Genomic DNA, 61,404 nt, shown 5'->3' with positions numbered 1-61,404 from the left:
TCCCAACACTGTGTTCTGGCCTCTGCAGGTGCCTGCACACAATCACATACACACCACTAAGAATAAAATCAGTTCTTCAAGACTATTAGAAGTTGAAGTTCTACTTTCCTGCAGAACACAACTTTTTTTGTAGCCACTGACAAACTGATCATTCACACTTGGGTATTTGACCTTTTCTTGAAATGAGCAAAGCAAGGGGTTCGTGAGATGACTCAGCGGGTAAGGATGCTTGCTGCTGAATGTGATGACATGAGGTTCATCCCTAGAGTCCACTAAGTGGAAAGAGACTTGTCATCTGGCCTCCATATCTGTGCTATGGCATGCAAACACACACACACACACACACACACACACACACACCATTTTTCTTAGAAAAGAAACTCTTGTTTCAAGAAAAACAGCTGACACTGTCTGCACCCATGATAAAATTGTAATGATCTTGACAGCTTCCCAGTAGTCTAGACTTGGAGATAGTGATCTCAGATGCAATTTTGATTCCTAATTTGACTACATTCATTAACACTTTCAGTAGTTGTAAAGTAAGCCAGTATTCTCAAAATAACCGGGTCATGGCTGGTATCCAGCCCCTAAGATGGGCTTTAGTGTTTCCGAGCCCTGGTATTCTTCCCACGATGTGTCAGGATTGGTCTGTATCCTCACTCTCATTGATCACAATAGGTACAGTGATGGGGACAGTGCTCCTCCTGGACTCCTCCTGGAGGTTTACGTGGTCACAGTCATTGCAACACTGAATACCATGAAACACTAAACACCCACTGAGCCCATACTTACATTTTTTGTACTTTAGTACGTATGTGTATGTCTCCACCCATCCCTAACAAGATGGATGGAGCAGGATTTGTATCTTGGAGTCTTGGTCATGTTTGTCACGAAGGGTTCAGGGCCATCTGAGTGAACGAACAGTACTTGAGGCTCTGTGCCTTCTAGGTCTCTCAAGGTGCCTTAACTTTGAGGTCCTCTACTCCCATAACAGCTTGGCAATATCCTCCAAGCCACTAAACATCCTCTCAATATTTGTTACTATTTCTTGGCATTTACAACAGAACTTTATTTATTCATAATAAATAAGACAGCTTAATAGACGTTGTTCCACAAGACAGTTTCTTGTGCAAATCTGTAGAAATGAGTTCTCCGAAATTACTTTGCTGTTCATAAGACTCTTCGATGCAGCTTTGCTGTCTTGAGTATTTAGAAAGTCAGCAGTCCAGCTAAAGTCCCACGCGTGCTATGGGTTCTAGATTTAATAACAACTGTTTTCGAGCAGTGACGGATTGCTGCTCAGGGTTTGAGACCAGGATGTGACAGCAGCTCCCATTTTCTGCTTGCATCTAAATATTTTGTTTAGATGGCTGATTTCTGGGTGAAATCTAAACAAATTTACAAGAGATGAAAAGCAGTATTTTGAGTACTAAACTCTAATCAAGCAGTATTTTATTTCAGTACATGGAAGAGCCCAGATACTCAGCTGTGTGCAAACCAGTGAACCTCCACCTATCACATCTAGATTAAACAAGAAAGACATACCAGGTGAAAAATGAATGTTTTTCTTTATTATGCCATCTTTCTAAATCATGGTACTCTGGGCAATCATACATAAAGCACAAAGATTGACTCCACCCTACAACCAACTTACAGCGAGGCTGTGGGTGGATTTCATTCATCTTGTCGGAGCCCACAATGAATGGGGGAGGGGAAGGAGAAGAAAGATTTAGACATGTTTTTCCTTCTTTCCCAAGACACTGCTTGGAACACAGATCTTACACATCCCAGCCATGTTAGTTCATTTGTGAATGATATCAAAGATCCAAAGGATGGTGTAAGGAAGGGAGAGAATTGATAAAAAAAAATATCTAAAACTCCAAAATACTACAAAAGCATCTTGAGAAAAAATATAATCAAATTAAAAGCAATGGTGTTTATTTCAGTGAAATTACTTTAAATTAGATATATTAAGCTCCCACATGTCCCAACTTGGTAGAAAAGTTCCTTTCGTGAGAAATCAATTTTAATGGCAAAATTTTTACATACCAGCAGAATCTGTTATATTTAAAACTATGTATAGAGCACTTCTCTGGCAAAACCCTATACAGCTTTCAGTTGTCAAGACAAAGTGAAAACATGGCTGCATAAAATCACAAAAAATATAAATTGCTGAAAAGATAAAAAAAGATTAAAAATCATTTGCATTGATTCCCCTTACATGTTCAATATAAGAATTTGCAAACTACATTTGTGAAAATTCTGTTGCTAGCTTGACATACTTAACTGAAAGTTGTCATTTCAAATATCCTAGCTTAAAAAAAATTGACTGCAATAGTCTGCATTTATCATACTATTTATACAAGTGCAATATTTAAATATCTTCAAAATAAAACTCGGTAACTAAAAGGAATCACAGAATAACTTATAAAAGAAGCAAAGTTTACAAAATTAACAATTTTTAGAAGGTCCTATTTCATTGGTTCCTCCTTTTGTGCCCCTCCCCCCCAACAGTTTATAGAGATATCCCTTAATCCTATTTACAAATCTGTAACTTTAAAAATGCAGTCTTCCGTCCTTCACATCGGGAACACAATGCTGCATTCGGACAGCATGAATGACGTCAGTAAACCCCAAACAGAGGACACATACACAGGTATAAATACAGTTTGGAACTCATTTAAATGGAGTCTCCATTACTTTATACAGCATTCAAATTGGAGTTGAATAAAACAAGCCCTGAACAAAAAGAATCATATCTTTTGTTCGGAATTCAGTGCATAAACTATAGAGTCATCTTTTATGCAAGCTATCATGACCTCCAAATTCACCGCCATCTGGTTACATAAGTGCTCAACAGATTTGGGGAGTGAGGAGACTTTAAATGAATGCAGTGAAAAAAAGTCTGTCCTGCAAAGGGAAGATGGTTAATGTTTAAAGAAAAATGTAGTTTTGCATTGCTGGGATCAAACCCACAAACTGGGTGTGCCCCAGGCAAGCACTACCACTTAACTAGAGCCTCGGACTCAATTTCTTAAATTTAAAAGAAGCCAAATATGGACAATACAAAATGAATAATTAGCTCATCAAATATCAGCTTTGTCTTATGAATTTTAAACCTTCATTTACAACTATTTTGCTATGCTACCACTACATGGGGAGGTATGTAAATCAAAGATCTAAGAAAGATTAAACTTCTTTAGCAGCTAATTTTTTAAAAATTAAAGCCTGAAATAAACTTGACCATTTTGAATTGATTTCTTCTACACTTTTTCAAAATAATATTAACCTGATTAAAGAGTTACAACTGAAATCAGACTATAACTTAAATGGGATTCTGGACAGGTAAGAGATAAATGTGGAAGACCATGCACTATCTGGAAATTACTGATTTTATAATGGATTCAAGAATTGCTTACAGGATTATATCATTATTTTAGGAGATGCTAAAAGTGCTTAGGGGGTTAGTGTAGAAGTGAACATAGGGCTCGGAGTCTCTGAATATATAAATTCCTTGGGTTTGGAGGCTAAAGAAAATTTTTAAATTGAGTCTGTATCTGATATGACCACACAAAATAGCATTTTAAGTGCTTAGGGCTGGTATGTGTATCTTAATATCTCAATAGTTCAGAACAAAATCATACATACATTCAAAGATATATGCATATCTATGTTTTTGTACATATATGGACCTAAAGAGCAAATGCAGCCAAAGAGCGGCTGTTGGGACTAAGTCAGATACACATATGAGCACTATACTCTTTCTATTCTTTTTTAAAATAGGTCCAGAATAAAATCAGGGGTTAAAAAATCCAATCCAAGCATTCAAAGCTTATAAAAGACGTTCTTTCTATGCACTAAATCAATTTTAAAAATACACAATCAAGTGACATTCAATACTGTCATCATGATAGCCAAAAGAATCTGTTGACGGTGACAAAAACATGATTCAGTACAGTATGGCCACAGCAGCACTTCATACACAAAACATGAGGGGGAAGTTGCAGAAGTGAACTTGGGTTTGGAGGCTTACAAGCTAAAGAAAATTTTTAAATTGAGTCTGTATCTGATATGACTTACCACACAAAATAGCATTTTAAGAAGGGTATGGAAATAGTTCACAATGTTACCAGAAATGGAAATAGTAAATATTTAAGAAGCTAAGGAGCCCAGGAAACAGAATCACCTAAGAAGGTCTATGGGGATTCCAGGTAAATAATTCATGAGGCAAATATAAAACACATCAACATATGTGAAGGCTTTTATGGTAAATTTATGGCCTACACAGCCCTGCTATACCAAATTAAAATGGTCAAAAATCAAGCGAGCCAGAGCCAACAACCCATTCTGTTCTATTGTATGTACCTATTGAGTAAGGGACAACAGAATGGTCCCAGTTCATTGCTGCACATAGGCTTTTAATTATCGGTCATTTTCCAATCCCTGTGCAAACTGCATTCCAAAAGGCCAATCCTTAGTTATAATTACATATATATAACTTGGTAAGTGGAAGTGTTTGGCTATAATTTATTATGCATGCTTATTGCATCAAAGAAATAAGCAAAGTTTTAGGTTTACTGGGCAAGAATTTTAATTAGATTTGCACACATCTCAAAAAATTCTATTGTGTGGCTTCCTGGTCTTGGAGCTAAGTCAACAGGAGAAGAGTCGAGCGAGGTCACAGATGAGGTAAGAGAAACTTCTGAGGGTTTTCCTTGAGCCTCAGCATCAGAGTCACTCCTTTGGCAAGATCGGTAATTGCTGATGGATCCCGATCTCTGTGGAGTAGCTGTCCCTGATTTGGCTTCCGTAATTTCATCTGGTGGAAAAGAATTTGAACATGTTACTCTTTCTCCCTCAAGTGTTCCAACAGTATAGATCAGATTTTTTAAGTGAGACTACTGACCAGCTCCCAGGAACACGTTTCTCTTAAATACATTCTCAAATGGGGGCAGTGTGCCTGGATTAAGCCACTCAGCATCTCTACACACAGCACAAAGAATGCCCATGATGACCAGTCCACACAGGGTACATAATCTATTACTCTTGACTTTTACACTGATTAAGAGCCAGGAAACTAATAACCTGGGTTTTAATAAAAATCCCCTAGCAGTAATATTCTTTTCTATTAAAACCACAGAATCAATCACTTGAAATATAGAAGGTATCTCGGAAATCATCTCACACAAGAACCATTTATTGTACTGATATAAAACAAAGCTAGAACAGTCAAGTGATTTGTTCAAAGAAACAAATGAACAGAAAGCTTCAGTCACTCGGGTGCTCCTCCCTCCCGACTTCAGTTCAGTGCTTTGTGCGCTGCAGTCTCTCGTAGTCATTTAAAAGCATAGCAGGGAAAGAATTCCAATAAGCAAAATCAGAAAAGACCAGGCCTAGTGGTACAGGCCTTCAATCCCAGCTACTCGGGAAGCTAAAGCAGGATGATCCTAAGTTAGGGAGTTCAAGGACAATCTGAACCTCTTTTTTTTTAAAAAAAAAAAAAAAGTAAAAAGAGGGTTGGAGCTAGAATTCATTGAGAAGTCCTGGTTTCATCTCTAGTACCACAAAAGTATCGCTAAAAATAAAATCACAGGGAAACTAGAGAACAATCACAGAGAACAAAATATAAGTAGAACTAAAGCACTATAACAGAAATATAGAAACAGTAACTATTCATACAGTTGGTCAAGCCCAAGACTGCAAAATTATCTAAATACCGAGAAACAAATAAAACCTGTTCCTGATCTCAAACTGTATTGGTATATGTTAGCTGGCAGGAACGTGCTATCCAGATATCTGTGCATGGTGCACACCTGTAACCCAGGATTCAGAGATGGAGCAAAGAGGGCCGCCTCTTCAAAGCCAGGCCAGCCTACATAGAAGACCCTGCCTCAAAAATGAATCAATCAATAAACAAAAGTCAATAAATCAACAAGCAGACTATCATGTTGGTCAGTGTATCATAGCTCGTCTCTGTTTTTCTTATACTCTGTAGGTGCTGTCTTTGAGTCTATAAGTAATAATTCTAAATATCCTCCCATAGATACTGGTATAAGTGATTTGGAAGAATGTAACATAAGGGCCGGCTTGTTGGGGTTTTTGTCCCACCTAGTACCCCACAACCGGCAAGCCCAAAGAAAATCACACACAAGACTCCATAAGGTTATAAACTGATTGGCCCATTAGGTCAGGCTTCTTGTTAACTCTTATAACATATATTACCCCATTATTCTTATCTATGTTAGCCACATGGGCTCAGTACCTTTCTCAGTGTGACAGCTTATATGTTGCCTCTTCGGTGGTCTGCGTAGGAATCGCAGAGGAACCTTCCTGCTTCCCAGAATTCTCCTGTCCTCATTGCATCACGTCTACTTCCTGTCTGGTTTTCCCACCTATACTTCCTGCCTGGCCAATCAGCGTTTTATTAAAATACATGATTGACAGAATACAGATAATTCTCCCACACCATTTCCCTCTTTTTTTAAAAAAAAAAACAAAGGAAAATACCCATAGTTCATTTGTTGGGAATGTGGGCGTAGTATTTTAGGCTACTTCCTGCTGGTTGGGGGCGCTGATAATCTTATGGGGACCTAAAGAAAATTTAGAGTTATAATCAAGTTGTGACTGGAGTATCCTGTGAGTCTCGATCATCTCAGGGAAATGGTGCAGGAGAATTATCTGTATTCTGTCAATCATGTATTTTAATAAAACGCTGATTGGCCAGGCAAGAAGTATAGGTGGGAAAACCAGACAGGAAGTAGAGATGATGCAATGAGAACAGGAGAATTCTGGGAAGCAGGGAGGTTCTTCTGCCACTCCTGCGCAGACCACCAAAGAGGCAGCATGTAACTTGCCCAGCTGAGAAAGGTACGGAGCCATGTGCTAATGTAGATAAGGATAATGGGGTAACATAAGTTATAAAAGTTAACAAGAAGCCTGACCTAATGGGCCAATCAGCTTTATAACTTATAGAGATCTCTATGTGTGATTTCCTTTGGGACTTGCCGACTGTGGGGTACTGGGCGGGACAGATACCCCAACAAGGCGGCCCCCTCATACTACAGAAGAATAGTCATAATCTAGTATTTAATTTTAAAAGTACTTAATAGTAAATAAAACTACAATAATATTGATACTTACTTTTAAATAAAAAAATTTAAAATATTTATTTATTTATTATGTATACAATATTCTGTCTGTGTGTATGTCTGCAGGCCAGAAGAGGGCACCAGACCTCATTACAAATGGTTGTGAGCCACCATGTGGTTGCCGGGAATTCAACTCAGAACCTTTGGAAGAGCATGCAATGCTCTTAACCACTGAGCCATCTCTCTAGCCCTTAAATAAAAAATTTTATGTTGACAAAATGAACTTTAAAAAGCAACAGAAAAATGAAAGAGAACTATCAGTTTAGGATTAAACTGTATAAAGATTTTACAGGATAATAATCATTTTCTACTTTGGGAGAAATAGTAATGGTGACTAAAGCCAGTGTTTTGTGTATGCAAGGCAAGAACTTCACTACTGAACTATATCCCTAGCCCCAAAATGATAATCTGTTAAAGAACATTGTTCTACATGGAACAAGAATAATAGGATTCACAATCGTCAGTGCCACATTTACTATTACTTACCAGGAAAAAGGCAGGAAGCTTCATGAGACAAAGGTTGAGATGGGGAAGGCAGTGGGGGAGGTGATAAAAAGAAAGCCTACGGAGGAGAGCGTGGCGCTGGGGCCGGGGAGATGGCTCTGTGGATAGAGAACCCACTACACTGCATGGGACCTCAGCTCCCATCCCCAGCACCCAGGGAGAAGTCAGGCCAGGAGGTGCACATCTGTAACCCCGGCACTGGAGCCTGGAAATGAGAAGATCCCTGGGCTTGCTGGCCAGTAAGTCTAGCCTAAGGGCCACTTCCTCTTTGGAAAGAGACCTTGTCTCAAAAGTAAAATGGAAAGTGATAGAGCAAGGTAGCCGACATTGAGCTGTACAGCTCCCACCCATGTACACATGGGTGAGTGCACCACAACATACATGTGGAGGGAGGGAGGGAGGGAGGGAGGGAGGGAGGGAGGGAGGGAGGGAAGGAGGGAGGGAGGGAGGGAGGGAAGGGGAGGGGAGGGGAGGGGAGGGAGGGGAGGGAGGGGGAGGGAGGGGAGGGAGGGGAGGGAGGGAGGGAGGGAGGGAAATAGTAGTGCTATATTTTGCATGCTTAGTTTTAATTAAAAACAAAACAAATGACTGTAAACCAAAATGGGTAACCAGGTCTATCTGTGGGTCTGTGTGTACATACCATCAATACTACGGAAATCCAATAAGTAAGTCCGACTGTCCACCTGGTATAGCTGTAGACTCATTTTGGAAAATGTGCTTGTCACAGGATTCTTCCTCCGTACACGCAAATAATAAGGGTTTACAACCTAGCATTTGATATGGACAAAAACAAAGGTACATTCAAATCAATTCTTCTATTAAAGACTTTTGTCTAGAGGTTCACCAAAGGTGTTAGGTAGAATGTTTGCCTTCTTACCTTCCATTCATAATCCAATTGCTTGATTGCTCTACAAACTTCTGCCATGATATCATTTGGTCGACTTTGACTTCTAATTCCCAAATGCCATTTAGCTTTCCGTACACCTTGGTGTTTGGATTTCTGTGGGTTTAATTCATCAAGGGTATGCCGTGCCCTTGGTGTTTCAGCAACCAAGAATGGTACTCTTTCAGGATGCGGCCGAGTTAAATGGTGATCATCGAGAAAAGAATCGGGGGGGCTTGTTGCCAAGTAGAAATCTTTGGCCTCGTTCATTATTCTCCTGTTGTCTATTATGAGATGGTAGGCAACCGCCAGTGGGTCCTGGTGATTTCTGTTGTACAGGCAGCTGAGAACCTCCTCTTCTGAACATTCAAACTTCTCACACACTTCTTTTAAAGCTTCATCATCAATCATGGTTGAACTGTATGATGGATCCTCAGGAAAGAGATATTTTGGAAGGTCCTGTTTAAACCATTCATGTTCCCTAAGAGAAAACAGCAGTGTGCGGAGGATACTGAGTAAAGCCAAGAATAAAAATAATACCTTTCAAGAGTTTAGGATATGAATTAATTTACACTTATACCCACACTATATTACCACCTTTTAACTTTTCCTCTTCTAGTTCACACCTTATTGAATATACTAAGAAAAATATTCTAGCTTGCCACTAATCTTTAAGGATTGATGCAGCCAAGTAAAAAGGTATGTCTACTCAAATGACAAAATAGTTTTCTTCAGCTCAGAAAGAAATTATGTTGTGTGGCTTCACTGTTATACTTGTTTATACTGTTTCATGTTACATGAAAAGAACTTAGAAACAATAACACTATGCAATATCCTGAGTTCTTATTGTGTACTTAGTTTTATGCAAGCAATTCTTACATGTAAAATCTATATCCTCATCCTCACAACCCAGTTCCATCTAACTCAAAGGCCATTCTCTGAATGATTCCCTATTATATTATTTAATTGCACATGTAAAAATATATGGAACCATATCAAGAACTATGCTAAAACTCAGAAAACAAAAACAACAACAAAACACAGAAGAAAACGTCCAAAAGAATAATTGTTATCATCTAAGGGAAAGACATAAAAACATTCTTTTATTCTCTTGGGTTTTGTTTGTTTGTTTTGTAATTTTAACAGTGTATGTTTGTTTCTTTCCAACTGGATACTGGTTTTTGAGACAGAATCTCACTATGTAGCCCAGGCTGGAATCAAACTCACTGTCATCCTCCTTGAGCTTCCCAAGCACTAAGATTACAGATGTGCACCACCATTCACAGCACTATCACGCTTTCATTATGAAAAACTGCGTAAAACATATGCAAACATACTTCTCACACAGATATTTTACAGTATCAATTTAACAGAGTGAGGTTAAAGCCATGCCCTCTGTCACTTGGGATCTCCTTTTTGGCAGGTTTGGTTTGGTTTTTTTGTGACAGGGTTACTCTACATAGCCCTGGCTGTCCTGAGCTCACTATGTAGATCAGGGTGGCCACGAACTCACAAAGATCTGCCTGTCTCCACCTCCTAAGTGCTGAGATTAAAGGTGTAGGTCACCACCACCTGGCTTCAGCAGGACTTTTAGCATAAGAAGTGAAAAGAAATAAAGCTTAAATTCACATATAATCCTCTTGCTGGTTATCCTAATTCTTTCTTATTTATTACCCCTATATGCACACAATTTTTCTTTCTTTCTTCCTCCAGTACCAGAAATATGTGTAGTCATCAGGATATCAATGAATTACGGAAAACAAAAACAAAGGAGGGGGAGATGAGCTAACACTGCTGGCAGAACAAGGTCTCCAGCGCTACACTGAGTGTTCATGAGAAACGGCTCACCTCAACTTGAGAGCCAATCTGTCACCGTCCGTTCTGCCTTATTTAAACTATTAGGTTCGATCACACACAATGCAACATTACCAATAAAACTCAGTTTCCTAGGACTCAAAGCATATTGCTGGGGGAAAAAATTCATCATTAATAAAATGAAATTTCTCTCATGTCTTGCGATTCAAAAAGGTAGCAAAGCCCACTGGTTTAGAATTACCTGATGTCTTTTATTGTGGCCCTCTTCATGGCATCTACCTGCAGCATATGCTTCAAAAGGCTGATCACAGAGGGGTTTAAATACTGAGGGGTGTAAAAAATCCCATCACATATCTTCTTAAACAGAGTGGGCACGTGGTCGTCATCAAAGGGGAGGGTTCCACACAACAAGGCATAGAGGATGACCCCGCTGCTCCAGATATCCACCTCAGGACCTGCGTACAATCTGAATAGGGGATGTGGCTGCATTAATCAATAACCAACTCTCTTCAAACACAAATATTTTATGAAGACAACAAGAAAATCATTTTTAAAGAAATCAGTGATCAGAACATGGTGTTTATAGCTGTACATCATGCATAGAGATGTAAATATCAGTATTACCTTTTCGAAGTTAAGATAGTTTGTAAATTATGAGCCATGGGAAAAACTGTTTTGCTACCTTACTTTGACCCCCAAAGGATCCCACCAATAAGGCCAAACCTTGAACCATCATGCTCAATGTTGAATTTGAGCCACAGAGATAAAATGCTTTTTTTCAATGACTTTTATTTTGTGCATGTATGTATATGCATGCACACACACACCTGTGTGTGCCATGTGTATATCTGTGCATGTGCATAGTGAGTGTGGAGGTGAAAGGACAACTTGGTGGAGTCAGTTCGCCCCTTTGACCTTGACATAAGTTTCTGGGATCAAACTCAGGTCATCACTCTTGGCAACAAGCACCTGACCAGCTGTGCCATCCCACTGGACCAGGATTAAATTCTGTGCTGACAGACTCTGGACCTATTTCTCCTAAAATCCTCACATCAAAGTTCAAGGAGGCTGTGGAAGCAAGCCACAGTGAGAGGGATTCACAGAGCTCTCTAAACTCCCTGAAGCACTCTGGAGACAAGTATCTTAACTAGCTGCAAAAAAAAAAAAAAAAGTTGAATCATCCATTCAGAGTCTGACTTCAAGTGGAAAACAAATCTTTAAAATGGCCAAATAAATTATTATAAATATCAATAAAACCCTTTGTTGAAAGTAAGTGTTCTTATTCACCCAGACCTCAAAGAAAGACAATCCAAACTGAGCAGAGTTCACTAACAGCCCATTTTATGTATGCTTGATCATAAGGCACCACTTTTTCTGTTTTCTCTGTAGCTTTGGAGCCTGTCCTGAAACTAGCTCTTGTAAACCAGGCTGGCCTCGAATCCACAGAGATCTGCCTGCCTTTGCCTCCCAAGTGCTGGGATTAAAGGCGTGTGCCACCACTATCCACTCAAGTTCAGCATTCTCATATTTCAGTGTCTGGCAGATCCAGATCAAGACTTGAACACAAATGAATCTGACTTTCTCCCTCTCCCTTCCCCCACCTCACTTTTTCTTGACCCATGGTCTATGTATATAGTCCTACCTCACAGCCTATGCACAATGCTCAGGTTACAGATATGCACTATATCCAGCCAGTCTGACTCCTGGTTTTGGAGGACCTTTTCTTTAATTCAATCTTCTAATCTTTCCTCATAAAACATGAAGCTGCTACACAGATGGCATTTATTTGAATAATTATGAAACTATATATTACATTATACATGTAACTCTGCTTTGCTTTCTGTCTGGGTGTTTTTGGTTTTTGGTTGTTTGTATTTATTTGTTTTTTGAGATAGTGTTTTAGGTGCCACAGAATGATCTCAACCTCTCAAGCTCTATAATTACAAGCACGGATCAGAATGCTCATTTTTTTGTTTTTTGCCAAGTAAGCCATTTCTCATGAGTAAGTAGTTGGACAGTCAGATTTTCAGTAACTTACCTATCTCCCTTTACAACTGACTTGCTTGAAATTCTTCCACCAGAGGAAAAATTGAAGTATTTCATTCTAAACACTTTAACATGACTTGCAAACCATTTTCCTCTATAAATGGATTTGCTAATTTATCTGCTATGTTTTTTATAAAACTTTTTTTATTCGTGTGTGTGTGTATGTGTGTCTGTAGTGATATACACATGCATGCATCTGCTTGCAGAAAGCAAAAGAGAGTGTTGAGTCTCCCAGAAGTAAGTTAAAGGCAACTGTGAGCCACCCAAAACGTGGGTGCTGAGACCTAAGCTCTAGTGCTCTAGAAGAGAAGCCAGCGCCCTTAACCACAGAGCTCTCTCCAGCTCCTGGTGTATTAGCCTTAAAATACAAAACTTGCAGATAAGAAAACACTTGTCCCTTCCTTCACTAGTATTTAATATGACAATACAGACTAATAAAATCTAAAAGAACGAAGCAACTATAAATACATCGTAAGTTTCATAATATCAAACACACCTTCCTGAAATTACTTCTGGTGCAGCATAATTGGGTGAGCCACAGCTTGTCCTTAAAAATTCACCATCTGACATCATGTTTGAAAGACCTGAAAAGACAAACAACGGCCACTCAAGATTCCCCAAGGACAAAGATAAAAGTCCACTGAACACAGCTAAGTTTGTATTAACATGATCGCAGACTTTGTCTCCCAAATAGCCTGCCCTTACACACAAATGCACAATGTATTTCAATGACTAGAGGTTCATGAGTACATAGTAAACTACTGACGGCATTGCTTGCTAGGATAAATTGGAAATGTTTAACTTTTAATATAGTAATGGCTAGGCAAAATAATCTCAGATAACAGAAGGATTTTGACCCGTCCTGCTCTGTTCTATAAAAGCAAAACCTAAGCCCAGAATCGTCACCCGGACCCATAATCTCGGTACTTTATTCTCTCTCCTTTTATGTAGCCCACTGTGGCCTTGAACCCACCTGCCTCCATCTCTGGCATTCTGGAATTACAGGCCTGTGCGACCAGATCTGAAATTCAACTTTCCAGTATTTAGACATTTAAAAGCTTCCTCATCTTTCTAGATTTCAATTTTTTCAATAATTCCATCCCACTTGCTTTCCACTATCTCCATACTTGACCAAAAGAATATTTTAGAAATAAAGCTGCTGCCTTCTTCACAAATAATAACCTCTCTAATGACAACATGAAATATTTATTATCACAAAACTGAATGTTACTGCTGGCAAGATGGCTGGCTAGGCAGGCAAGGGTGCTTACTACCAAGCCTGACAACCTGAGTTCAAGCTATAGGCCCATATACAGAACAGAACAGAAACAACCCCCAAGACTGTCCTTTGACATGTATAGATGAGTCTGTATGTGTGTGTGTGTGCATGCACATGTGCACACAAGAGTATGTGCGCACATGCATGTGTGCATGTACACAAAATAACTATCTTTATAGTCAGTTTGAAGAAGAGAGTAACTTACTGTTCTCCCCTTCTGTATGCTCATTTACAAGATGGGGTTCTCAGCACTCATGCTCACTGAATAGTCAAACTGTCCTTACCAAAATCAGCTATTTTTGCATTCATGTGTGCATCAAGCAGGACGTTTTCAGGTTTCAAGTCCCTGTGGACCACCATGTGCCTGTGACAATAATCCACACCAGAAAGGATCTGTTGGAACAGACGGCGACTTTCCTTTTCGTCCAACTAGGAAAAATAGAAAGTATTTTAAGCTGTGCATTAGATTAAATATTACAAGTTCAATGGAAACTTTTCCTACTTATAATTCTCCAGCCTATAACTTTCCAAAACATGAACCCTTCTAAGTGAACTTCACCCATGAGGTACTTTTGAAATGAGGAAGTAATACAGGTAAACACTAACCTAAAATGCCAGGCATTTATGGGACCCTGATCAGCAGCTCAACTTTCTGATCCTATCACCTGCACAGACTGCACACACACACACACACACACACATATACACACACACTAAAAAAAATCTGTCTTCTTCTGTAGTTCATAGGTTAGTCCTAATAGTTTCAACTTCTACCTGAAACTAGGCATGCTTTCCACTCTAAGTTAGTGATGTTTAATCCTTCATTCTTTCAATAAATATCTACTGAACACACTCAATATGCTATACAGATTAGGCATTCCTAATACAGAAATGAATGAAAGGAAGGCCCTACTCTAGTTGACCAAAACAAAAAACAAAACAAAAAAAAAAAAAGACAGTTAAAAAAAATAGACCAGTGTAACAGTGGGGAAAAAAGGTCAGAATAATACAGAACATGCTCCGATGGTCAGATGCAAACACATAGTCAAAGAGACGGCCCTAGTCAAAATCCCAGTACATCATGCAAGTCATGCAAATAAGGAAGGGGCCTGTAGGAAAGGGGGGGATGACAGGAGCGGGAGAGAAGAGAGCACAGGGAGTGAGAAGCAGGAGGCACAGAATACAGGGACGAAAGTGTCCAAGAACAAATTTAACTGATAAGAAAGGAAAGAAAAAGAATATACAAAGTGCTGTTGGGATGGGCTACTATTTCAGACTACAACGAAGTAACTATCAAACACCTTAGATGAATTACAAAACAACCATAGTCTGTGTTCTGAAATTTAAGATTTTTTAATTGTTATACGTGTATAAGTGTGTGAGTGAGTGAGTGAGTGAGTGAGTGTGTGAACATCTGCATATGAGGCCAGAATTCTGAGGATCTAAAGTTAGAGACAGTCATAAACCACCCTACATGGGTGCTAAGAAACAAACACCAGACCTCTGAAAGAACAGCACACCCCACTAAAAGAGATTTACATAGATCTAATCTACAGCGGAAGTACAAAGTAGAAAAAGACAAGATCTCCTGAGTAAATTGGGAACACGGGGACCTGGAGGAAGGTTGAAGGGGGAAGGGAGAGGCAGGGAGGGGAGCAGAGAAGAATGTAGAGCTCAATAAATATAAATTTATTTTATTTATAACAGCACACCCTCATCATGACTGCTGAGTTGTCTCTTTAGGCCTGAGATGTTTTACTTAAACAAAAGAAAACCCTCAGACTTTCTGCTTTTGTACATTTACAAAAAAAGGGGGGGGCTTACACTACAATTACAATTTTCAAATATAATCTTTTAAAAATAATCTTCAAAAATCTCCCCCATATTTTCTGACGTTTGCTCAACAAGTGATAACTACTTCTGGATTACAGCTGCCCCAGGACAGCACATTCATCAACTGCGGGTTCCCTGGCAAGGGCTCTGCCACGCAATCCTCCAGGAGCCCATGAGCAAGCATTCTACATCCAGAATTCTACACCTTCAATGCATGGATAATGTGGGAAAAAGATAAACCAGCATTTCTTGGAATGCAAAATTAAAACTGCTATTGAAGTATAAAATGCCCTTCCTCAAGAAAATGTATTAATATTTTTGCAATCTAATGCCTTTATTTGTTCTAGTTAATGTTTATTTTTAAAAAAATTATGAAACCAGAAGAGAAATTTTAACTAACAGACACTATAAAAAGTAAAATAAGATGCTGGAGAGATGGCTTAGCGGTTAATAGCACTGGCTGTTCTTCCAGATTCAATTCTCAGCATTCACATGGCAGTTCACAACTGTCTGTAAACTCCAGATCCAGGGAATCCGACACCTGCATACAGACATATATGCAGGCAGTACATCAATGTACATAAAATAAAAATAAATTATTTAAAAAAATAAAATAAGTAGAAAGGCTACAAAGCTTAAAAAGTACGATATTTACAAAAATACAGTACAAGGAATGGCAGAGACTAAAGAGATGAGCAAAATCAAAGCATCTTTCAGCTCATGAACATGACGCACTAAGTCTTTTGTGCATGACCATAGCACCAGGATTCTATCAGCAATACACAAGGCCCATAAAACAAAAGGATTGAGAGACAAACAGCCACCGAGAGGAATGCCTGGACAGCAGAGGCAAACAGAGGAACACAAAACCCAAAGCCTAGAGGAAGAAATAAGCACATGTACATAGGAAATCCTGGAGAAGCTGGGGAACGAGATGTACCAGGACCTTCTGAGGCACAGTGAGAGAGTGGGCTACAAACAAGACAGCTGGGCCCAGTGAGAACCTTTAAACTTCCCGCCACTGGGAAGTAAGACCTCTGGTTTCTCAAGCAGAGCCAAGCCACACAGTTCTCAACACTGTGGCAGGAACAGAGCATCGTAAGGAAGATGTGTGCTAAGTGACAACCAGCACACTGACAGGAGAGACCCCCAACTCCAGCTCAGTTCCGACAGTGAACTGCCACCATCACCAAAATGGGAAACACCAAATACCAAATCAAAGGAAGAAGAAAAATACGTATGATGTTAGCAAACGATTTACCCTACCCAAATTAACAGGTCTCCCAACAACTCAGCCTATGGGAAAAGCCACCAATCATAAATCTCACACGTATATGAGCTTGGCATTTGGAACTTCATTCTGAAATTTTGAAATTTAAGAGGACATCCAAGAATCACCAGATCTGAGAAAGAGTCATGGGGGAAAAAAAGAAGACAAATAAAATGAGCACCAAGAATGGAACAGTTCAGGATCCAAAGACAAAACCAAAATGTCTTCCTCGACCAGGTAAAGGTACATATCTGTGAAGGCTGTCTAAAGGCAATTTCAGAAAATGAGGCAGATATCTGAAATACAGAAACACAACAGCCAAAAATTCCGCACTCAAAATGTAAAACTAATGACATCCCCATAGCATAGCGCAAAATAACCGAAATAACAAACAGAACAAAAAGATGAGAAGGCAGGGATTGTTTTAGGAAAAATTCCTCGAGGGGATAGGAGTGGGGCCTTGAAGGACGAGAAAGGGAATACTTTAAACAGAAATTAAGCATGTTGAGAAGTAAGTAAAGATTAACTTGGTTAGTGAGTTCTATTCCGATTACAGAGAAACGCTATATAAGATGAATGAATGAATAATACACATATAACTTTAGACTGAGAGCAGGCGAAGGTCTTTGCCCAGTGCCAGGGGTGGGTCTCTTAGAAGGTACTAATCAGATGACCCGAGGCCGAGTTTGAGCAGGGGACAGTGCTCAGTATTCCCATCTATAACTTAAATGTCTCCAAAGTTCCTTCCAACACTAATGTCTTCAAGTCTAATCCCCAAGGCTTCCACAAAGCCTGTTCTCACTGTTCCAGGTACATCAGGGTTCAGAACCAAAGAATGAATGCAACTTTAATGTGGCTGGGGCTGAACAACATCTTTGAGTATTTAATAATATATTTTGTAAAGATTACTTATAACTTTAAGATGCATATTAAAAGGGTTTGTATAGGCTGGACACGCCTTTATTCCCAGTACTCGGGAGGCAGAGGCAGGGAGATCTCTATGCAGTGGAAGCCAGCCTGGACTACAGAGAGAGTCCCAGGTCAGCTAAGGTGGCATAGTGAGACCCAGTCTCAAAAAGAAAAAAAAAAAAAAAGCTTTATACCCCAAAACAAATCTGAGGATTATAAATTTTAGGGATTAAAGTGAACTCTATCACAAATAAATCATGTGACCTTGAAAAACTATTTAACTGGGAGGCTCAATATCCATGTCTGTCTGTAAAAGTGGCTCGGGGGCTCATCGCTGAGGTCCTTCTTTCTATCTCTAAGTAGCCTATGATTCTAAACAAATACGATTAAGGAACTGGTTACTAAACAGACCTCTGAAAATTGCTTTCTGACATTCTGATGCAGATAAGGGGTACAGGGGAGTTACAAAATATGTACAGGATGAAATGAGAACTGCTTACCCTTCCATTTTTACAGATATAATCAAATAGCTCTCCTCCTGAGACATATTCCATCACCATGAAAATATCAGATGGTGTACTGATGACCTGGTACCTGGTGAGAGAAAACATTATCTACTAATATTAAAACATGTGTATTCATTCATTCAATAAAGATTCACTAAGCACCTAATATACCAGGTACTATGCTAGAAACCAGAAGGCTGTGGGGAACAAAGCCAGCCTCCTGTGTGTGTGATGCTCTTGATGGGGGGGGGGCAGGAGACAGAGTAAATAAGCATCACCTAGTGCAGAGCATGCGATGGAGGCGGGAAAGCAAACTCTTCTATACAGAGCTCTCCAGGAAGGCCAGAGGACACCTGCGGAGAGCCTGAAGGAGGAAGGCGCAGACTGCAGCAGACTGCATTACCCTGCATTACCCCGGAGGAAGGTGAACCAGGCAGAGGGGGAGAGCACGGGCAAGGGCCCAGGTGGGAGCCTGCTTGGCATGCTCATGGTAAGGCAAGAGCGCAACAAGCCGGGGGAGAGACAGGATGTGGAGTCAGTCACCGGAGGCCAAAGATGCAGCACGTCACAAGCCAGGAAGATAGAGACTTCGGGCTTTTACTTAAAGGAAGAGGAAAAGCTATGGGATGTTCTGAATGCTGGCAGTCACATGATTTGCACAGTCAGAGAGTAAGTGGCAGCGGTGTGAAGAACTGACTGAACACTAAGAAGCTGAGCTCCTCCAGCAGCCCATGAGAGGGGGGATGGTCCAGACCAAGGAGATGGCGACAAAGCACTGAGAGACAGAGCGGAGGTCCACTCTGAAGGAAGAGACGGAGGGATGCTGTGAAGAGGACAAACAGGACTCTTCGTGATGCTCTAAGTTTCCACCCAGGGTCAAGTGGCAATTGGCCACTATGGTGAGGACGGTGAGGCCAGCAGGTCCCAGGAGGTGATAAAGAGATGAGACTTGACCAGGTCTTCTGGAAGCCTCGCAGACATCCCAATGAGGATTATAAAGTGAGCAGTGGGCATAGGGCCCAGAGGTCAAAGCAAGAAATGTGCATGTAGGGCCATCGGCATATATGATATTTCAAAACACTCTAATAAATGAGAGATGAAAACCAAACAGTTTTTGAGCAGGCCAGTTGAACAGAAAAGACCAAGCACTTTAAGTTATAGCATACATGGTGACACAGGGGTAAGAAATAAGTTCCGGTGCCCTCCTGCCATCCTAGGCTCCTCAGTCTGATGTGTGTGTCATCAAGCACAGGCAGGGTAGGGCAAACCATCTCCAGCACACAGTCATGAGCCTAATTCCCAGCATGTGGAAAGTGGAAACTAGAAACTGGGAGGTCAAGAATTTTCTGCCACCTTTTTAGCCTTTGGGTGGAACTGGAGACCAAACAGAGGGCCTAGCTCCTGCTACAGAAACTTTTACTAGAAAAATCAGTAGTTGGCTCTCTACATAAAACCAGAAGCACAAAGCTTCTGTTATCAGAAGGGCCTCTGTCCAGACAACAGGAAGAACAAGACTAAACATGCTAGGAACCACATTAACACATGGGGCGGACTTTGTAATTGGCAGTCAATGAGGCTGGATAGGAAAGAAACCTCCAGTCTCAGAAACAGGATGAAGGCCAGGCCTCTCTCTGGCTGGCCAGGTTAGGCAGGTTAACAAAGGGCATGGGCATGTGGCAGGACCAGGTCTGACAAGCTGGACTTACAGTTTAATTATGTGAGGGTGCCGGAAAAGCTTCAGGTTCTGGATTTCTCTGCGGATTTTCCCGACCACATCGAGGCTTCGGATCTTCTGCCGGTTGAGTATCTTCACAGCGACTTTATGTCCAGTCAATTCATGTTTGCCCACTGCAGGAGTAATTTTAATTCGTTAGCACCAGGTTTCATTGGCGATATACTTTATTATAATAGTATTTATTATTATTATATTATTATAATAGTAAGCTTAGCAATCTGAGAAAGTATTTGAGCATGCTTGCTTTGTCTCCCCCTGATTACACCCCTGAAAGTTTAGATACTTAAGTCAGGAGTACACCAGGAACTGCTCGCTAAGAATGGCTTTGGGAAGAAGGGATGCTAGAACAGTTACGGGAGAGCTGGGAGAAATTCTTCCCTCTTCCTGTATGCCTTCAGGTACTCAAATTCTTTTAACTTACTCTTCATTTTTAAACTATTGGATATACACAAACTATCTTTTATATGGCACTTTCTATAGATTTTCACTCTTGTGACTATCAAGTCAGGGTGTGTTACTTTTGTTTATGGTGCCTTTTGTTTACGTCTTGTGAAGCTGTGATACTGTGCTGATGGTCAAATAAAGATCTGAACAGTCAACAGTGAGGCAGGAGAAAGGATAGGAGGGGCTGCCAGGCAGAGACAATACACAAAAGGAGAAATCTGGGAGGTTCAAAGAAGAAGCCAGGGAAGGAGGAGGACATCAGGGGCCAGCCATCCAGCTACACAGTCCACAGAGTAAGAGTAAGATTTACAGGGGTAAGAGAGCGGGAAAAGCACAGAAGTAAAAGGCAGAGGGGATCACATGAGTTAGGAAAAGCTGGCAAAGCTGGACTGGGACTGAACAAGCATGGGATCCACCGGACTCTCTGAATGTGGCTGACAATGGGGGCTGACTGGGGAAGTCAATGATAATGGCACTGGGATTTGATTCTACTGCATGTACTGGCTTTTTGGGAGTCTAGTCTATTTGGATGCACACCTTCCTAGGCATGGATGGAGGTGGGAGGGCCTTGGACTTCCCATAGAGCAGGGTACCCTGCCCTCTCTTAGGACTGGAGGGGAAGGAAGGAGGGTGAGTGGGGAAGTGGAAGGGAAATGGGAGGAGGTGAAGAGGTGGAAATTTTGAATGGTATTATTTATAAAGCAATAAAATCGGGGGCTGGAGAGATGGCTCAGTGGTTAAGAGCATTGTCTGCTCTTCCAAAGGTCCTGAGTTCAATTCCCGGCAACCACATGGTGGCTCACAACCATCTGTAATGAGGTCTTGTGCCCTCTTCCGACCTGCAGGCAGAAATATAGGCAGAACAATGTATACATAATAATAATAAAAAGGAATATGACAAATATATTATATGAAAAAAACTAACATCAGTCAAGAAAATTTTAAAAAAAAAAGAAGAAAAAAGAAAAAGGGGGGAGGGGAAACAACGTAGCATGATACATGCCTATAACCCCAACACTGGGGAAAAGAGCAGTTTCTTAAATGGGGACCACTGGGACTTACTAGCTAACTACCTAGCTCCAGTTTCAAAAGAGATCTTGTCTCTAGAGGAAAAAGTCAGAGAATGATAAAGCAGGTCCCACCCTCTGGCCTGGCATGTACACATATAACATACACATACACACATACAAAATGAAATAAACTCCCCTGTGGCATTGATATGCTTCCCCTATTATCAACAGCCCATGTACTTTTTTTCAGTTTTAGCTCTATGGCATGTAGTTCCCACTTTCAAATATGAAATTTAAAAATAAGTGAGTTTAGTTTGGAGAGATAGCTAAGTGGTTCCACCTTCGCTTCTAGAAGACCCAGGTTCGATTCCCAGCACCCACATAGTGTGGCCCATAACCATCCATAACTCCAGTTTCAAGGGAATCCAGTAACCTCTTCTGGCCCCTGTGGGCACCACACACACACATAGTACACAGATATATATGCTGACGAAACACTCATGCACATAAAAAACAATAAATACTTTTTAAAGGGATTCCATCTTGCCCAATGCTATGACCACCCGGACAGTCAATAGGCATAGAAGAATTCAGAATCTGCTACTGAGGCAAAGTCTCCAAAAGTTTAATATCTATGTGTGCCCCTTCTCAGGAACCTAGGGGAGAATATAGATCTTATCAAAATCAGAGTGGAAGCAAACAAAAATGACCTCATATCTAATTAAGAAGAGATCTGAGCCAGGTGGTTGGTTGTGCACACCTCTAATCCCAGGACGTGGGAGGCAGAGAAAGGCAGATCTTTGTTAAGGTTGAGGCCAAAGCAATTTCCAGGACTTTATCCCAAAACAAAACAAAACAAAACAAACAACAACAAAAAAAAAAAACACCACACACAGAAAGAAGAAGATCTTGGGGGCATTACTCCTTCTTGGTCCATGCCAACAAGGGCTACAGAATGGAACACTGTCTCAAAAACAAAGTCAAGCGTGGTCATGCATGCCTGTAATGCCAGCATATGAGAAGAGGAAAGAGGAGTTTAAGGTTATTTTTGCTACAAAGAGGGCTCAGGAGCAGTTTAAATGGCACTATCCCCAAAAGAGCCCACCTCCCCAAAAACAGGACTGCAACTCAGGAGGAAAACTATGAAAACTCCCAGATGGTGACGAAAGGAAGGCTACGGGAACAGATGTCAGACAGCAGCTAATTCAGAAGGCAGCTGAGGCCCAAGACAGTCATTTTGAGGGAAGAGAGATGATAATCCTATGGTATTATTAAAGCCAGGTGTGGTGGCTCACACTTTTAATCCCAGTACTCAGGAGGCAGAGGCAGCTGTAGCACTGAGTTCAAGGCCAGCCTGGTCTACAAAGTGAGTTCTAGGACAGCCAGAGTTACACAGAAAAACCTTATCTTGGAGGAAGGCAAAAAAAGTATGGAACACTATTTGAGACAAAGATTTATTATAAAGATACTAGAAGACGTGGGAAATAGCCTTAACTTCAAAGAAAAGCAGAAAAAAACAAAGTAATTCATTAACTCAAGTCAGAAAAAAATTAAAAGTTCTATAAGAAATGAACTATGAACTATGAGGCCAGGTACAGTGGCACATACCTTTAATCCCAGAACTCAAGAGGCAGACAAAAGTGGATCTCTGTGATTTGAGGCCAATTTGGTCTACATAGTGAGTTCCAGCCATCCAGAGCTACATAGTGAGACCCTGTCTCAAAACACCAAGAAGAGAAAAGAAAAAGAAACAAGCCACGGTGTTGGCTTAGCTATTACTCTTTATGTGTCACTGTGGAGGCAGGCTTTGAGGTTTCCTGTGCTCCAGGTACCACCCGGTGCCTCAGTTCACTTCCTGTGCCTGCAAGATGTAGGACTCTCAACAACTCCTCAACTACTGTAGGGCCCAGGTCACCCCTTACTCCCTGGGGTGCGTCTCAAGGACTATTCTGGTCAGCCAGCTAAAGCTTCCTGCTAATTCCTGTGCTCACTCTGTCATAGCCTGGTGATTTAGCTGTAGGGCATTGTTCATCTTTGGTATGGTAATTCCCCACCTGCCCGGGAGAATTCCTAGGCACCAAGGTCTCTCTCCACTGCTGTCGCTGCCCTCCTTCCTCAACCTCTTGCCTGGGATGGTATCCCTATCCCTACGGCGCCAGGTCCCATACGCGCCAGGTCCCATACGGCGCCAGTTTCCCCTCTGGCTGGGAGCAAATTCCTTTACTGGGGCCAAGGTATATTAGCTTTGCATTAAGCTGAATAAAGTGGCATTCTGCTGTTCTCTTTCGAATGACCCAGGACTCTTGTTTGTGTCTTTATTTCAATCTCCAGGCCTTTGCCCAGACTCGTCATCGGTACGGAGGTGCGCGAACCGTACCGAGAGGGTAACACAGAATTCGAGTGTTACAAACTACCATGTCTGCCTGCATCTCATCATGCTCCCCACCATGATAATGGACTGAACCTCTGAAACTGCAAGCAAGCCACCCCAATTAAATGTTCCCTTTATAAGAGTTGCGTGGTCATGGGTGTCTCTTGACAGCAATAAAAACCCTAAGATATTATTTATACAGTCATAATGCTGAAAAATAAAGCAATTTTTAAAAATAGGATTATAAATATATTAGGAAAATAGAAATACAAAGGAAAAAGTACAGGAAAAAGAAAATGCTAAAATTAGTGCAAAATCAAGAACATTCTAATCTCTAACGTGGCTTCTGTCAATCTTGAATCCTAATTAGATGTGATTAAGTGCAGCAACTGTTATAGCCCAATTTGGGAAGAACTTTCTGTCTGAGGACTAGTTTATTGACACCTAATCTCATCGGTTCCAACTGTCCCCCAAATTTACAAGCTCTGGCCCAGTGGGAACCCTTTCTCCATCGGCTATCCAACTGAGCCACGACTGGAAAACAGGACAAAGCAGGGCAATGGCAGGCTCAAACCTGAGAAGAATACTAGAAAACAGCCTGGTGGTGGTGGTGCATGCCTTTAATCCCAGCAGTCGGGAGGCAGAGGCAGGCGGATCTCTGTGAGTTTGAGGCCAGCCTGGTCTACAGAGCAAGTTTCAGGACAGGCACCAAAGCTGCAGAGAAACCCTGTCTCGAAAAACAAACAAACAAAAACAAGGTGGACAATGCCAGAGAACCACAGACTAGAGGTAGATCTCTAGTCTGCGCACACACACATACACATCCCTAAATATACATGTATACCTGCAATTAAAAACAGGTGTATGTTTATTGTGGTAGTTTGAATGTAACTGGCCCCCAAAGCTCATAGGGAGTCGCACCATTAGGAGGTGTGGCACCATTAGGAGGTGTGGCTTTGTTGAAGTAGGCACGGCCTTGTTGGAGGAAGTGTGTCACTGTAGGGGTGGGTTTTGAGATCATCTATGCTCCAGCTATGACCTGTGACACAATTCACTTCCTGTTGCCTACTGATCAAGATGTAGGACTCCCAGCTCCTTCTCCAGCACCATGCCTTCCTGCACACTGCCATGTTGCACCATGATAATGGACTAAACCTCTGAGACTATAAGCCAGCCCAATCAAATGTTTTCCTTTACAAGAGCTGCTGTGGCCATGGTGTCTCTTCACAGCAATTGAAACCCTAACACATGGATGTGTGTGTGCGTGGGGGGGGTGTACATACACAAAAAAAGCAACCTGAGTTGTGGCACACACCTATAATCCTAGCACTAGGGAGCTAAGGCAAGAGGCCTGCCGAGAATTCGAGGCTAGTCTGGGCTACACAGCAAGACCTGTCTCTAAACAACAAAGCAGGGCGACAGATGTCAACTCAGTGCTTACACAGCGCAGTCAGGGTTTGAGCTCCAGCACTGTGTAATTGAGGGTGATGGTGCACCCTTGAAATTCCAGTCCAAGGAAGGGAGAATCAGAAGTTCTGGGTTATCAATAGATAGACAGTCAAGGACAGCCTGTGATATATAAGATTGACATTTCAAAGAAAAGTCAGATATGGTGGCTCATGCCTACAGTATCAGTGCTTAGAAGGCTGAGACAGGAGGACTGCCATGAGTTCAAGGCCAACTAAGGCTAATGTGTAAGACCCTATCTCAAAAAAAGGAGAAAGAAAAAGAGGGAGAGAGGGAGGGAAGGAGAGAGCGAGGGAGGGAGGTAGAGAGGGAGGAAGGAAGGAAGGCAGAAAGAAACCTAACATGGCTCAGTGGGTAAGGTTGCTTACTACCAAGTCTGATAACCTGAGTTCAATTCCTAGTAGAAGGAAAGAACCAACTCCTCAAAGTTGTCTTCTGACCTCTACTAACACATGGTGCATACACCCATACACACTCAAACACACACATAAACACATGCACACAGATACACATTTACACACCTATACATACACATACTCATATGAGCACACTCACACACACACACACACACACACATTCTTTTTTAAAGAATAGAGGGACACATAGAGCACAATGAGAATTTTACAACAGAAGGATTCAAGTCATTTAGAAGGTATTATGATGCCAGGCGGTGGTGGCACACACCTTTAATTCCAGCACTGAGGAGGCAGAGACAGGTGGATCTTTGTGAGTTCAAGGCTAGCCTGGTCTACAGAGCTAGTTCTAGGAAAGCTAGGGCAGTTACAGAGAAACCTTGTCATGAAAAACCAAAAGAAAAAAATAAAGGAAGGCAGTAAGACACAGTGACACACATTAAGGCCAGACACTAAAAACAGAGAATTAGAGAATTTAACAGGAATAAAGGTAACATGCTAGCCAAGGGATAGGAATCAAGTATATAATTTTAGTAACAAGGAGAATAGTATTTCAACCCTCCTGAAAACAGCAAACTGAATGAAGCCCATATCCAGCCACGCATACCACAACACTTCCTTGGACTTGACCATTTCGGCACACTGTAAGCAATCAGAAGTGTGGGGATCCAAGGTCTTAACTTCCAAAACAACTCAAGAGGGCTTTCAGTGAGCAAAGCTTCCCTCCAGGCCTGAGGACCTGAGATCAGTCCCCAGACCTCACATACAAGGTTAGAAGGGAGAAAAAGACTCCTTCGGGGTGTGTACAAAGCAGTTCTCTAACGTCCACGTATGTTGTGACACATATCACACACACACACACACACACACACACACGTATGCACGTGCACACACATAAATTAAAATGAGGGTTGGGCTATTTATTTAAATATCAAAAAAGAAGCAAAAAAAGACCACATAAATCCAACTGTATTCAAAGAAAAACTAAGAAGGGCTGACTGGGGACGGAAGGGGCAAGCATGAAGTGAAAGGTCATTCACCCCTCCCAGCACACACACATCAGTGAACTAAACACTAAAGGAAGCAAAGGAGAAGGTAATATGATTGCTTTTTCTCTCTACTTAACAAAACAACACAATAGTTCCTTTTCCGTGTGAGGAGTTATGATCTTGCTGGCCTGCCGTCACCTGGGTATCCTGTTTCTTTAAGGGGCAGGCTCCACCCACTCCCAGTCTCTGGGCCCACCAAGGCAGCTCCAAAAGGCAGCTCGCTGTCCGTCCGCTGTCCGTCCAGTCCCGTGTCCGCCTCCCGCCCCCCCCCCCCGCCCCGCCCCGGCCATATACCCTTATGCTTTCCAATATCCACCAAATAAACTCTCCATACCCAAGCTCTCTCTGCATGGCCTGTCTGTCCCTTACCGGCCATGGGATTCGCCAGGTTCACTGGCGCCATAAATCATAACAAGGCGGATGTCGGGATGAGCCAATAGGGCGCTCAGGAAAACCAAAGAAGTATCCTGAGAGTTAGAGGCAACATTGTATTTACAAAGAAAAAATGTCGTGCTCCAAATTGAACTACGAAGTAAGCTAAAAACACGCATAAATGTTTCTCAGTTTATTACAGCTTATTACACAAAAACAAAAACCTGCAAATCTCCTAATAATTAATTCAGAAAACAGTTTAATCCATTGTTCCAATACATTGGACTCCTGTAGAAAGACTGAGAAATGTTCCTATCAATGAAGAATAAGCAAAGTTACAGACTTCCATGTCTGCCAGCTACAGAAAAAATAGTAAGAAAGATATTCTTTAGCCACTGTTCTTCAAATTGTACTGTTTTATATTCTTTTCAGTTTAAAAAAAAAAATCCGAGAAGAAAGCAACAACATTAGACATTAGCAGATCCAAACTTCCTCGGAGACAGATTGCACACCCAGTTTCCCACCCACCCCAGAAGGCAGTGTGTGTATAGAGCACAGATTCTGTAGCCCTGGGTGTTGCTCCTGTTTCAAAGTATTTAGCATACACCAGCTGCAGCAAGTTAAAACGCTGTAAATGCAGCTTTCTGTTCTCTAAGGGTGGCCACAGTGGCACAGAGAGCATTGTAAAGTACCTATCACGCTGCCTAGCGCACAGTAATGGACCAGGGACAATTGTAGTATGAGAGAATAAAGTTAATGCCTTAAAAAAAAAAAGGGGTAAAGTCTTTAAAGAGACAGAGTACAGATAGTTATAGATTAAAAGAAATAAATAAAAATAAGCCACGTAAAAATGAAAAATTCACAGAGAGTCTGGATTATGTACATTGTGTTTTCTTTAAAATTTTTGACTGTGAAGGAGCTAAGTACAGAGAGACATTTCATTGTATGGGCTGATAGGCTAAACCATCATGTATATTATTATAAGGGTATTATGACTTCAGAATTTGGATCTAAGGATATGATACTTTGGAAAAGAGATTCTTCTTTTGTTTTCACAGAGGATGAGACCCTGTGGATTGTTTCTATCCCAATATGGTATAATAGACCACGCCCTCCTAAAAGATTGCTATAAACACCCTCAAAAAATTACTTCATTCAACTGCCAACTGAGAAAAACCTAGCACACAGGTTATACCATGAAAGACCTGATTAACAGCGCCCCTATACAGCAGGAAAAAGTTTGGAGAAAAATAACTGCGCCCATATTCCCAAATATTGTTTATAAATGTTCTTTTACATTTAAAGGGGGATATGATATAGATATAAATAATTTACATTGATATGGATTTTAAGGCCAATTTTGTTATATGTATATGTATTTCTGCTCTTGATTAAGGTATTGTGATTGTGTAGTCATTTAAAAATGTAATGTATAATTAAAAACTATAGGTTGTTAATGGATAAGCATGGATAATAGTCAAGCTTGTAGTCATGTTAGTTAGATTTTCTAGATGTGCATAGATATATTTCAGATAGGCATTCTTCATATCTTTCAAAGACTACAGAATATGGCATTTTAAATGTTTTAATAACTTAGGGCTTTTTATGACAATGAGACACGTCTGCTCCTGGCAGCACCAATCTACTTCAAAGGGCATCGAAGAGGCTCCTTATGGAGTTTGATAGCCATTTGGGCAAGAAACTGCTCTTGCCTGGACTCTTGCATAAACTGGACACACAGAACCCACAGAGAGAGGACTGCTCAACTTACCTAAAGGTGAGATGGTCTTTCAGGGTTCCTGATTTATGAGAGTCTACGAGACATTCTGCAGGACACAGCAGAAAGTGACTGAACTGTCTGGAATTTCCTGCTTCGTGGAAATATCTGCTGGATACTATGGGCCTGTAGATTGAAGATGGATGCCCCAACGGTACAAAGGAACTTTGGGTGACTGTACAGGCAGCGAGATGTCTCTGTCATTTCTAGAGTTTAAAAGTTGCTTACTTCTTGTTTAGTTAGGTAATATTATATCCTTCTGGAGTCTTGATGGAGTTGAAGAATGGTTAGTTGTAGTTATAGTTTTCCTTAGTTATAATAAAAGATAAAACAGATATAAATATTATAACTGTAATTCTTGCTTGATACCTGTTTTGTTATATGTAATTTTACTATGTTAAAGTTAGAGCCTTTCTTTTTGTTTAAACAGAAAAAGGGGAAATGATGTAGGAGAGTCTTCTGTATTTCTGTTGCTTTCATTGGTTAATTAATAAAGAAACTGCTTGGCCTGATAGGTCAGATCATAGGTGGGTAGAGTAGACAGAACAGAATGCTGGGAAGAAGGCAAGGAGGCAGATGCCATGGATCCAGCCACCAGGTCAGACATGCTGAATCTTTCCCGGTAGGCCACCACCTCGTGGTACTACACAGATTATTAGAAATGGGTTAATAAAGATGTGAGAGTTGGCCAATAAGAGGCTACAGATAATGGGCCAGGCAGTGCTTAAAAGAATACAGTTTCCGTGTAATTTTTTCGGGGGTAAACTAGCCGGGATCCGGGCAGGACGCAGTCCACCATTCCTTTACAGTAGTATTTAGAGATATATTTCCATTATTCCCAAACCAGTTCCCATCCCTATTCAGTCAGCCCTGAACTACCCATTTTAACACCAAAATAGCCATTTTGGTTCTTAGCTCTTTGATTAGTGCTTTCTGTTCACTGGTCTCCAACAGCCTACCCTTCTCAAGGCTAAATAAGAGCCGTTGCCACCACCCTCTCTCCGGCTTAAATCCCACCATCCCAACCCACCTCGCTCTAAGCCTGAGATTTCTGGATTCCAAAGTTCACCCCATTTCCTCACTGGTTAATATTCAACAGGTCACTGGTACACACTTACAACCATGTCACCTTCTACCTAAAATTTTCAGGAACCGTTCTATGGCCACAGATGGGAACAGTCCAGAGGGGAGAAAGCAGGCTCATTTGACGATAGTTTAAACAAGTACAGTCTTCTTAAACAAATACCATTTTCTGTAATATAAGCCTCGTTGGTTTGTATTGTGCAATACAATGAAGTCATACACCTTTTTAGTCAGTAGCACATCCACTTTGTACACAAACAAACTGGCTCTCACCAACTTTGGAAGGCTGGTGTTACACCACTCTGCAGGGAACACAAGGAATAACCTATCCACAGGTACACAGCTGCTGAGAGGCACAGTCAAAAGCTAAACTCAGACTGGGTTGAAAAACTTCTTGTTTCTTCTAAGAGAGGAAATGTGATAACACTCTTAAGGCATGTTTTAAAGACTATTTTATGTACTACTACTGTATGTGTGGTATGTATATATGAGCGTGTGAACCCTGGTGCCGCAGCACTTGTGAAGAGGTCAGAGGTTAACCTTCAGGAGTCAGTTCTCTCCTCCACCCAGCATCCAGGGATAGAACTCAGGTCCACCAAGCATGCGCAGAAGGGTTTGTACCTACAGAGCCGTCTTGCCAGCTCACTATAATATATTTCTTAGAAAAAAATAAATCTGGGAGGTGGAGAGATAGCTCAGCAGCTAGAAGCGCACAATGAATGGTCTTGCGGAGAATCAGAGTTCGGTTCCCAGGACCCACATCAGTTTCTAACAGCAGCTACACTGGGTTGCTCACAACTACCAATAACTCCAGCTCCAGCAATTCAAGACTTGTGCCAGCACCAGCACTCATAAGTGCAAACCCACACATAGATCCACATACACACGCACACACACACACACACACACACACACACATAATTAAAAATAATAAAAGAGTCAGGGCTGGAGAGATGGTTCAGTGGTTAAGAGCATTGACTGCATTTTCAGAGGACCCAGGTTCAATTCCCAATTCCCAGCAAACACATGGAATAATAATATTGATGATGATAATGATAATAAAAATAGTCATGTGTATGGCACCATCAATTCCACCTCTAAGGAGGCAGGGGTAGGTAGATCTCTGAGTTCAAGGTCTCCCGGTCTACAGAGTGAAAACCTTTCCCAAATAATGGTAAAGATGATAAAATTTACCTTTAAAAACAGATAAACCGAGAGAGGCGGGGAAGGGAGGGAGGAGGGAAGAGAGGCAGGAGTGCCGGAAGCAGCATGCATCTAAAAACCGTGGGGTTTTGGAGGCTTGTATGTTTTAAGTTAGGGAAACCAATTTAAAAGGATTTTGTAAGAGGCATCACAGGGGCAATAGCAGATCTGGCTTTGAATTGCAAGCATCCATTTTAAAAGTCTATGCCCAACTGTGTGGCTCAAGTCTATTACAGCGCGTCTGCTGAACTAGCTCTTGGGCCAGAATGGGGCTGTGAAAATTGAATGTTAGGCCTCCCTAAACAAACAAAGTCCACCTCAGCGAAGGTCTCAACTTTCGCTGCATGGATCAGGCAAAAAAAAAAAAAGATAAATCTTCCAGAACAAATTGCACAGTATAATGCATATATATGTATCCTTCTAATAAAACAGATAAAAGTTGAACAATCAGAAAGAAGCATCTTCAGTTTATAGTGAAGTTTTGAAAATAAAAGCCTGAATTTTCCAATAGTAAAAAAAAAATCATTTTAAAATTTCACTTTCATTTATCTTTTTCCTATCTTAGTACACAAGCCTTGTCTACTAAAAAAAAATCTGCCTATCAACTTCGAAATCTTTCTATTCTAGTTTTTTAAATTTAAAAATCTTAAGATACACCATGAATACATTTTGTTAAAAGTCTCCCAAATCACCTTAAAAATTAAAGCAGAATTTAAGAGTCAAGAAAAAAAGGAAGCTGTGGGTGGTGGCTGCAGTTTGCAATCCCAGATTCGGGATTAATGGCATTTGATCTCTATGAGTTCAAGGCCAACATGGTCTTTATAGAAAGTTCCAGGACAGCCAGAGCTACAAAAGACCTGTCTCCGATTAATAAACAAACAAACAAACAAACAAGCTAATTAAATCCTTTAAAAAAGAGAGAGAAAAAAAACATAGAGCTTAAACTGTGAGAGACCTTTCATAGAATGCAAGCAGACTCGAGTTGAAATTCTCAGCTTCCACATAAAAGTCAAGGATGGCAATGCATGCCCGTAACCTCAGAGTCTGGTTCCAGGAGCTGCCAGCTAGCCGTGCTGAAAGAATGAGTTAGCTGTGGGTTAAGAAGGGACCTTGACCGACAGACAAGAGAGGACAACACCTGACATCCTCCTCTGGCCTCCACACGCATGACTGTGTGCGCTCACACACATGAATAATAAAACACGAAAGAGCACAGAGAACACAGTGAGCTGAAATCCACCTCAACCTGGAACCTCGGAAAGCTATCTTATTTGGGAATAGTTCTTCACAAACGGAATTAGTATAGGGTCTCAAAATGGTAGATGCTAGACTCAGGGTGAGCACAATTATCTAAGGACTTCTTTTCATTAACAGAGGACACACAAGACTAACCATGTGGCAGCAGACTAGAATATAAAATATAAAGTATTTTCTCTTTTAGAACAGGCATTATCTCAACTCAGCTGGGTGTGGTAGTGCACACCTTTCACCCAAGCGCTCAGAGGAGGAGGAGACTGCATAGTTCAAGACTAACCTTGTCTACAGCGAATTCCAGGATAGCCAGGGCTACACCACAGAGAAATCTTGTCTCAAAACACAAAGACTGTAGACATCTCCTTCAATTTACTCACCCTTCCCCTCTTCCCAGTTAAGGCGGTCATTTAAAGCTACAGCAATACAAAGTTGCTAGTAGGCATGCCGGCAACACAGAAATGTTTGCCTTGAATAGGACGGGCAACATTAACATTTCATCAGCCTAAAACTTTTTAAAAGGTAGTATCTTAGGCCTCACCATAGGTCTGCAAAGCTAAGGATGAACAAACTGGGCCTCTTCCGGTCTGGAATTTGTCAGGGTACAGCTACTCTGATCAAATCCACCTGCTCTTCTGAACCCAAGTCTTTCGACCTAGCCACTCTCTCCTACCCTTGCAATGAGAAGGCGCCTACCAGCCTTCTACTGAAGGGGGGAGGGGGAAATGGCATAAAGTCAGATTCAGAGCTGTTTTCTCAAAACTGGGCTAAAGATTCCCAGGCGGAGTCAAAGTAATTGCTGTTCTCAATCAGCGAACACAATAAAGGGACTTTGTCAAGCGTATATATTCCCTGAGGGGCCCACCTGCCCCTTATCAACACTTAATCTGTATGTTTCAGACTGTTACTATGTTTCCAACATGGCTAAAACGTTACTTTGAAGCAAACCGCAACACAGGCGTAGTCACATCCATAGGGTCTACCTCACAAGTACAACAAGTTACTCAACTAAGGACAAGCTAACTACAAGGTTACTGCCCTCCACCGGGAACTCTAACTACAAAACACTGCCAACAATGATCTAATCAGATCCGGAATGCTGAAGTGCAACAAGATAGTATTTTTTTTTAATTTATCGTTTTGTTTGTTTTTGAGACAGGGTCCTATTTTTAAAGAAAGGATTTTAGCAGGCGAGAGATGCCATGAAGATAGAAATGTCCCTGGAAACATTCTAGTCACCTAACCATTTCCGTTTCCTTTCTAAAATTAGAAAAAAATCCACTGAAAGTGTTCGGAAACAGCTTCATCCTATCATGGGGGGAGTTTAAGAGATTTCTTTTGGGCATATCAAAACTTGCCAAGGGCCAGGGAGACCTGAAGCCTGGTGACCTGAGTTCCAGCCCCAGGTCCCACACGATGGAACAACAGAATAACTCCAAAGAGTTCTCCTCTAATATCTACACAGTGCCAAACACACACACACACACACACACACACACACACTCATAATAAATAAAAATGTAAAGTTATTTTTTTCAGAGTCATACCAAATACTCAAATACCAGTCACTTAATACATTACAGACACATTTGAAGTCCCAGATGATTCTCCCCAAGGTGATGGCCACTCTGAATTTGGTGTCCATCTCCCACACACTCACATATTTTTATTATTAAGTATAAATCCATAAAAATACAGTAGTATCTCATTCTTTTCATAAATTTTATTTATTTAAAAATGACTGTGAAGCACGCACAAAAGAACAGAGGATATGCAACAGTACAGCATCCTTGGCAACCTCATCTCTGGAGCAAGGACCACAGCGGTTTCCTGCACATTTGCACAGAGACAAACTACACACAGAGAAATAGCAATTCGCGGTAGCCTATTTGTCTCTGTTTTCTATACATAAACTTTACTTTCTGCTCTGCAAACATATCTGGTAAACTCTTCTCTAAGTTACACAGAACTCCTTACTTCTCCCCTAAATGTATGGAGAAAATAATTTAATTATTTACCTATTAGAAAAGTTAGGTCCAGCTGAGCTGTGGTGGCACACGCCTTTAATCCCAGCACTCTGAAGGCAGAGGCAGGTGGATCTCTGTGAGTTCAAGGCCATCCTGGTCTACAAAGTGAGTTCTAGGACAACCAGGATTATTACACAGAGAAACCCTGTCTTGAAAAACAATGAGGGAGAGAGGGAGAAGGGAGGAAGGAAGGGAGGGAAGGAGGGAGGGAGGGAGGGAGGGAGGGAGGGAGGGAGGGAGGGAGGGAGGGAGGAAGGAAGGAAGGGAAAATTTGAGTTCCAGGGAGCAGCTTAGTGTCCAAAGGTTCTAAATGTTCTGAGTCTGATCCCTGGGACTAACACAGTAGAAAGAACTCTAGAAAGAAAAGATTCATTCCCAAGTTTTTCTCTCACCTCCACATATGCACCATGGCACGAGTGTTCCACATACACCAATATGTGCATGTCTGTGTGTATGTAAAAAGTTATTTCTAAACTTTTTTAAAAGATGTATTTATTTATTATGTATACAGTGTTCTGCCTGCTTGTATGCCTTCAGGACAGAAGAAGGAGCCAAATCTCATTACAGAAAGACGGTTATGAGCAACCATGTGGGTGCTGAGAATTGAACTCAGGGCCTCTGGAAGAACAGCCAGGGCTCTTAACTGCTGAGCCACCTCTCCAGCCCCATTTCTAAACTTTTTGTTGTAATTGTTCATTTTCTTGAGGCAAGATCTCTTGCAGCCCAGGCTGATCTTTAACTTGTTATGTAGCAGAGGCTAGCCTTCCAACTCCTAGTTCCCCTTCCTCTATCTCTCAAGCACTGGGTTTAATGGTGTGTGCCACACCCAGCTAATTCTACACTTCTATATTACACATTCTGTAACAAATAACACAATGCTCCAAGCACATGCACAGACGTACAGAATAAATTCCCACAAGTTCAACTGCTAGGCTAACCTGAGTACATACTATCAGTCACTATGGGTAGTATTACTTTGTACTGGCAATAGACAAGTGTTTTGTATGTTTTTTAATCTACATAAATATCAGACTGTGCATATTCTTCTACAACATGAACTTGTATTTTTGTTTTTTTAGAAACAGGGTCTCATGTAGACCCTGCTTAACTTAAAGTCAGTATCTTGTCAAGATAACAACCTTTCTGTCTTGGCCTCCCAAGTACTGAGATTACAAGCATGTCCCGCCACACCTGTCTCCACAACTTGCCTTTGGGACCTAAGTCTATTTATTATTTTCTTCTTCTTCTTCTTCTTCTTCTTCTTCTTCTTCTTCTTCTTCTTCTTCTTCTTCTTCTTCTTCTTCTTCTTCTTCTTCTTTTTCTTCTTCTTCCTCTTCCTCTTCTTCTTCTTTTTTTTAATTTTAGATTTATTTGTTTATTATGTATACAATGTTCGGCCTGCATGTGACCCAGCAGGCCAGAAGAGGGCATCAGATCTCATTACAGATGATCATGAGTCATCTGTAATGTGCTGCTGGGAATTGAACTCTGAGTCATCTCTTCAGTCCTAACCTTATAGTGTAAAGATTCAGTCATGCCACACATATATGATATTTATGTACACATACTATATATACATACATACATACATAATATATTGTGTGCATGTGTATACAATTTTTAACTTGAGGACATTTTCATGACTCAAAGAGAAAAGAGTATCTATGACCTGAAATAAGGGTTTAATGGAGGACTCGCCAACCTAACAGATCATATGCAGAAATAACTCACTTGCTGAAGACGCATCCCACCCATAAAACCTCTCACAAACTGCCATTTTACTGTAGTAAAAACACTCCATTCATCGATGCTTCTGTAACAGCTCTATGGGAGGTGGGAGGAGACATGCAAAGGAGTAGAGACCAACACTTTGACAAGCAGAGGGAAAAAAAAAGATATCTTGAAAATAATAATTCAAGCCCAATCCCAACCCCTATTTTCTGCTTAACCTTTCCCCTCCAAATGTCATCATTAAGTAACCCAATTATTTTAATTAGTGTTTCTTTGATACAAGATAATCACTAACAATTTAGTCACAAAATTATATTGCTAGGGCTGGGAAGTGGCTCAGTTGGTAGGGCACTTGGCTAGAAGCACGAAGCCCGAAGTTCAGTCCTTACCATGTAGTCCTCCCACTGAGGAAGAGGGTGCAGGAAGACCAAAAGGCCAAGGTTGTCCTCAGCTACAAAGTGAGTCTGAGGCCAACCTGGGCAAGCCAACCTAGGCTAAATTGAGACCCTTATCTCAAAAACCAAACAAACAAACCACTTAAATTCCCTGGAGGCGCTGAATATCATACTGGGGATTTATCTATCAATATTACACTTTCTGTTAAATTATCTTATTTTAAACTTACCAACATACATAATAGTTGAAATTACAATATATGGCTAATGTTATTATCTCTGAGAATCCTTAGCAAACTAAGACTGAGGCTAATTACCGACGTGACCGGGCTGGAGAGGTGGCTCAGTGGTTAAGAGCATTGCCTGCTCTTCCAAAGGTCCTGAGTTCAATTCCCGGCAACCACATGATGGCTCACAACCATCTGTAATGAGGTCTGGCCTGCAGACATACACACAGACAGAATATTGTATTCATAATAAATAAATAAATATTTTAAAAAAAATTACCGACGTGACCACTACAGTAGTTACTTTTGCCCACTCACTGAGCATTCCTGCCTCCCATTTTCTCTCCAACCCAAAAAGACTCATTCTTTGTCAGTGACCATCCAGCAAGAGCAAAAACACATATAACTTAATACTGTGTCCAAGTACTCAAAAAATAAATAAATAAACAAAGATGTTCCCAACACACATACATTCAAACCCGGGTCTCATGCTTCTCATGGTCATGCTATCACCCTGGATGCATAAACCAAATGACCAATGGCCATTCCTTGCTATGGAGCGGACCATAGTAAAAATCATGGTTTCTATTATTACTATAAAAAAAAATCCCAACTGTTTAACAGTTTTAAAATGAACTGGTTGAATAATTAGACCAACATCAACTAGCACGTTTAAGGACAAGTTTAATTATAACCATGGTGCTATGATCCTCTGACTCATACTGGCCCTCTCTATTTGGGGAGGCTTATGACTGACAGTATAGGATTTCAAGAGAAGACTGTGTGGGTGGAGAAGTGAAGGTTAAGGAAAAGCCGAGTCACTCCAGGGAAAATCCGTGTCACTCCACAGGTCAAAGCCCCAAACTGAAAACAACCTCTTCCTTTCCTATCTGCCTGACCCACTCTGGTCCGTGTCAGGAGATCTGCGGACGCCACCTTCTGAGCAGAACCCCCAGAAGGAACGTTGTGAGTCCGAGATGGGCTTATCGCTACCATCAGAGCACTGATGAGCAATTCTTACCAACACTTGTAAACGAAAAAGCAGCTTGTAACGGCTAACAAGGACCATGCCTGGCTAAAAGTAAACAGAACCCTGCAAGGGCTGCCGGGCTGCCTCTGATGCCAACTACTTAGGAGGCTGACGTATAGAGGGTGACAAGTTCAAAGCCAGCCTGGGCAGCACTGTTACACTCTCTCTAGATAGATAGATAGACAGACAGACAGACAGACAGACAGATAAATAAATAACAACCAAACAAATAAATAAATCGAAACAAGGCAGAAACCGGGACGAGCACACAACACCTTACTGGCCTAGTATGAACCCATTATGATTCCTGCTAGTGCCCTACACTTTCGCCTGCTCCTCTCTCACGTTGTTGCAATTGGTTTTCCTAAGGTTTATGCATTTGCTCCCCTGGGGGCTACACAGCAACGTCCAAGTTTTAGGACGAGGAAAGGGCAAGAGAAGGAAGGGTTCTTCTGTTCCTCCTGGGAGAACAGAGCTCAGTTGGCTCACTGTGTAAGTTTTCACGAACTTTTCATTTCAAGCACTGGCCACTAAGAGTTTCCTATATGCAGGTCATAGTGTATTATTTCTCCAAAACCAATGCATGAATTATTTCTTATCACTTCCAAACTTCCTTCCTCTAAATATTTAATAGCAAGCTTAAATATTTTAAATGGGGGAAAAGGTCCACCTCACAAAGGTTGCATCACAATTCCCCTTGTCTAGCTGGGGGGCCAGAGAACAAGCTTGTTGTTGACAAGAATACTTGTACTTTTGCTAACACAGTAACGGGATTCTACCAAAACAAACACAAAGCCCAAAGGATGTCCACTAAATTAATAACGTACATATACTGTGAGAATAAACGGAAACTATACCAATAGGCTAATAAATACCACCTGGAGGTAACGTATGCCCTACCTACCAGGTATGGCTCTCAGAAATCGCAAAACTTCCGAAATGAAAACATTTAAAGCACAGGGTCTGCATTCAACTGTAAACCATGCACGGAAAACACAGCGCCAGTTCACACGCATATCCATCAAGTGTCCTAATGGAGATCTGTAGTCCTTACAAGGTCATCATCATCATTATTGTTATCACTATTATTATTATTATTTCTGAAAGATCTCGCCACAGCTACCTTACTTTGGGAAGAACACATTTCGACTCAGGAAACTGGTCAAGCACTTAAGTCGACAACCTCCTTAAAAGCGAGGCAGCGACAACTCCGAGGACCGGCAAGGCGCGATGGGCTAGCTATGCACCAAGGGTGCACAAGGGAGCATGAAACGAGATGAGACCCCCCCTCGTCCCCGCTAGGCGCCCCCGCGCGCCCCAGTGCCCAACTCCCTCGCCTGGGAAAGTTGAACCCAGAGACATCCCCGCCCCTCGGGCGCCGCGCCGTCGCCAGGGCGACCGCCCCCACCCCACCGCAGCGGACCCTACCGCTCTGCAGCCCGCGGCGGCCTCGGGCTCGGCTCCCAGCGCCGCCGGGACCGGGGATACGGAGCCCAGAGACCCGGAAGGCGGGCGCGGGGGAGGATGCGGAGTGCGAAAAGGCACGGTCACCCTCCGTCCGCGGGGTCCGCGCCGGCCCGGGCGTCCTCACCCTTCACTTTGCCGAAGGTGCCGACGCCCAGCGTATCCCCCAGGATGTAGTGACCGATCTTCACCCGCCCGTCGTGCTTCTGCTTCTCGGCCGTCGCCATCTTTCTCCAGGAACTGAGTCTGCGCATGGCGCCGCGGGAGGGGGCGGAGGGGGCGGGTAGGGCCGCGCCGGGGGCGGGCGGGTGCCGAGGGGGTGGGGACGCGGGTGCGCCGCAGCGGGGCGCAGTCGCCGGCCGCCGCCCGCGCAGGCCCCGCAGTCCCCGCAGCCGGCCGCCGAGCGCACTCGCTCCCCCTGGCGGGCTGGGCGGCGGGGCGGCGGGAGCGGCGCCGGTACTCGCCTCGGCGCCCCGCATCCCTCTGCGCGCGCCCGCCCGCCCACCTGCGCGCGGGTGTTTGGGGGGGGGACTCCCTATCGTCTCCTCCAGTGGCCTCTCCGGGGTCTGCGGGTGAGGGTTCAGTTCTCTCCCCCCCACACTGTAATTCCCACGAGGGCAATGCAGAAACGTTGCCCCGGGATAGTGCAGTGTGCTTTGAAACATGGCAGGGGACACCGCCCTGCCACTGACTTCTAACCTTGGTTTTCTCAGCTCGGTGGCATCTGGAAGCCCAGGGTGTTTTCACTTGCACTTTTAATACTTCCCATTGCTTAAAAAAAGAAAAGAAAAAACAAAACAAAACAAAAAGACTCTGAGCCGGTTACTACTATTGGGCACCGCACAGCTCAAGCAGTCTGGAGAGTCTTCCTTCCTAGGAAATTTGCTACCCTCAAATTTCCCCTGTGGCGAGCAGCAGGCTGGGAATGTGTGCCCGTGTATGTGTATACGGGAAAGAGGGATGTTATCCCGAACGTGTGGTGTGGAGAAATTAGTATTTTTACGTTATCACTGAAATGTACACTTTCACTGCACTAAAAAAAAAAAAGTGATTGTATTGTTGGTATAAACGGAGCCATAACATTACAAAGAAAATGTTTGTTTGTAATAGAAATTTCATGTGAGTCTGTTATACAATAGACAAAATCAACCGCATTATCATTTTTTAAAAAATGTGTATGCCCTCCTTCAGTTTTGCAGTTTCAATGTCTGTCGATGTCAATGGACAAAATGATCAGTCTTCATGGAGGGATTTTTTTGTTTTGTTTTAAGAACCTAGAAATGCCATTTTTCTTCGGGATGAAAATTGTCAGGTCTCCTAGTTTCCTCATCTTCTAGCTTCAGACATCAAAGTGGTGTTAAGTACTGGTTTGTTCCAAGGAAAGCACTTCAGGGGAAAGAAATCCAATTTGAGCTTAGAGCGCTGGTTCTCAACCTTGCTAATGTTGCACCCTTTAATACTCATGTTGTGGTGACCCCCAGCCATACAATTATTTTTGTTACTACTTCATGACTGTAATTTTGTTACTGTTACCGTTCGTATTGTAAATATCCGTGTTTTTCGGACAGACAGTCGCTGTAAGAGGGTTGTTTGACCCACAAAGGAGTCCTGACTTACAGGTTGAGAACCTCTGATTTAGAGCATTTCATAAGCAAAGACCAGTAACTGAGACCAGTTGTGGATAGTCAACTCCCTCCCTCCCTTACACTTACGTTGAAAAGTAAAATAAGACTTTGTTTGTTCATTTGTTTTGTTTTTTGAGACAGGGTTTCTCTGTATGTAGCTCTGACTGTCCTGGAACTCATTCTGTAGACCAGGCTGGTCTCGAACTCACAGGAAAATAAGACATTTTTGATACCTGGTGTATTTGAGCAACTGCCTTTAACTTTTCCTCTTTGCCTTGTGAGGCTTTTTTGATTCCTATAAGGCAGAAATAGCTCTGAATTCTATTAAAGAAGGTGAAACCCTTTAGCTTTTACCATGTGAAATAACATCTTAATATACTTCATGGCTAGGATTTGGCCGAAGGAGGTTCTGCTATTTATTTCGATCTAAAAGAAATAGTTGGACTAAGGCTGTAGCTCAGTTGATAGAGCGCTTGCCTAGCTTGGGTGAAGCTGTAGGTTTGATCCCCAGCAGCACACAAAAGTGAGCGGGACAGCTCATGTCTGAAAATGTCAGCACTCAATTATGGGGGGCGAGGGGTCAGAAATTCAAGGTCATCTTCTGCTACCTAGGGACTTTGAGGCCACCCTGAACCACATGAGACCTCTCAAAACTAATACAAACTAAGGTAGGAGAGGTGGGTCAACTTGGCACACACTACCAAACCTGAAGACCTGAATTCGAACCCCAGAACCTACATGGCAGAAAGAGCAGACTCCAGAAGGCTGTCCTCTGACCTGCACCTGCATGTCTTCACATAAACACATTAAGTAACGTTTAAAATAAAGAAAAGAATAACAGAATACTCCAACTGTGTGCCAGTTACATCACTAGGATGTTGCAAAAGAGTAAACAGGAACTGAGTTTTGTAAAAACCATTTGCAATTTCTCCTGAAACTGTTAAAGACTTGAGAATCTAATACACAATCAAGCATGAAGGTGCATCCTTGATCCCAGCACTTCTAGAGAAGCAGATGTGGCTGTGAGTTCTAGGACTACATAAAGAGCTCCAGGCTGCAGAACTGAGACCGTCTCCAAAGGGAAAATGAAAACAATCTTCAAAAGCTAAAGATCAACCAGGCGGTAATGGTGCACACCCTTGAGTTCCAGCACTTGGGAAGCAGAGACAGGTGGATTTCTGAGAATTCAAGGTCAGCCTGGTCGACAGAGCAAGTTCCAGGATAGCCAGGACTGTTTCACAAAGAAAAACAAATAAAAAAAAGTTGAAAATCATACAAAGGTAACTGGAAAGCTTTATTTTTTTATTTTTGTTTTGTTTTTGTAAAGTGTTATTATCAGATACAATTAGAGTTAACACACAGAGTTCAAAGTCTCAAAAATCCTACAATCGAAATAAAATACTCTGAGAAAGCATAAAGACAAATGTCTGTCACACATTTGTTCTTGGTTTTCCTTTTTTATTTTCCTTAGAAACATTTTTAAGTCAATTTAACACTTTGGTTCACCCTCCCATAGTCTCAGTTAGAAATTGACTGTAATAAACCACACACTTTAAAATTTGTAATTTGGTAAAATTGTACTGTTAAACCTGTTTAAGCAAAAGATAATTAATTTAAAATTAAAAAAATGAAGAAATGCACTCCGGTATTATTTGCACTCTCAGCCTATTTATTGCCTTTATTGTTGAAAAGAATTGTGTTCTTCAATATTGATTAGTTTTATGTTCATTCTTAGTTTGGAGGTTTAAGATTTATTTATTTTTATTATATGTGCCCTGGTGTTTTGTCTGTATGTATGTCTCTGAGGGCTTCATATCCCCTGAAACTGGAGTTAACTGACAGTTGAGAGCCACCATGTGGTTGCTGGAAATTGAACCCAGGACCTCTGGAAGAGCAGCCAGTGCTCTTAATCCCTGAGCCATCTCTCCAGCCCCTATTTTTTTTTTTAATGTCTTCAATAAAGCCTACATTTTCTGGTTGTGTGGAAAGCCTGAAATAGCAAGTCAAACTGTTGGGCAGGAACTTAGAGGTTGTCTTATCTGTTGACCACAGCTGGGGCTTAAGTAGCTTGCCGTGCTCAGGGTTTTGAAGGTTTTGTTTGGAGGGATTGTGTTGTTGTTAGTTTGGGCAGGGGGGACTTGTTTTGTTTTTCTTATTTTGAGTTAAAACTCCAATCAAATTGAGTGTCTGAAATAATAAAGAATAAACTCTACAGCACTTTGCTGCTTCTCTCTCCTTCCTGTTTGTTTGGGTTTTTATTTTTTTAATGTTAATACACTTTCTTCTACCTTATTTTCCTTCATTCTTGCACTGATCCATCTCCAAACCTTCACTTTCTTCATCTGCTTTTTAGTTCCGGGCACTATGAAAACTGACATTTTTTAATGAAATTAAAAGTCATGGTTCCTACTGTTAAGGAAGGTGAAGAGTATCATATTCTACTGAGAGAATTCTTTATATTCTACCTACCTAGCCATGATGGAATATGTGGGGATATTTCGTTTGGTTTTTTAATAAATAAAGCTGCCTGAGAAGACCAGAATGCAAAACAGCCACACTAGTCAGTCATACAGGCCAGGCAGTGGTAGCAGACACCTTTGATCCCAGCAGTCTGATCTTCATGTTGAACCCCAATATCTGTCTCTGGGTTTTAATTATTCATGCTACATTTGACATCTAATATTTGGGGTATGAATTCACAAAAAAGCCGATTGCCTGTGGGTTTATAGTCACCGGCATAGCCAGAGGTACAATCGACTGGAGTCACTGCCCTACAGGCTAGGTTTTTCTTTTTTATCTCCTGGTGGCTCTCCCTGAACCCCCTTCTCAGGCTATTGCCAAACTAGGTATAAACTTGAAATATAGTTAGGCTTTTACTGTTCTACACAGCAGCAATCAGCCTCATATCTTCAATATCGACGGCAGATTTGGTAAGACAATTCGGAATTCCTAAAGGGAGAAATTAGTTAAAGGAGAGAGGTTTTTCCCACATTAAAAAAATGGGAAACACCACTACATTGAAGGTCTCTGTGTCTCTGTATGATAATTCCCTAGACAGTATGAAAACGGGATGATTAAATGAGAGGACATCTAATCTAGATGAGATTTATGCAGTGTCAATTGTAAACATTATCAGCATTATCATTTTTGTTGTATCAACAAAAAAGTTGGTTAACCTGAGTGCTAAGATTCAGGCCTTAGGAAAAATCTAATAAAACAGATCACGGAGTTATTCAAATCCAGACAGAAAAATTTAGTGGAGAACCCATTTCACCGCTGCATTATAAGAATAGAGAGAAACAGCCTAAGGTTTTCAAACAACTAACCTTAATATATCCACTAACCATACAGGAATTGCCATATGATAGAGTAAGAGCTGAATGGACTTCTGTGCCAATGTTAGGTTTAAGGAGATGCAAGGAAGCAATAGTCTCATATGGCATGCATTCACCTTTTGTGAGGCAAATGTTAGACTCGTGATCAGTTTGTAATAGAATTACCCCAATGACTAGATACAGGTAGTTAAAGCTGCACTAAGCCTGGGTCACAATTATAATGGAGTAGCTGATTCAGAGAAGAGACCAACGACTGAACAGAGGAGTATAGAAATCTCCCAAGATCAAATTCTTAGAGAAGGAAATTATGTTACTGTAGAAAGGCAATCTCTATATGATGGTCACATCCTGGCTTTATTCCGTGCAGCAGCTTTTAATGTTTGGAACATAACTGAAGAAGAAGGAAAGAAAGAGAACTTAGACAACAAGAACACTAAGAGAGACTTACATAGATCTAATCTACATGGGAAGTATAAAAAGACAAGATCTCCTGAGTAAATTGGGAGCATGGGGACCTTGGGGAAGGATTGAAGCGAGGAGGGGAAAGGCAGGGAGGGAAGCAAAGAAAAATGTAGAGCTCAATAAATATCAATAAAATAAAATAAAATAAAAAAAGAAACTACTAGTTTTAAATGTTTTACATTAAATTGGACTTTCGTATATTGTATACAAATTTTGGATATTGAGATTAATTTTGTTAGAACATATTGTACATACATTTCTACTCTTGTTCAAGGTAGTGTACCTATACAACTCATTTAACAATGTAATGCAAATTTCTAGTCCTTGAAAATTATTATTACCAGTTGTTTAGGAAAATAAGGAAATGCAGGTTAGTAATTAATCACCTATGACAATTGAGCTTTAAGTCACATTAGATTTGTCAAAGTCAAATAAAGTTATATTTTAGATAGACATGTCATCTTTAAACACATTAGAGATTACAGAATATGGCTTTTAAGATGTTTTAATAATATAGGTTCTTTTTTTTATGACAATGAGACATGTCTGCTCCTGATAGCATCAATCTACTTCAGAGAAAATATTGGGCATCAAAGAAACTCCACATGGAGTTTACTTTCTTGTGGCAAAAGTAAACCACTGTACAAGAAAATGCCATTGCCTTGACTGCTGACAGTATGTTGCCCTAATTGGACAAGCAGGACACAAAAGAAATGACTGCCAATCATTGTCAAGACAAGGAGGGACAGACCTTCAGAATTCATGCTTCACAGAAAAATCTATCATATATGCTAAGTCTGTAGGTTGAGGATGGATGCCCCGGCATTGCAGAAGAACTTTGTGTGTCTTCTGTCATTTCTTATGACAGCCAGCTGTTTCTGTCATTTCTTACATTTTTTGGAAGTCACTTGCTTGCACTTTCTGCTTACTCAGTTAATATTATCTCCTTCTTGGGTCTCTGAAAGAGTGGAAGACTAGATAGTAATAGTTTTCCTTGTTTACCTGATGTAGAAAGTACATTATAATAGAAAGTAAAATATGTACAAGATTTTGGACTCACCAAGATAGGATAGATATGGAGTATTTTCTCAGAATTTGTCAAATGTAAATGGTCTAGACATTGTTGATGTATGTATTGTCTGTATATATTATATATAGTTATTATACTTATTGCATATTTTTCTTATATTAGTTATAGGCTTCTTTTTATTTTAGACAAAAAAGGAAAATGTAGGGGCATTTCAATTGTATTTTAATAAACAAATGTTGCCTGAAAGGTCAGAATGCTAATCAGCCACACTAGTTAGCCATACAGGCCAGGCAGTGGTGGCACACATCTTTAAGCCCAGTAGTCACACTAGTTGGCCATGGAAACCGGGTGGTAGTGGTGCACACGTTTAATCCTAGCACTACAGAGGAGTATGAGGTGAGATGACACAGGAACTCATTCTCCTTTTCAGTTTGAAGATTTCATAGAGGTAAGAACTCTCTCGTGGCTGGCTGCTTTACTTTTTCTGATCTTCGGGTTGAACCCCAATATCTGTCTCTGGGTCTTTATTATTCATGCTATGGGATTATGCTACATAGCTCAACAGTCTTCTAGCACAGAGACAAAGACTAGGCTGTGACTGATACCCAATTACTGAACTCCAGCCCATCTCAGCAAAGCATATTGGAGTATAAGCAATCAGTAATCACACAGAAGTAGCTTGAATCTATCTGAGTTTAAGAAAGGATACTATAAATTGTAAGCCTGCTTTAGTACTATGGCATTTATTAATTCAAATGAGTTTGGTCCTGATGTAAACACTCCAGGGTGACCCAGCACTGCTGGAGCATAGTGGAGGAGCTCAGAGACTAACATCTGCTTTCTCTCTAGACCATTGGTGCTTCTAAGAAATTGTGTCTCTTCTTGTTTTTTTCTTAAGTCCTAGATTCTACCTTATCTCAGTGTCGATTTGTATTTGTGGTTGCTGAGGCAGTTGCTGATAGTAAGATAGGAAAAGAGGACCACAGAAATGGCTCAGTGGATAAAGGCACTAGCTATTCACACCTAATAACTCAAATTTGGTAAAAAGAAAGAAAGAAAGAAAGAAAGAAAGAAAGAAAGAAAGAAAGAAAGAGAGAGAGAGAGAGAGAGAGAAAAAGAAAGAAAGAAAAGCAGGATGTGTGTAGAGATGGTTCAGTTTTAAAAGCATTTACTTAGTCTATCAGAGAAGAAAGAGAGCTGAGCATCAACATCTACCCCTCTCTGCTTTCTTATTGTGGACACAATGTAATCAGCTACCTGTTGCTTCCGTTACCATGTGTTCAAGACATGATGGACTATACATTCAACCCAGGATACAAAGTAAATCCTTCCTGAAGTCACTTTTCTTGCTATTTTGTCTCAATCATGAGAAAAAGTCATTAACACTGCATTCTTTCTCTGTTATCAGATAATATGCAGGATATTACACTATATATTATGTATAACTGACTAAATGCATGTATCTCCAAAATGTATATGCTAAAATTCTACCACTACTCTGACCATAATTTGAGGATCAATTAGGTCATAATGGTAAAGACCACAGGAATAGAATTCGTGCCCTAAAGACTGCAGAGAGCTCTCTTTCCACCAAGTAGGAAGACGACACAGAAACCAACCTTACAAGTTATTCAACTTTTCACAATTTCTTCTTGAAAATAGTGTCAGACCCCATAAATTAAGAGCTCAATCCCATAGGACCACCTTCCTTATCTGTTGTCAACTATGTACTTTGTACTTCTGTACATCACAGCCTACAACCCTTTCCTCTAATTCTGTTTTCTTTTTTTTAGTTTGACAATTTGTTTTAATATTTAACAATTATTAAAGAATAAAGTGTCACATTGAGCATTACTATTTCAGACTACAAAAAGATCACGAGTAACCTTTTATTTATTTTCAACTTACAAATAGCAAAACTTAATTTACATAAATGAAAATAAGAATTTTCTTTTCCCTTGCTTGGTTATTATATATTTTCTCATTAGTATTTTGTTTCTTCCCATTTTCAATGTGCTATTTACTTATGTCTCAAGTACATTAATTTGTAAAAACATAAAATTTACAGAAGTAGAATATAATAAATAATATTCCAGTAATCAGTGTTTAAAAGTCATGTTTCTACGATGCATCCTCAGAATATTAGCTTAAAGAAAATCTCAAATATTCCTTTTATTTTTTATTTTATATACTAAAGGATATAGGTCTAGAATCAAAGGACTCAAAAAATCATATTATCATTAAATTTTCAATATCAGAAAAATATTTTACATCTTTATATTAGAGTTCCATATTTAATTACCTTAATTTACTGATACATACTCTTTAAAAACAATCATGGTTTTGTAATCAATCTGGATCCATGTTACATAATTTCAAATATTATATTTTGTTTTGTATCTTTATAAAGTCTTTTAAACTATAAGTAGCTTTTTTCTTTTATTTGTTTTTCTTTTAAGTTGCATGTTTCACAAAATTGGATCTTTTATCCTGCAAAGTTAAATACATTTTAGATACTATGGATTATTTTCTCAGAATGTTTTTCTTTTCTTTTTTTTTTTTGGTTTCTACAACAGCTTACACAACCGAATAAAACAGTTTGTTTACACAGTTTACTTAGTTAATTACAGACGATGACACAAAAGGTTCACTTTTGAGGTGCTGGAGAGATGGCTCAGCGGTTAAGAGCACTGACTGCTCTTCCAGAGGACCTGGGTTCAATTCCCAGCACCCACATGGCAGCTCACAACTGTCTGAAAATCCAGTTCCAGGACATCTGACACCTTCACACTAATGTACATAAAATAAAGTTAAATAAACCATGAAAAATATTTTTTTTTAAAAAAAAAAGATTCACTTTTGAATCTCAGATGCACTCAGATGCAAGAGGTTGTAGGTGGAGTTTTCCTGTCTGGGGAGCCTTTCTTTCTTGCTTTCTTTCTTTCTTTCTTTATTTCTTCCTTTCTTTCTTTTTTTAAGATTTATTTATTTATTATGTATACAACATTCTGCCTCCATGTATGCCCACATGCCAGAGAAGGGCGCCAGATCTCATTACAGATGGTTGTGAGCCACCATGTGGTTGCTGGGAATTGACCTCAGGACCTCTGGAAGAGCAGCCATTGTTCTTAACCACCGAGCCATCTCTCCAGCCCCCGGGGAGCCTTTCTTAAAGAATCACTCAGAAGCTTAATATTATTAAAATTCCTGGTCAATAGCTCAAGCTTATTACTAACTAGCTCTTACAACTTAACCCATTTCTATTAGCCTATCTATGTGCTGACCCGAGACTCATGGCTTTTACTTCTATCCCATTTTGTAAATCCAGCTGCATCGACTGGTGACTCCTCTGACTCCACCCTTCCTCATCCCATCATTCTCAGTTTGACTTTCCTACATTACCTTAAATTCTTTTCAGTTCTTGGCTAGTTAACTTGTTTACTAAGCCAATCACAGCAACAAATCTTCACAGCGTGCACAAAGGGATTATTCCACAGCAAGAGGCAGATTAGGCAGAGAATTTAGAAAGAGGTACCCAAGTCCACTCCCAGCAATAAGCACCCAGGAACTTGTAAATGTTCAGTAATCCAAACCATGTACTTTTGTGTTGTGGAATATTAGTTTAAGATGTGTACACTTGTTTATTCTATGGAATATTTGTTTAATGATGAAATGATATGTTGCATCCTTTTATGTTGCATTTGTTTAACTCTGTAAAGCTGTGCTATTTTGCCTGTCTAAAACACCTGATTGGTCTAATAAAGCACTGAATGACTAATAGCTAGACAGGAGAGAGGAACAGGTGGGAAGAAAAGCTAGTTAGAAATAAGCCAAGCTAAGGCTGGCCATTCATAAGTAAGAATAAGTCTCCATGTATTTGTTTGGGAGCTGGGTGGCAGAACCCTAAAAGAGGAAAAAAAAACAAAAACAAAAACTGAAAGACCCAGATAAATCCAGACCCCTAGCAGGAAGAGTAGAGTCAAAAATCTAGGTTAGCCAGTTCAGTGACTCTGTTCCAGGAACTGGCTGACCATAAAGTTAGATTATAATCTTAAAAATAATCTTGAGAAATGGGGAGTTACCCCCTAGTGATTATCACCGGTATTTCTGGAATTTTCCAATGATGCCCTCCCTACCCTCTTTGGGTTATGGTTTTTTCCCTTAAATACCCCTTTCCCAGCTACTTGGGGTCAAACTCCCCTACCCCTGTGTGGGATATGAGTCTCGGCTTCAGCGCACTGGTTCCTGTCAATAAACCTCATGTGATTGCAGCAAAGATGGTCTCTCCTGGGATCCTGGGGAGTCCTGTTATCCTGAGACTTGAGTGAGAGTCTCCCCACTCCGGGGGGCCTTTCAAAACAAAAACAAAAACTACACTTTTGTGTCTTTGTAGAGTCTACATTACATAAGCAGGAGGAATGAATTCAACTTCATCTCTTTGCCCCTCATGGAGGTGGGGAGATAGAACTGAGAGTGTCAATTTTCTAACCACAGGGTTGGATCTTTCAGTGAACATGCCCTATCTTAAGGTATTGCAGAATCCTTTTGTTAAAACAAAAGATGTTCCTATTCTATACATGGACGATTGCAAAGGCGACGGGTGCTCTGTCAGGAGCAGGGCTCAAATCCAAATGTTGACAAAAGATTTTTCTAGTGCCTCTTTCTACAAAGGTGTTAGAAGCTGTGAGCCAGGAACCAAGTGCAGACATCAAACGTCTGTCTGTCCTTCTATCACTGAAACAGCAGCCCAAACTCCTGTGCCTCCTTGGTCTTTTCTCAGTTGACATTTCCAAGTTCTGCGTCCTTGGCAGTGTTGGGGCACCCTAGCACATTGTAGAATATCCCACTAAAAATTCATCCGGTGCTTTTCTCTTAGCTAGATTGCAGGTGGACTTTGAGGAACAAAAACGGACTAATCGTCTTTCTGCTCTTGTCGCACAATCAAAGCCACATCCTGTCGTCAGGATTCATCCTGTTGATCTTGACCTTGGTTACCTGCCTTTGTCACATTTTCCTCTTATAGTTACTCTGCTTCCTCTTTCCAAAGTTTGCAAGGAAATCACTAATGAATGTCCATCCTTAAGAACTAGAAACTCAGGGCTGGAGAAGTGGTTCAGTGGATAAGTAGTTAAGAGAACATACTGGTCTTCCAGAGGTCATAATCCATCATTGAGAGAAGTCAGGGCAGGAAATCAAGCAGGAGCTGAAGCAGATAACATGAAGTAAAAAATTATACTCTTTAGCTTATATTTAATTATATTCTGTGGTTTATACTTATCTTGATTTTTTTTGGTACCACTGAGAACTACCTACCCAGAGATGGCACTGCCCCCAGTGACTGGGACTCTAGCATCAATTACGAATTGAGAGAATCCCCCACATACATACCCGTAGGCCAACTTGATATGGGTAAATACTTCCTCAGTTAAGGGTCCCAGTTTCTCTGTGCCTCTAGGTTGTATCATGTTAACAGCAAAATCTAACCGGACCACTCACCCCTTGTCAACTGGATGTGCAGATACCTCTCTTTAAACCATAACCTTGCCTCTCTTGTTTGTATCCAGAAGCTGTTGTTAATGTGATAATATGAAACACAATCCCATTTGAAAAGTCCATGGTCTCTACATTCTTCAATGGTTTAATGGTCAGTTTCTTTCAAAAACTTATCTGGTAGAGTGCACACCTTTAATCCCAGCCCTTGGGAGGCAGAGGCAGGCGGATCTCTGTGAGTTCAAGATCAGCTAGTCTACAGAGTAAATTCCGGGATACCTTGGACAATTACACAGAGAAAGTCGTGATTTTTTTCAGCCCTAGCTGACCGACATCCATTGTCCAGGTAAAGTACTGAAAGTTTTACTTTAGTGGCACTGGTCTTTGATCACAGCTGATTCTTTAGTAACAGTGACCAAATACCCCAGAAAGAGGTTTTGCTTTCCTTTGAAACCTCACAAGCCTGGTTTCCATTGTTAATATTGTTCTCAATATTCTTATCTTCCAAGATCCCACTGTAATGATCTGCCCTGTCCCTTTAAGAGACAAGCCCGCCCACTCCCCCCATCCACTGAGGCAGGCAGATCTTCTTTCCTGCTTGAAGTCTGATTCTTTTCCTTTCTCTCTCTCTCTCTCTTTTTCAGAGGCAGCCTCTGTCTCTCCCTTCTCCCCTTACCCCCCTCTGCTCGTCTTCCCTTCTCCCCTCCATACCAACTAAATAAATATCCAACCTCACTCTGCATAGTGTGCCTGTCTGTCTCTGTCCCTTGCTCACTGGGGCTGCAGCTTCCTGCTTGGGACTTGTTGCCCCTCGTGGCCCACTGCCCGCTGCAGCCAACACTTTGGGGACCTGTAGCATTTTTACTTAAATCATAACACTCACAAAACAGCCCATTAATCTCTGAGCACTCAGTGGCTTTTCCAGTTCAAAATTTCAAATGTTTCTACTATCCTCCCCTCAAATAACACAGTCAGGTCCATCATAACATTCCACTCTAGGTACTAACTTTTGTCTTAGTTTCTTTCCTGTTGTAATAAAATACCTAGAAAAATGCAACTTGAAGAAGGGTTTGCTTTGGATTACAGTACCAGAGCATTACAGGGAGGGCACAGCAACAGGAGGGAAAGAATGGTGGCAGGAAGGGACCTTAAACATGCTGACCACGTTTCATAGACACACACACACACACACACAGAAAGAGAGAGAGAGAGAGAGAGAGAGAGAGAGAGAGAGAGAGAGAGAGAAACAGATAGAGATACAGAGAGAGATAGATTGATAGGGAGATGTGGAGGGCCGCAACCACATGCTCCAGTACTTTAAGGGGCAGAGGTAGTTGACCTCTGCGACTTCAAGGGACAGAGATAGAGATTGACCTCTGTGACTTCAAGGTGTGGTAGCACACACCTTTAATCCCAATGCCTGGGAGGCAGAGACAGACAGATTTCTGTGACTTCAAGGTGTGGTAGCACACACCTTTAATCCCAATGCCTGGGAGGCAGAGACAGACAGATTTCTGTGACTTCAAGGTGTGGTAGCACACACCTTTAATCCCAATGCCTGGGAGGCAGAGACAGACAGATCTCTGAGCTCAAGGTGTGGTAGCACACACCTTTAATCCTAGCACTGGGGACGCAGAGACACATGGTTCTCTGTGAGTTCAAGGTGTTGTAGCACACGCCTTTAATCCCAGCATTGGGGAGGCAGAGACAGTGGGACTATAATGCGCATGTGCTTAGTAACTTTCCACTGCTGCATCCCTGCCTACTCCCGAGGCGTCATCTGGGTTGATGGGCAGCGGACCAATCCAAGAGTGACACGTCCGAAGCGAGGACTGTTTCCTATATAAGGGATGGGTTCCCCTCATTCTGGGTCTCTGCTTTGTAAGCTTATGCTCTCTCTCTCAAGACGCATTAAAGCTTTTCTGCAGAAGGATCCTAAGTGTCCCGCGTAGTTCTTGCTGGCGAGACAGTAGCGCGGGACAGGGAGAGACACAGAAAGAGAGAGAGAGAGAGATAAAGAGAGAGACTGACAGAGAAGAGATATAGAGAGAAACAGACGGACAGGGAGAGAGAGATACAGAGAGACACAGACAGACAGACAGACAGACAGACAGACAGAGATGCAGAGGACCGAAAATATGAGTCTGTTTCCACATTGATCAAAGGTCAGGAGTTTGAACTTGCCTCTAGTTCCTTCAAGGTTGTGGTGCTTCTTCCTCAAACAAAGGCCCCACCCAGTTGTTGTTGAGGTTATTGTCAATAGGTGTGGCTAATTGCCAGACCTTGTACTCCAGGAATTCAAAAGCAGATCTGTCCCAGCCTCAAAAAAAAAAAACAACCCAAAAAACTGAGGCTCTAACTAAGTTCTAGTTCCCTTTATGGAGATAACTTTGGATTCCACCCAGGGAGTGGTTTGTGGTTTGCCTACAGAACGTTTGGTCTAGGGTGTGAGTGGGATTTGTTTTGTTCTTGTAACAGAATATTTAACTATGAACGTAACCCTCGATCTTCAATTGATCTGTCCAATTCTTTGTGTCCTGTTAAAGCTGTGTTCTGTCTTACTCCTACCTTTTGGGGTCAGGTGTATCTTAAGCAGTTGGAAATTAAACGCAGGTGAATTTTCAGTACTCACTGGAATTCCCTCCTGATACTATTCTATGTTTCTCCGTTTTATTATTTTCATTCATGTCTTCATATTCTTTACTATATTTCTAAATCCCCATGCCCTTACCCTGGCAAGAGGTATTTTTGTTGATGTTGCTCTCCAACAGAGAGACAGAGAGAGAACAGGAAGCAGGATGAGGAAGGGATAGAATGGTGGCAGGAGCTGTAAGCTGGGTGATCACATTTCATTCACACAGGAAGCAAAGAGAGAGAGAGAGAGAGACAGAACACACATACATACAAAGAGAGAGAAAGACACAGACACAAAGACAGACAAACAAGGAGAAACACAGAGAGATACAAAGAAGGAGGTGAGGCTATACATCTTCAAATCCTCCATGAGTGATGAACTTCTAGCTATGTCCCACCACCTAAAGATTCTGAAACCTTCCCAAATAGTGCCAGCAGCTGGGGACCAGGTATTCAAATACGTGAGTTTATTTCTTATTCAAACCAACATGCATAGTTTTTATTTCATCAATAACTCAGACATTTTGTTAATAATAACAATAATAACAACAACAAAATAGAACATTGATTTTATTTTTCCGTTGGAAAAATTCCTTTAATTCAGTATTCACATGTGGAAATCTAACTTCCAATGATACTGATATAGAACCTTCATAAAGTGATTAGACCACAAGACCCCAGGGAGTTACTTTTTCTTTCTGTTATATGAGGACAAGAAGGTACCATTATTTAGAGTAGTTAATTCTTAGCGTCATCAGGTTTCCTGGACCTAACTTTTCCAGATTCTTCTGATGTGGGATTCCCTTCTGTATGCTGTGAATATGTTTTATTAACATTGGTTAATGAATAAAGCTGCTTTGGCCTATGGCAGGGCAGAATAGAGCAAGGTGGGAATTCCAGGATAGAGGAGAAAAGTAGGTGGAGTCAAAGAGACGTCATGTAGCCACCTAAGGAGAAACACGCCCACCAGCCAAAACCTTACTGGTAAATCACACGCCTCGTGGTAAAATACAAAATAATAAGAATGGATTAATTTAAGATGTAAGAGTTAGTAAGATGCTTGTGTGATTATTTTGGGTCAGGGTGGCCGGAAAATGAACAAACAGCCTCCGCCTACACTCTTCCATGTAATGATACATTTCTCCTATCTGTAAAATGCATAGTCTGTAATAGGTGGTGTTCTTGAGAGGATCAGAACTATAGAATGTATTACAAATATATTATAAAATTATAATTATATATTATAAATTATATATAATATAATATTTATAATTATAAATATATTGTAAGAGGTTATATGTTGGGCTGGCCTATATGATAGGGACTGGGTAATCCATTAGTGGTTATCTGCATTTCCAAGAGTTGGAAAACTGAGAAGCTGCGTAGTCTTTGAAGTTGGATGCCTCAACAGTTCTAATCTGCCACCAAAGGCCTGGAGATCCCTGGAGAGTGGCTGGTATTGATTCTATGTTGTACGATCAAAGAACCTGGAGTCTCATCTCAGCAGATGACACCACAGTAGTGACATATACACTTTGCTTAGGGAGAAGGGAAGTGGCAGGTACACACTGATTTTACCCTTGACCCTCATATAACTAGCCCACCTGTACAAATGCACTACCCACTCTGTGATTTCACCCACTCAGACTTTTCTCAGAAGCACCTTGACCAGCACACACCTCTGGGTGTGTCTCTTAGGTGGCCCTAAATCCCATCAAGTCTGGAAGACCAAACACCACACAGATTAAACTACTTTGTTACATCAGTGTGAATGGAATGGAACCTATGTGAGCAGGGGGCGGAATTGCTCACTTAACTTTTCATATTCTCCCGTATTAGTGACTTTCCCATCGCTGTGACAAAACACCACGATGAAAGCGATTTATAGAAAAGGAGCTCATCTGGGACTTAAGGTTCCAGAGGGTTAGAGTCCATGGTAACGGAGTGGAGGTGACTGAAGGCGGCAAGCAGACATTGTTATTCCCGCCGCTCGAGAATAAGCCCACTACCACAGTTTGAAGTCAAACTTGAAGCAAGCTGTAATTAAATACTGGCCAGGTGGATGGACTCTGGCCGGGGCCAGATGCTGGGAAGTGGCCCCAGACCAAGTATTGCAAGGGCTTAAGAAGGAACGCTCATAGCTCATTGCGTTTTCCATCAGGTCCAATCAGGAGCAAGTGTACATCCTGAAGTATTTCCTGCCTGTGGACCTCCAGCCCACATGCGATCTAGCACATCAGTGATGATGGCTCAAAGTTGTTTCGGGGAGTGAAAACGTGTGGCTTGTTTTCTTGATGAGTTTATTGAAGTAAAACTCACATGCAGTGAAATTCCCCTGTTGTAGATGTAGGATTCAATGAGTTTAGAAAATCATATTCAGGGGCTGGAGAGATGGCTGAGTGGTTAAGGACACTGGCTGCTCTTCTAGACGGTCCTGAGTTCAATTCCCAGCGACCACATGGTGACTCACAACCATCTGTAATGAGATCTGGTGCCCTCTTCTGGCATGTGGGCATACATGAAGACAGAATGTTGTATACATAATAAATAAATCTTTTTTTTTAAAAAAAAGAAAATCATATTCAGTTGTCTTAACTGAAACTACTATGAATATAGAATACTGTAATTACCCACCCAAATTTTGTTACAGTCTTGCCTCTTTCAGAATGGCTTTTAGCATAATCTTAGAGCAGTGGTTCTCAAGTAGTGGGTTGATGACCCCTTTGGAGGCCAAACAACCCTTTCACATGGGTCACCTAACGCCATCAGAAAATACTGATATTTACAAGTCATAGCAGTAGCAAAATTACAGTTATGAAGTAGCAATGAAATAACTTTATGGTTGGAGGTCGTCACTGCATGAAGAACTGTATGAAGCGGTCACAGCTCTAGGAGGGGAGAGAAGCACTACCTTAGCCTGCTGTGTTTCCTCCAAGAAGGCACGCTCTTCTTAGAGGAGGTGTGTCACTGGGGGTGGACCTAAGGTTTCAAAGGCCCAGGCCATTCCCAGTTAGCTCTCCTTTTTGCCTCCGGCTTGCGGCTCAGGATGTATGTTTTCAGCTGCTGCTCCAGCTCCATACCTGCCTGTCTGCCTGCTGCCGTGCTCCTGGTCACGATGGCCATTGTCTTTCCCTCTGTCAGACCCAATAAACTCTTTCTTCGGTAAGTTGCCTTGGTCATGGTATTTCTTTACAGCAATAGAAGAACAGAAAAGTAACTAAGAAAGGCATGGTGTCACACACCTTTAATATTACCACTCAAGAAGCAGAGGCAGGAGGATTTCTGTGAGTTTAAGGCCAGTCTGGTAATATAGTGAGTTTCAGGACAGCCAGGGCTACAAAAACCCTGTCTCAAAAAAATTAATGTATAAATATAATACATATTAATTACTACTATATATTATTTATGCATTATTACATAAAATACATTGATATATAACATGTATCATATATTAACAACATTGTATATTACAACATATGGAATATATTAGAAACATAAAGCTTTTGTATATATATTTTATATATATTCTTTTTGCTTCCTGGCTTTTTTTTTTTCCTGTTTAAATCAGAGTTTCATGTAGCCCAGGTTGGCCTCAAACTTGGTAGGCAGCTAAAACTGGCCTTAATCTTCTTGGTCCTCTTACCTCTTTTCCCAGTTGTGGGGATTAATGGAATTTGCTACAATACCTAGCTGTTGTTTCTTTTAATTAGTAAATTTTAGGGTTTCTCTGTGTAATAGCCTTGGCTGTCCTGGAATTTGCTTTGTAGACTAGGCTGGCCTCAAACTCACAGAGATCCGCCTGCCTCTGCCTCTGCTTCCTAAGTGCTGGGATTAAAGACATGTACCAGCAATGTCCAGTTAGTTTTAACTAGTTTTATGTAACTATAATTTTGTTTCTATACATGCTTGGACTTACCCATAACCACTTCTCTTACTTCCTTTATCCCTTGGTCCATTAACAGATCCCCAATCTCACATCAGTGCCCAGCTTGTAGATCACCCTCAATATATATGTGATAGAATCTTATTCATTGAATATACATTTATTTGTCAAACTTGGTTAGCAGAAACTTCTCTGGAGTGCTAAGTCACTCTCATTGTAGTGATCAAAACAAACTTGTGAGCCCACAGTGCTATGGTCTGTCATGCAGACATGTTCAGCTTCTGGCCCACGGGCCATATTTATTCCAGGACAGCTATGAAAAGAGCACAACACATTTATTGATGATGTCATGTGACAATGGCAAAAGATTGGACACTCATGGATGGCAGAGAGCCTAGAGTGACTAGTGAACTCATCAAATGATCTTTCAGCATTCTCTCTTCCTGCCATTATTAAGATGATACTCACTTTCCAGACACTGAATAATAATTGCTCCTATTTGCAGACTCTTACAGTAAGCCAGACAGTTTACCAAACACCGTATGCACACCATATCATGTCATTCTCAAAGCACCACTTCATAACAAAGAGCTTATGAGGTATGTCAAAGTTCTCTGCCATTCTACAAAATTAAAGTAAAAACACCCCTGGGCTTAAATGAGTTGATCCGCAAGTTAGTAACTTTTGTATCTTAACTTTATGAACTTGAGCTTATGTGCTTAATACATTATTCTTTGTTGTTTTTCTTTTCCTTTTGGTGTTTTCGAGACAGGGTTTCTGTGTGGTTTTGGAGCCTGTCCTGGTTGTAGATCTCACAGAGATCCGCCTGCCTCTGCCTCCTGAGTAATGGGATTAAAGGCGTGCACCCCCACCGCCCTGCTTGTTTTTCTAAACAGATCTTCTCAGTCCTGACTATGGGCTAGGATTCAGGCATGTGTGCCAAGTCTACTGCAATGGTTGTTATTCTTGTTGAAGAGGTGTTATCAAATGGCCATTCACACTCAAAGGGAGGTTTACGTTGCTTCTTAGGTAGCCACAAGACACCAGAGCACTGAAATCCAGCTAGCAAAAGTGAGATATGTGGATGGTGGAAAGTATATTATACCTTTCTAAGTAGAAAGAAAATCTAAGATGTCTTAATTTTTTAATCCAGTTCTTTTTTTGTTTGCTTTTCAAGAGAGGGTTTCTCTGTGTAACTTTTGGAGCCTGTCCTGGCACAGCCTCTGTTCAAGGCTGGCCTTGAACTTACATAGATCTATCTTCCTGCTTCTTCCTCCTATGTGCTGGGATTAAAGACATGCATCACCACCACCCAGCTTTCCAAGATGTTTTAATTTTTAATGCCAATTATGTGGTGACACAAGTTGGCTATATTAGATTAACACAGTAGAATTAGTTCACATTTTAAATGTGATGAGAATCTACATACTTGGTTTGCATTTGTAACTCATTACATCTTAGTATTTATGATCATTTCTGTGTATGTGCAGTTGTCTACATGCCACACGTTTGTGTGGGTCTGCTACCATCCTCGCCCTTGAAGCAAAGCTTTCCCCCATTTCTTCTACACTGGATACTTTAGCCTAAGTAGTAGCCCTAGAGCTTCCTATCGATTCCCCTGCCTCAGTTTTCGGTCTCCCTGTAGGAGTGCTACTGATTCTGGCATACTCCCCCACCTCCCCTAGACAGGATTTCCCTGGCCATTCCGGAACCCGCTCTGTAGACTGGGCTGGCCTGGCCTGCCTTTGTCCCCGGGTGCTGGGATTAAAAGCATGTGCCACCACTGCCTGACTCTGAACCTGGCTTTTTATTCACTTGGGTTGCTAGGACTGAACTCTGCCTATGAGCTATTAGATTCTGTTGGGCAGGGTACCTTAGCTATCTCTTTTCCTTGCTTGACCATCTTCCTGGCCCTCGCATTAGCTGCTACTAGACAGTGTGTATACTTCTAAGACATTTCAGTCAAGTCAGACATAGCCCTGGTGTACTCTAATGTGAATCCATTCGTCACATTTACAGTCGAAGCTCAAAGTCTTGGTTGGTATGCCAGGGCCTAGTCTTCCTTCAAAGAACCATACGGACATTGCATGCTCTTGAGTGTTGCATTCAGAAATATTTAGAATTTGAAGGTTGTTTTCTATTTTTATCCAAGAAGATCAAGAAAGGGCAGGTTTGTTGTGACCATAATTATTTTGAAGTGGCTTGTAGTCTTTTTCTTTGAAATAGAGTAGCCCAGACTGGCTTTGAACTCAAAATCCCCTGCCTCCCACTCATAAATACTAGGATCAGAGGCATGTACCACCATGCCCAGCTTTTCTTGCATTTGGAAGTGTGGATGGTGTTTTTCATCTGTGTTTTTAAGAGTACAATTAGTTAGCATTTTGGTTCTACATCCTGTCTGAATAAATATGGATTCCATCCAACAGGCAAATTTGGTTATCAGTTTCAATTATAGAAATGCATTTCAATATTCACTGCTAACAGCATCTTTATTAGCAGAGGAAAAAGCATAAACCTTATACAAATCCTTTTTTCTCATGCTGTAGTTTGCATTTACAAAGTGTGTTACAGTACACCATCTCGAGACTCTTGAGATTCTAAATCACTATGCCATGCTGTTGTCTCACAGGGCGATCTCAAGAGCCATGTCTAATAGGACAGGGCTTTGAAGGCTTCCTGTTTCCTCTCTCCCTTGGGGATCTGCTTCTCCTCTGTGGGCTGCTGCTCTGATTATGCCTTTCTCATCCCCAGATGGCCAATTATAACTATTTCTGTGACTGAAATATTATTTGCTACCAAGCTAGTTCCTCAGCTTCCTCTGGTAACTGTTCTAACTTGAGAAAACCAGACCTCCTAGACCCAGTACCTCCCCTTGTTTTTAGTAACAAACTTTTTGAAAGGTAGCCCTAGTTCTTAGTTTCATATTCAAGGAACTGAAATAAAGGCTCACAGGTTAAAAAAGTAGAAAGGTAACTTTATTCAAGCAAAGCAACAGTACGGATCACATATGAGAGTCTTGCAGAGACAACTCAGACCGTTCACTGTGCAGATAAAAGGACAGAGTTTAATGACTAGTACATACATTAAAAACAAGAGAATCAGCTGGAAATGATAGCTTACAACTTTAGTCCCAGCACTAGGAACAGAGATAGGAGGATTGCTGTGAGTTAAGGATATCCAGGTTTGCATAGAAGCTCTAGGGTAGCCAGGACAACGTAAGGAAGACCCTGTCTCATAAAACCAGGCAGGCAAGGGCATCAAAGCTCTCCTGTCAGCCAGTTTAGCTAAAATGGGCAGTTTCTGGTTTAGTGAAGGCCCTGTGGAGAACAATAGAGTAATACAGTATAGAGAAGGGTTGGTTACCAAGAGGTAGGGTGTGGGTGGTTTTTACTTTGACAGGTTTGTCACATATAACCATCTCTTTAGAGTGTAAGACCTTTTCCGTAATAGATCTGATTGCTTAGCTATGTACAGATGGTAGGTAAGCACAGAACTCCCTAAAACATCACTTGGGGAGGTGCCTTATGGCACATAAAACACAAACAGGCTGAGGGAAGAATCTTTCTTCATTGAGAATGGGGTAAACGAACAATTGTGTTGTTATGGGTAAACTACATTAATTACTCACCTTGCCTGCCTCACTGGGATTTTTAGTTATTTCCTGTGTATGCTTTCACTGTGTAGCCCTGGCTGTCCAGGAACT

General features: G+C 41.2%; 2 protein-coding genes across 4 annotated transcripts in view; both read right to left on the bottom strand.

Annotated features, from left to right (window-relative positions):
- Positions 1–1,549: 1,549 nt before the first annotated feature.
- Positions 1,550–39,529, bottom strand: Prkaa1 (protein kinase AMP-activated catalytic subunit alpha 1). Of its 3 annotated transcripts, none has more exons than XM_085676687.2 (9): positions 39,370–39,529; positions 19,900–20,041; positions 18,188–18,281; positions 13,960–14,104; positions 12,893–12,980; positions 10,592–10,816; positions 8,530–9,016; positions 8,293–8,419; positions 1,550–4,819 (listed from the first exon to the last, which is right to left on the bottom strand). In XM_085676687.2, exons 1-9 carry the CDS (start codon positions 39,494–39,496, stop codon positions 4,575–4,577), a joined length of 1,680 nt encoding a protein of 559 aa, XP_085532813.1. In that variant the 5' UTR covers positions 39,497–39,529; the 3' UTR covers positions 1,550–4,574. The 3 variants fall into 3 exon arrangements, with proteins under 3 accessions (XP_085532813.1, XP_087753033.1, XP_048284551.1); XM_087896907.1 differs by lacking the exon at positions 39,370–39,529 and adding an exon at positions 28,826–28,842; XM_048428594.3 differs by lacking the exons at positions 18,188–18,281; positions 39,370–39,529 and adding an exon at positions 28,826–28,843.
- Positions 39,530–60,654: 21,125 nt separating this feature from the next.
- The window catches only part of Rpl37 (ribosomal protein L37), a 5,921-nt gene continuing 5,171 nt past the window's right edge, over positions 60,655–61,404 (bottom strand). Inside the window, exon 4 of the mRNA XM_087896906.1 lies at positions 60,655–61,404. This exon is cut by the window's right edge and continues 2,580 nt beyond it. The gene's annotated coding sequence lies outside the window, so the exon portion shown is untranslated.

This window comes from Myodes glareolus, chromosome 15 (assembly GCF_982192425.1).
Source record: "Myodes glareolus chromosome 15, mMyoGla1.1, whole genome shotgun sequence".
Classification (NCBI taxonomy): domain Eukaryota; kingdom Metazoa; phylum Chordata; class Mammalia; order Rodentia; family Cricetidae; genus Myodes; species Myodes glareolus.
The sequence above is the reverse complement of the archived record's forward strand: the minus strand, read 5'-3'. Positions and strand labels throughout refer to the sequence as shown.

What these genes read in the sequence shown, in the direction of transcription:
- Prkaa1 (XM_085676687.2), bottom strand. Translation starts at nt 39,496, where the DNA reads ATGCGCAGACTCAGTTCCTGGAGAAAGATGGCGACGGCCGAGAAGCAG. An exon ending in TGCAAAAATAGCTGATTTTG is followed by an intron (nt 12,981 to 13,959) that starts GTAAGGACAGTT and finishes TTGTCTTTTCAG; the next exon opens with GTCTTTCAAACATGATGTCA. An exon ending in GCCACAATAAAAGACATCAG is followed by an intron (nt 9,017 to 10,591) that starts GTAATTCTAAAC and finishes GTTTTCTCTTAG; the next exon opens with GGAACATGAATGGTTTAAAC.